At 47.3% G+C, this 72,089-nt stretch overlaps 1 protein-coding gene across 1 annotated transcript; it reads right to left on the bottom strand.

Annotated features, from left to right (window-relative positions):
• Positions 1-33,222: 33,222 nt before the first annotated feature.
• LOC141082385 (uncharacterized) lies at positions 33,223-64,869 on the bottom strand. Its single transcript, XM_073566324.1, has 6 exons — positions 64,819-64,869; positions 60,704-60,883; positions 60,497-60,620; positions 60,316-60,413; positions 60,027-60,117; positions 33,223-34,504 (listed from the first exon to the last, which is right to left on the bottom strand). Exons 1-6 carry the CDS (start codon positions 64,867-64,869, stop codon positions 33,435-33,437), a joined length of 1,614 nt encoding a protein of 537 aa, XP_073422425.1. The 3' UTR covers positions 33,223-33,434.
• Positions 64,870-72,089: the final 7,220 nt, after the last annotated feature.

Raw genomic sequence — 72,089 nt, 5'->3', positions numbered from 1 at the left:
CCATGTAGTACAATTCACTTCCCATAGTATAATGCACCCCATAGTTCTTCATATAGTATAATGTATTCCCCATAGTCCTTGATACAGTATAATGCAGCCACCCCATAGAGCATAATGCAGCCACCCCATAGAGCATAATACAGCCACCCCATAGAGCATAATGCAGCCACCCCAAAGAGTATAATGCAGCCCCGCCATACAATATAATGTAACCCCCATAGAATAAAATGCAGCCCCACTCTTACAGTTTAATGCAGCCTCCCCTTAGAGCATAATGTAGCCACCCCAAAGAATATAATGTAACTCCCCATAGAATATAATATAGCCCCCTAATATAGTATAATGCAGCCGCTCCATAGAATATATGGCAGCCCCTAATATAGTATAATGTAGCCCCTCCATAGAATACAATTTAGCCCTCCTCATATAGTATAATACAGCCCCAATAGAATATAATGTAGCCCCCTCAAAAAGTATAATAGAGCCCCCATACAATATAATCTAGCCCCACATAGACTATAATGCAGCCCCCCATAGAATACAATGTAGCCTCCTCATATAGTATAATGTAGCCCACTCAGAGTATGATGCGATCACCCCAATAGAATATAATATAATACAGCCCCCCATAGAATATAATGTAGCCCCGAATAGAATAGAATACAGCCCACCTCCCCATAGAATATAATGTATCCCCCTATATTATATAACACAGCCTCCCCCAGAATATAATGTATAATGTACCCATCATGGTATATAACACAGCCACATAATATATAGCACAGCCACAAAGTATATAACACAGCCCCACAAAGTATATAACACAGCCCCAAGTGGTATATAGCACAGCACCACATGGTATATGGCACAACCCCACATGGTATATAGTACAGCCCCACATGGTATACAGCACTGCACCACATGGTATACAGCACAGCCCCCATTGGTATACAGCACAGCCCAGATGGTATACAACACAGCACCATGGTATATAGCACAGCCTCACATTGGTATACATCACAGCCCCCCACTGGTATACAGCACAGTCCCATATGGTATACAGCACAACACCATGGTATACAGCACCAAATGGTACACAGCACCAAATGGTATACAGCACTGCCCCATGGTATGCACCAGCTCTCCCTCCCCCCCCCCCCCGAGAATGGCCCCACAGTCACTGTTACATTTAAAAAACCAAAACACTCAACTCCTCGTGCCCGCACTGCTCCAGTATCCTGCTCTGCCTGGCACACAGTGAGTGCGCAATGAAGTGTCAGAGGCAGAGCAGGGAATGATCATCCATCATTGCTATGAACTGTACCGGCATCTATGATGCCGGTATAGTTCAATGCGGAGGCGGGGGTAGTCGGCATGGGGGCTTTTATAGAACATAATACACATCCCTTTTATTTTTTCCTTTCTTTTCCATGACCCAGAAGTCCCCCATCCAGTTCCGGGTCAGCGGCTGCGGTGTATCGCGCATGCACCCCCTGCACTTCCCCTACCACCTGTACCTCAGCCTGTGTGCCCCGGAAGTCCAACCTTCACTTTCGGGGCAGAAGAATCTGTGTCAGTCGGCGCATGTGCCGACTCGGCTTCATGCACCGGGCTTGTGCCGACTCGGCTTCATGCACCGGGCTGCATCCAGGATGCAGGCCTTACCGGAACGCTGCCCCCCACGCAACTGCTATGCTGGTCGGGGCCCGTGAAGCCCAGCTCCATCCCCGGGTCACCATTGGAACCCGTAAGGAAGCTGCAGCCGACGGCGCGTCTCCCGAGTGAGACGGGGCGGCCCTCCCCGGACCCAGCCATCGTGCCATCCACTAGATGAGGAGGGAGCCGTCAAATGGAAACTCCTCCAACGCTGCATCTGGACCACAGCCCCTGCCTTTCCCACAGACCCCGCGGCATGCATTGGCCCAGGTATGTGTTCTTGTAGGAGATTATTCCTGCGGATGCCGTAGGAACAGGAAACCAACTGAGGAGGAGAGGCAGACCTCCCCTTTTATTTTCTGTAGGTTTCCTGTTCCTATGGGGTGGATCCCTCTCTCCAGTGGGTGCTGTCATGGCGAAGGGTAAAATTAGGGGTAGTAGTCCGGTGGCTCTGGCTGACGGGATGATGTGGGATATTAGGGGTAGTAGTCCGGTGGCTCTGGCTGATGGGATGATGTGGGATATTAGGGGTAGAAGTCCGGTGGCTCTGGCTGATGGGATGATGTGGGATATTAGGGGTAGTAGTCCGGTGGCTCTGGCTGATGGGATGATGTGGGATATTAGTGGTAGTAGTCCGGTGGCTCTGGCTGACGGGATGATGTGGGATATTAGGGGTAGTAGTCCGGTGGCTCTGGCTGACGGGATGATGTGGGATATTAGGGGTAGTAGTCCGATGGCTCTGGCTGACGGGATGATGTGGGATATTAGGGGTAGTAGTCCGGTGGCTCTGGCTGACGGGATGATGTGGGATATTAGGGGTAGTAGTCCGGTGGCTCTGGCTGACGGGATGATGTGGGATATTAGGGGTAGTAGTCCGGTGGCTCTGGCTGCCGGGATGATGTGGGATATTAGGGGTAGTAGTCCGATGGCTCTGGCTGACGGGATGATGTGGGATATTAGGGGTAGTAGTCCGGTGGCTCTGGCTGATGGGATGATGTGGGATATTAGGGGTAGTAGTCCGGTGGCTCTGGCTGATGGGATGATGTGGGATATTAGTGGTAGTAGTCCGGTGGCTCTGGCTGATGGGATGATGTGGGATATTAGGGGTAGTAGTCCAGTGGCTCTGGCTGCCGGGATGATGTGGGATATTAGGGGTAGTAGTCCGGTGGCTCTGGCTGCCGGGATGATGTGGGATATTAGGGGTAGTAGTCCGATGGCTCTGGCTGATGGGATGATGTGGGGTATTAGGGGTAGTAGTCCGGTGGCTCTGGCTGACAGGATGTGGGATATTAGGGGTAGTAGTCCGGTGGCTCTGGCTGACGGGATGATGTGGGATATTAGTGGTAGTAGTCCGGTGGCTCTGGCTGACGGGATGATGTGGGATATTAGGGGTAGTAGTCTGGTGGCTCTGGCTGATGTGGGATATTAGGGGTAGTAGTCCGGTGGCTCTGCCTGACGGGATGATGTGGGATATTAGTGGTAGTAGTCCGGTGGCTCTGGCTGATGGGATGATGTGGGATATTAGGGGTAGTAGTCCGGTGGCTCTGGCTGATGGGATGATGTGGGATATTAGGGGTAGTAGTCCGGTGGTTCTGGCTGACGGGATGATGTGGGATATTAGGGGTAGTAGTCCGGTGGCTCTGGCTGATGGGATGATGTGGGATATTAGGGGTAGTAGTCCGGTGGCTCTGGCTGACGGGATGATGTGGGATATTAGTGGTAGTAGTCCGGTGGCTCTGGCTGACGGGATGATGTGGGATATTAGGGGTAGTAGTCCGGTGGCTCTGGCTGACGGGATGATGTGGGGTATTAGGGGTAGTAGTCCGGTGGCTCTGGCTGACGGGATGATGTGGGATATTAGGGGTAGTAGTCCGGTGGCTCTGGCTGACGGGATGATGTGGGATATTAGGGGTAGTAGTCCGGTGGCTCTGGCTGACGGGATGATGTGGGATATTAGGGGTAGTAGTCCGGTGGCTCTGGCTGACGGGATGATGTGGGATATTAGGGGTAGTAGTCCGGTGGCTCTGGCTGACGGGATGATGTGGGATATTAGGGGTAGTAGTCCGGTGGCTCTGGCTGACGGGATGATGTGGGATATTAGGGGTAGTAGTCCGGTGGCTCTGGCTGACGAGATGATGTGGGATATTAGGGGTAGTAGTCCGGTGGCTCTGGCTGACGGGATGATGTGGGGTATTAGGGGTAGTAGTCCGGTGGCTCTGGCTGACAGGATGATGTGGGGTATTAGGGGTAGTAGTCCGGTGGCTCTGACTGATGAGATGATGTGGGATATTAGGGGTAGTAGTCCGGTGGCTCTGGCTGACGGGATGATGTGGGATATTAGGGGTAGTAGTCCGGTGGCTCTGGCTGACGGGATGATGTGGGATATTAGGGGTAGTAGTCCGGTGGCTCTGGCTGACGGGATGATGTGGGATATTAGGGGTAGTAGTCCGGTGGCTCTGGCTGATGGGATGATGTGGGATATTAGGGGTAGTAGTCCGGTGGCTCTGGCTGACGGGATGATGTGGGATATTAGGGGTAGTAGTCTGGTGGCTCTGACTGATGAGATGATGTGGGATATTAGGGGTAGTAGTCCGGTGGCTCTGGCTGACGGGATGATGTGGGATATTAGGGGTAGTAGTCCGGTGGCTCTGGCTGACGGGATGATGTGGGATATTAGGGGTAGGAGTCCGGTGGCTCTGGCTGCCGGGATGATATGGGATATTAGGGGTAGTAGTAGAAGTCCGGTGGCTCTGGCTGCCGGGATGATGTGGGATATTAGGGGTAGTAGTCCGGTGGCTCTGGCTGACGGGATGATGTGGGATATTAGGGGTAGTAGTCCGGTGGCTCTGGCTGACGGGATGATGTGGGGTATTAGGGGTAGTAGTCCGGTGGCTCTGGCTGACAGGATGATGTGGGGTATTAGGGGTAGTAGTCCGGTGGCTCTGACTGATGAGATGATGTGGGATATTAGGGGTAGTAGTCCGGTGGCTCTGGCTGACGGGATGATGTGGGATATTAGGGGTAGTAGTCCGGTGGCTCTGGCTGACGGGATGATGTGGGATATTAGGGGTAGTAGTCCGGTGGCTCTGGCTGACGGGATGATGTGGGATATTAGGGGTAGTAGTCCGGTGGCTCTGGCTGATGGGATGATGTGGGATATTAGGGGTAGTAGTCCGGTGGCTCTGGCTGACGGGATGATGTGGGATATTAGGGGTAGTAGTCTGGTGGCTCTGACTGATGAGATGATGTGGGATATTAGGGGTAGTAGTCCGGTGGCTCTGGCTGACGGGATGATGTGGGATATTAGGGGTAGTAGTCCGGTGGCTCTGGCTGACGGGATGATGTGGGATATTAGGGGTAGGAGTCCGGTGGCTCTGGCTGCCGGGATGATATGGGATATTAGGGGTAGTAGTAGAAGTCCGGTGGCTCTGGCTGCCGGGATGATGTGGGATATTAGGGGTAGTAGTCCGGTGGCTCTGGCTGACGGGATGATATGGGGTATTAGGGGTAGTAGTCCGGTGGCTCGGGATTATGGGATGATGTGGGATATTAGTGGTAGTAGTCCGGTGGCTCTGGCTGACGGGATGATATGGGATATTAGGGGTAGTAGTCTGGTGGCTCTGACTGATGGGACGATGTGGGATATTATAGTGAATGTGGCTATGAGGAGTGGGCAGGGCTATACACTCAGATTATGCATAATATATATATATATATATATATACAAACACATACAGTACAGACCAAAAGTTTGGACACACCTTCTCATTCAAAGAGTTTTCTTTATTTTCATGACTATGAATATTGTAGCTTCACTCTGAAGGCATCAAAACTATGAATTAACACGTGGAATTTTATAAGTAACAAAAAAGTGTGAAACAACTGAAAATACGTCTTATATTCTAGGTTCTTCAAAGTAGCCACCTTTTGCTTTGATTTCTGCATTGCACACTCTTGGCATTCTCTTGATGAGCTTCAAGAGGTAGTCACCGGAAATGGTTTTCACTCACAGGTGTGCCCTGAGGTTGGGACCATCAGTTGTGTTGTGCAGAAGTCTGGTGGATACACAGCTGATAGCCCTACTGAATAGACTGTTAGAATTTGTATTATGGCAAGAAAAAAAGCAGCTGACAGTCTATTCAGTAGGAATTAAAAATAAACCAATAAATTTCGTTCAACTTCACAATTGTGTCCCACTTGTTGTTGATTCTTCACCAAAAATTTACATTTGGTATCTTTATGTTTGAAGCATGATACAGTACAGACCAAAAGTGTGTGTGTATATATTGTGCGTGCATGTATATATAAGTATATATATATATATATGTATATATATACATATGTGTGTGTATGTATATAATATATGTATATATATTATATTATATTGTGCGTGTACAGTATGTGGGGAAAGCTTGAAAAGTTCCAGGGGGCCAAATACTTTCGCAAGGCACTGTAAGGGTACTGTTACAGTTAGCGACGCTCCAGCGATCCCGAGAACGATACGACCTGGTAAGGATCACTGGTGCGTCGCTACATGGTCGCTAGTAAGCTGTCAAAGAGGCAGATCTATTCAGCGACGCAGCAACGATCCGGCGATCCGTATAGCGACCTTGGCGGTCGTTGGGCCCTTGTCACACACCAACTATTCTAAACGATTCCAGCCTGCGCCCCTGAGTTCTGCGTCGCCAACAAGGTCGCTCGTCGGCGTCAAACACAGCGATGTATGCTGGCCAGTGGGACGCCGACAACGAAAAATGGTCCAGGATGTTTGAGCACGATCAGCGATATCAGGCGGGGGGGGGGGGTGGTCGCCGCTATGTGTCACACGTAGCGAGATCGCTGGGGCGTCACAAAATCTGTGATGTTCCAGCGATCTCGCTAACAATCTTATTATGTGAGACAAGGCCTTAACTACAATGGACCTGTAATAAGTGTCCGGTACATGGGACCCTGGCAGCACGCTGGTTATCTAGGTGATAAAAATTCTCCATTAAATGTCACCTGCTTAACCCAGCAGGAAGTACGGCGGCGTCTAAACATCACTAAAATGTACAAGTCCCCGGGCCCGGATGGGATACACCCCCGAGGACAGCAGGAATTAAGCACAGTCATAGATAGACCATTATTCCTAATCTTTAAAGATTCCATAATGACAGGGTCTGTACCACAGGACTGGCGTATAGCAAATGTGGGGCCAATATTCAAAAAGGGGACAAAAACCGAACTAGGGGCCGTTTATATAATCTGCTTTTATACTGACAGTGTGTATTAGGATTTTTCTATTCTGTTGTGAATATTGTGGCTTTATTTACTGTAATACATTTTTCATATATTTTCCACACGTGCTCCAGTTTGATCCAGCTGCACATTAATCCAGTTATTATAATTCAATAACAATTATTTTAATATTATCATTATAATGTTTTTCCTGTAGTTTATTACAATCCTCCTTGAAATTACTATATTTTTTGGACTATAACACACACCTAAGGTTTAATTGGAAATTAGGAAAAAAAATTGAAGCAAAAAATGTGGCCAATTCTGTATTTCATATCCCCTATCCTGGTATATATGGCCCCCTCATCCCCATCCTGATACACATGGCACCTCATCTCTACCCTGGCATGCGTGGATCCCTCATCCCTACCCTGGTATCCATGGATCCCTCATCCCTATCCTGATACACATAGCCCCCTCATCTCTATCCTGGTATGCATGGCACCTCATTCCTATCCTCTTATGTATGGTCCCATCTCCTCCTAGTATGCAGGGTCCCATCTCCTCCTAGTATGCGGTATGCAGGGCCCCATCTCGTCCTGGTATGCAGGGCCTCATCCTTATAAGTGGCCCCCACCCCCATCCCCATCCTGGTATACATGACTCCATCAGAAAACATTAAAAAACAAACCATTACACTTACCTACCCGGCGTTCCCTTGCAGCCTCCTGCTCCGGTGCCAGCAACTGCTTTATGCTTGTAAGCAGCGCTGAGAACAGTGAGTATTCATGAATATTCATTTCTCTTAAGTAGCGGCACACGTGACCGCCAGTAGCAGCAGGAAGCCGGTGGCTGACACTGTGCGCTACTGAAGAGCAAAGAATACTCACTGCCCTTTGTGTGCACAGTCCTGGCAGCTGTGCTCTGCTTGTGAGCAGTGCGTGACGTCCCTGCCATGTGCTGCTTACAAGCATATAGCAGTTGCTGGCACCGGAGCAGGGTGCTGCGAGGGAGCGCGGGGTAAGTAAGTGTAATGGTTTGCTTTTTTAATGTTTTCTGATGGGGCCATGCATACCAGGATGTGGATATGGATGGGGGTCAATTATAAGGATGGGGCCATGCATACCAGGACGGGGTTGGGGGCTAATCATATCAAGATACTATTATTAAAGAGAAATGAATATTCATTGCCCTCGAAGTCCATGGGAGTGGAATGCAGTGAATATTAATTTCTGTTTAGCAGCGGGAACAGGAGTTAGCCGCAGCCACCGGCTCCAGCCTCATGTGACCCGCTACTCCGCCGATGCCGTTTCCCCACCTCCCCTCTACAGCCGGAGCCGGTACATCCGAACTATAAGACACCCCCCCATTTTACTCCACATTTTTGAAGGAAAAAAGTGCGTCTTATAGTCCGAAAAAATACAGTAGTTTTAATACAAACTGAAAAGTCAGGATAAAGGGAAACTCTGCTGTTATTGTACAGAAATTCACACTTGGCCTCACTGCACATTTAGGGTACGTGCAGACTTTGCGATTTTTGATGCATTTCCGCAGCGTTTTTGAACGCGCAGAATTGCATCATATCCGCAGTGCAGAGTGCACACAAAGTAAATCAATGGGAAATCCAAAAACGCTGTGCACACGCTGCGGAAAAAAACGCGTGGATTTGCAGCGTTTTATTTTCTGCAGCATGTCAATTCTTTGTGCGGATCTGCAGCGTTTCTCACCCATTGACTTGCATTGAGTCGGGCATTTCCGCAGCAAAATTGCAGGTCTAAAAAAGATCTGCAGTATTGCTGAGGATGAAACGCTGCTGATCGGAAGCAGGGAAGTGTGTGGGCGGTGACTGTGTGCGAGTCTGCCGGGGGTGTGCAGGGGGTCTGCATGTGTGTGTGTGTGTATGCAGGCATCGTCCGATGGGACTACAAGTCCCATCGGGCAATGCCTGCTACAGTGACAGTGAGTGAAAAATTAGCCAATGATGGGACAGTAGTAGTCCCATCATCCGGCTAATGTGTTGAATGTAAAAAAAAACACACATATATAGTTCATACTCACCATCTACACATAATCCCCGAAGCCCTCGCTCACCTGAAAAAATATTAAAATAATAAACACTATACTCCCTGTGTGCAACGTAATCCAATTAATATGATTATCCCAGGACGATCTCCTGTGGAGAGCTGCCACATCAGCTGATGCGACTGCTCTCCAGGGGATCCAGTGATACAATGACAGAGATAATCCTCCGCATTGTATCACTCCGCCGCCGACAGGTCCCTGGAGTTCACTTGTCAATTTGCGGCACTACAGCCGTAAAATGCGAGGCTTATTTCCAATGACACACTGCTGGAGGGCTTTCGCCTGTCAGTGTGTCATCGGAGGCCTATAGAGTGGTCATATCTGCTGATGTGACAGCTCTATAGTGGAGATCGTCGTGGGACAATCGTTGTTAATGGGATTATGTTGGACAGGGAGTATATTGTTGGTTTGTTTTTTTTATTTTTTTGCTGGTGATCGATGGCGTCGAATGGATTTAGGCGTACAATAAAAATTATGAAAAACTGTCATGTTTTATTTCATTAAAATACTTTATTCTTATGTGTGCTTTTTAACCCTTTCTTACTATAAGATTAATAATGAATAGGCGTTTTATTGGATGGATCTATCTATAATGGATAGGCGTCTTATTGGATGGATTCATCTATCCATTATAGATCCATCCATGGATGGATCCATCCATCTATCCATCATAGATCCATCCATAGATATGGATTTATCAATCTATCTATAGATATATCCATCTGTCCCATATTTATCTGTGTGTGTAATGAAGTGTGGGTTGGACAAATGTAAAAGAGGAGGTTGGGCCAGAAATGACATCACAAATCTTCTTTTTTTTTGTTAATTAACATATCTTTATTTAGCTTACAAAAACGCATACAAATCCACATCAAAAACGTGCGGATTTTTATCTGCCTTTTCTGGCAAGAGATGCAGATTCTGTGCAAAATATTCTGCAGTTAAATCTGCAACGTGTGCACATACCCTTAGAGTTGTCGCTCATAAAAGCAAAGTTTGACCAGAAAGACTTGTAAGGACCTGGTCTTTTAGGGACCATGAGACATTCAGCAGCACAGAAGGGAGAGAAGATTCAACCAATAAGATCTCAGGGATCTAGGAACCCAACAGCATCATTACCCTCCGCTTTCTCTTACAGGCCCAGCATAATAATTTTTCTACAAGTGATTTTCTATCTTGTCAGCACATTCTACGTACGCTGTCATTTGGCTTTGAAGACTACAGGTCTGGGCAGGTAACGATCAGCGTCTCATAATCTGGGGGTAGGTGGATCTACCAGGTTGTAAGTTCTACAGAAAATGGCTTTCAAGGCCCAAAGTCATTTGAACAGTTTTGGGTGGAGGAGAATGTTGTGGTCTAGCGGCAAAATGGTGATCATGGTAATACGGCCGGACTACACCACCGATAAAGCAGCCACAGCCGGTGACTGAGAGGAATCTGTGACTTCTCTGCATTCAGTGGTTACTACTCACCTGGGTAGTCATATGTGGGAATCTCCTCTTTACACCGCTCATCATCTCTCACATATGTCTCTGTAGTATTAATATTGGTCAGATCTTCACCCTGAAACAAATATTGTAGAAGTCACAGACAGATGGAGAAGTCCCATCTATGATCAGCTCTAATCCTGCCATCTCCACCGTTCTCATTACACAAGTATAAAACATATACCGTATATACTCGAATATAAGCCGAGATTTTCAGCCCTTTTTTTGGGCTGAAAGTCCCCTCTTGGCTTATATTCGAGTCATATATGCCAGGGGGTCGGAGGGGGAGCGGGGGTGTCAGGTCATACTTACCCGTTCTGGCGCCGTCTCTGCAGCCCCCCCTGCTTGTCCCACAGTCTCCCTTCCTTCCTTCAGTGGTCACATGGTACCATTCATTAAACTCATGAATATGCGCATATTCATGAGTGTAATGAGCGGTACCACATGACCGCTGAAGGCAGGAAGGGAGACAGTGGGAGCACGGAGCTGCAGAGACAGCACCAGGACGGGTAAAGTATAGGCTATATTCACCTGTCCCTTCACTCCATCGCTGCTGTCTGATGTGTCCTCTGTCAGTGACATTCAGACAGCAGAGGGCGTGGTGACGTGGTTAGTGCGCATCGTGCCCTCTGCTGTCTGAACGTCACTGACAGATGACATGGCAGATAGCGGTGAGCAGCAGCGATGGACGCAGGACAGATGAATGTCTCAGGTGCCGGGTCCTGAGCAGGAGAGGTGAGTATGGCTTTTTTATTTGCAGCAGCAGCGGCAGCATATGGGGACATAATGTATGGAGCATCTTATGGGGGCAGCATATGGGGGCATAATCTATGGAGCATCTTATGGGGGCATAATCTATGGAGCATCTTATGGGGCCATAACCTTTATGGAGCAGTATATGGGGCATATTATTCTATGGAGCATCTTATGGGGCCATTATTAACCTTTGTGCAGCATTATATGGGGTGTATTTTTATGGAGCATCTTATGGGGCCCATCATGAACTGTATGAAGCATTATATGGGGCTCCTGATTCAATATTGCTATTCAAAAACATCTATCCTACTGATGTCTCAATTAATTTTACTTTTATTGGTATCTATTTTTATTTTTGAAATTTACCAGTAGCTGCTGCATTTTCCACCCTAGGCTTATACTCGAGTCAATAAGTTTTCCCAGTTTTTTGTGGCAAAACTAGGGGGGTCGGCTTATACTCGGGTCGGCTTATACTCTAGTATATACAGCAATACTAGTGGATAAAACAAGACTGAGAAGACCTTCACAGCAGTCTACACATCATAGAGGAGATCTCCTGACACCTTCTCTCCATCTACCTGATGATCCTGAGGAGCACTGGGATCTTCTTGTTTACAGTCCTGTGGAAGAAGAGGACGGGGACATCTCTCTGGTGTTGTCCTCTTACTGGATAGATCTGGAGGAAACACATACAGGGACTGAATTCATTCTCTATATACAGATAATTATAGGCCGTGTGTATTTAGTCCTGTCTATTACCTGGTGATGTGAGGGGCTGGGGAACCTCCATTATGACGTCCTTGTACAGATCTCTGTGTCCTTCCAAATACTCCCACTCCTCCATGGAGAAATAGACAGCGACATCCTGACACCTTATAGGAACCTGACACATATAATGATACCGTCATCCCCCGATCCCTTCATAGTGTTACTGTATAATGTCCCAGCATTCCCAGCAGTGTCACCTCTCCAGTCAGCAGCTCAATCATCTTGTAGATGAGCTCTAGGATCTTCTGGTCATTGATGTCCTCAGGGATCAGAGGGTGAGGTGCAGGCCCCGTGATTGGGCTCAGGGGTCTTCCACATCCCTCAGACACAGGGTCCTGACAGCGATCACTAGAGGTCTTCTTCACCACTGTGTAATCCTGGTTATGGAGAGACACATTAATAAATCTCACTCCAGACATTTCCAGAGTCCTCACCTCTCCAGTTCTGTCCATCTGTTATTCCCATAGATAAGAATGATGTAATGTGACGTCATCAGAATCTCTCACCTCTCCAGTGAGACAGAAGAGGATCTCTAGGGTGAGGTGTAACATCCTCTCCGCCATCTTGTCTCTGTCCATATCCATCCTTGATGGGTAAATCAGGAAAATTCTCTTCTGTAGAAGATCTTCACTGAGAGGATCCGATATTGTAGAGACCTGAATGAGAAGAAGATGATCCGATGTAACATCATAAGAATCCTGTGTAATAATACAATTACTGGAGATAATAAGGGAAACATATGAGGAGATTTATTATCTTACAGGGTTTAGTTTTCTCCCCTGACATCTACTAATAAAACCTATATATTTAGGCCACAGACAACAAGCAGTTTCCTCCTCGGAGTCGGCAGCTGAACACGTTCCTCATAGACTCATCTTCCATAACGCTAATTCTCGTCTCATTACCGACACTGGAATCGGCATTAGCAATACTGCAGGAGATATTCATTACATGCGACATGAGAAATAACTCCTTCATGATGAGGACGACAGCACAACCCCCATGGAGACACAATTGTGCCTTTACCTGGAGATAAATTCCCAGTGGGGGGCAATTTCCAAAATGCAATAACTTAAGTGGGGAATTCAGCTCTTTTCACACTTAAGGGATCTGTATATGGAGTCTACAAACTACAGTGGGGAAAATAAGGATTTGTTACGCTGCCAATTTTGGAGCTAAAGTCACATTTTTGTGAGGAAATAAAGTAAAATTGTCATTTTTTCCTTCCACATTGCTTATATTCCTCTCACACTATCCGAATTCAGATATTGTCCTGTCAGAAAGGAGAATACAGGGAGCGAAAGGGTTAATAGGACTCACAGGAGGAACCGGCCCAGAAAGCAGAAGATCCAGGAGTGTCTGCCACATATATGACTGCTCTGTGCACAGGACCTGTGATGAGGTCACAGGAGGGGAGGAGTCAGGGGTCACATGATCAGGGGCCTCAGTGTGTGCAGGACTCAGTGTGCTGGAGCGCTCCCGATAATCAGCTGCGTGTGTCGCGCTGTGTGATAGTCACAGCACCTGCATGGAGGGCGACACATGCAGCTGATTATCGGGAGCGCTCCAGGGATCCGGGGTCCCGATGCAGCTATTCGGTAAGCGATATTAGCCAATAACAACTTCTCCGACGATATTCGCTCATCTCTAGTAATAACAGCTCAAAGAAATTCACCGAACTTTTCATTAAGTTTAATAGTAAGACCCTATTAAATATTGAGCACCAGCGGGATGAAGCATTGACAGCAGCGTGTAAAAGTGTGGGCGCCCCGGGTCAAAATGACTGTTATTGTGAGCAGTAGTAAGATGAAGATGAAATGATCTCTAAAAGGCCGAACCTCTAATATCACACATGGCCTTTGTATTTTAGGCAAAAATAATAATAAAACACATATATATATATAGACTTTTTTAGGGTCTAAGAAGTAAGGTTTCTCCTTGCGGAGAGTGACATGCCAGCTGTGGCTTGTCAAGGTAAGGAGACTTATTCGCCGTGCAATGCTCCTCTGGGAAAATAATATGCAAATTGCCTCTTCAGAAAGAAAGAGGACTTTTACTCTACAGCGCCACCTATTGGTAGTAGCGATCCTACAAGTCACAATCAACCCTTTAACGAGTCTTGTAGTATGACTTAGGATACAAGCCAAATCAGAATCTCAATTTGCAGACACGGTGTTTCGAGCTGTTGGCTCTCGTCAGTGTAAAGTATGAGATCTGATTTGGCAAGGTGAGAGGCTCTGGACTAGGGTCTAAGAAGTAAGGTTTCTCCTTGCGGAGAGTGACAATTTGCATATTATTTTCCCAGAGGAGCATTGCACGGCGAATAAGTCTCCTTACCTTGACAAGCCACAGCTGGCATGTCACTCTCCGCAAGGAGAAACCTTACTTCTTAGACCCTAGTCCAGAGCCTCTCACCTTGCCAAATCAGATCTCATACTTTGCACTGACGAGAGCCAACAGCTCGAAACACCGTGTCTGCAAATTGAGATTCTGATTTGGCTTGTATCCTAAGTCATACTACAAGACTCGTTAAAGGGTTGATTGTGACTTGTAGGATCGCTACTATCAATAGGTGGTGCTGTAGAGTAAAAGTCCTCTTTCTTTCTGAAGAGGCAATTTGCATAGACTTTTTTACAATTTCATAATTGCAAAAAGGAAAAAGGGCGATGCAAAACTTTGAGCACCCTGGGAGATTTGTGTACTGAGATAATTTTGACCAAGATTTCACACCTTAATTAGCTTGTTAGGGTTATGGTGAGATCACATGGTGACAAGGAGCTACAGTCTGAGGAAAGGGCTAAAAACCATTCACTAGACCCCTGTACAGCTGTATAATGAGGCCCAGGCTTTATAGTGAAGGGACAGGAGTGAGGGCCTGTTCCCAGGAGCTACAGTCTGAGGAAAGGGCTAAAAAGCCTTCACTAGACCCCTGTACAGCTGTATAATGAGGCCCAGGCTTTATAGTGAAGGGACAGGAGTGAGGGCCTGTGCCCAGGAGCTACAGTCTGAGGAAAGGGCTAAAAAGCCTTCACTAGACCCCTGTACAGCTGTATAATGAGGCCCAGGCTTTATAGTGAAGGGACAGGAGTGAGGGCCTGTTCCCAGGAGCTACAGTCTGAGGAAAGGGCTAAAAAGCCTTCACTAGACCCCTGTACAGCTGTATAATGAGGCCCAGGCTTTATAGTGAAGGGACTGGAGTGAGGGCCTGTTCCCAGGAGCTACAGTCTGAGGAAAGGGCTAAAAAGCCTTCACTAGACCCCTGTACAGCTTTATAATGAGGCCCAGGCTTTATAGTGAAGGGACAGGAGTGAGGGCCTGTGCTACAGTCTGAGGAAAGGGCTAAAAAGCCGTCACTAGACCCCTGTACAGCTGTATAATGAGGCCCAGGCTTTATAGTGAAGGGACAGGAGTGAGGGCCTGTTCCCAGGAGCTACAGTCTGAGGAAAGGGCTAAAAAGCCTTCACTAGACCCCTGTACAGCTGTATAATGAGGCCCAGGCTTTATAGTGAAGGGACAGGAGTGAGGGCCTGTGCTACAGTCTGAGGAAAGGGCTAAAAAGCCTTCACTAGACCCCTGTACAGCTGTATAATGAGGCCCAGGCTTTATAGTGAAGGGACAGGAGTGAGGGCCTGTGCCCTGGAGCTACAGACTGAGGAAAGGGCTAAAAAGCCTTCACTAGACCCCTGTACAGCTGTATAATGAGGCCCAGGCTTTATAGTGAAGGGACAGGAGGGAGAAAAGTGGGGAAAGGAGCCAGAAGAGCCGGACTGCCCATCACTAACCTGCAGAGCCGCACTCCACATATATGGCTGCTCTGTGCGCACAGGACCTGTGATGAGGTCACAGAAGGGGAGGAGTCATTATTCGCCCCTCACTACTGGCACAATTACCCCGCGCCGCCTTCTCTACACAGTGTTATGTGTGGAATGTAACGTGTGATTTCTCTGGAGGTAAATAGACCCCACACATGAGGGAATTCTCACCAGTTACCGGCCGTCTACTATATGGCGGCATATGATTGTGCTATCGACTCCACACCAGGAGCTGAAATGCCCAAATCTCGGTTATTTCCCCCCTTCCAGAGTCCGGCTGAGGCCGGGGTCACACTTGGGAGAATCTCGCCCGAGTCTCGCTCCTCAGGGCCCTTGTGGATTAGCCTCTGTAGGGGAAACGACACCGGCTGTCAGGGACAGGGGGCCCCAACATAAATCCAATATTCATTGTAAGAAAACCCAACCTGATGCCGCCATTCGGGGTAACCAATGCTCCTGCAGTCTGTGACAATGTCAGTAATTATATTTTTCTCACTGATTGGTAGATTTGTGGTAATTCTCCTGGATCATAGAATCATAGAATCGCAGAGTTGGAAGGGACCTCCTGGGCCATCTGGTCCAACCCCCTGCTCAAAGCAGGATTCGCTAAATCATCCCAGTCAGATGTCTGTCCAGCCTCTGTTTGAAGACTTCCATTGAAGGAGAACTCACCACTTCTCGTGGCAGCCTGTTCCACTCATTGATCACTCTAACTGTCAAAAAGTTTTTTCTAATATCTAATCTGTGTCTCTTCCCATTCAGTTTCATCCCATTGCTTCTAGTCTTTCCTTGTGCAAATGAGAATAAAGTTGATCCTTCTACAATGTGACAGCCCTTTAGATATTTGTAGACAATATATAGTGAGTTACTCCCGTCCTCTGGAGGAGCATGCTGAGCATGTCAGACAGGGTCTCCAGGGTCTACGTGACAACTATTTATTTGGTAACCTGGAGAAATGACAATTTGTGGTCCAGCAGGTCCAGTTCTCAGGACATGTGGCTTCTGCATTGGGGTCTCAGATGGACCCAGTTGCGGTCCCAGCAGTCCCTTCATTGGTTTTAACCAAGTAACCTGAAAGTGTTACAGAGATTTCTTGTAGTCGAGATACTGAGGAACAAACAAGTGAAAAATAGGGTCTTACCTGATAACCAGATGTAATGAGAGTAGGGGAGTATTACACTCACCTGATGGAGCGGCGCCTTTACACCATGCTCAATGCATAAATCAGCTGCTGCAGGACCCGGGGCCAAAGACCGAGCAGAAGAGCTGATCCGGGTATAATGTGTCTGTACCTGCGCTGCTGATGGAGACGATCGGAGATGGAGATTGTAAGCATCGTTCCTATTCTGCTGTGTTCCGGACTTTGCCCTTACTGTTGCCCTTAAGCCTGGCTTCGTTCGGCCATACTGGTTCCTGTGACATCACCGCCTGTTGGTCCCGCCCACCAGGTTTAAATAGCTTTCCTGGACGTGACTACCTTGCTTGTATATCTCGTCCTGTACCTGATCTGCTAGCTGGGAGTTGCACGCTGTGCTACCTCCTTCCTTCCTGCTGAATCCACCTGGATTACCTGCTGCCTAACTGCCGCTGCCTAGACCTTCTGACGGGGTCGGCCTGAAGGCTCCTTCCAGCCCTGCCTCCACCGCTCACCGCTACTACAGCACTCACGGTATGCGCTGAAGATCTTGACTGCTGTGTGCGTTCCACCTGAGAGACTATCCCTGCTACCTTTGCACATCCAGTATCAATTACCTAGTGACTTTCTCTGCCACTGCACTGTGCCCGAAGATTCCCCTCCCGCAAGGGAGAGGGCTAAGTGACTGTCCTTGCCTGCATTCTTCAGACTGTGTCTGCTTACATCTACACAGTGCCGGTGTACAACTTGCTATTTACTGGACTGAGTTCTGCTGCTGTTACCACTGCTGTCATTATCTGGCTCCGCCAGCACCTGTGCTGTTCTGTGCTGCTTGTTTAATACAAACTACTTTCACGTATACCTGTGTCTGTGACTCTATCATCTAGCCACTGTCTTCATAGAAACCTACTATACATCATTACAGGATATACAAGCCACCAATATGGAGACCGCAGGTGTAGAGTCCCTGGAGAAACGTGTAAGCAAGCAGCTTGCTTTGATACGGCAGGATGTGGCAGGCATTAGGACCCAGCTGGACACGCTGGAGCAACGTATCGAACACAACGCCGGGGCAGCAGAGGCACAGTTGCAACGACTGGCAAATCGGATTACGGCGCTGGAACAAGCAGCTCCTCTTCAGGGTGATCGTGTTCTGGCGTTGGAGCAAGCGATTCCTATGCAGCTCGATCGGATTGCTGCTCTGGAACAGGCCCCAGCCGCGCAGGTAGCAGGTGTTGCCCGGGATACTACACCGACCTTCCCGAAGCTTCCACCCTTCCGGTTCGCTGGTGAGAGGGATAAATTCCGAGGATTTTTGAACCAGTGTCGGATCTTCTTTGCTGCTCATGCCCCACAGTTCACTACGGAACGCTCCAAAGTTCTGACCATAGTCATGCTGCTGTCTGGTAAGGCGCTCGCGTGGGCCAACCCTTTGATTGAGACCGACGACCCTCTGCTTAACTCTATGGACAATTTCATTGCCGCAATGACGCAGATGTTTGATGACCCGAACCGAGCTAATACTGCTGAGACGACGCTGCTGACCCTTCGGCAGGGGAAGCGTTCGGTGCTGGAGTATGCATTGGACTTCCGTAGATGGGCTTTAGACACCACCTGGAACGGGGCAGCCAAGCAGGCCATCTTCCGCAGGGGATTGTCTACGGCAGTTAAGGATGAACTGGCACGCGGGGACTCGCCCGTGCTTCTTGGGGACTTCATCAACCACTGCATCCGCATTGACAATCGACTCTCTGAGCGCAGACAGGAGCGCTGGTCTGATCTACGGTTTAATAACACTGTTCCGTTCTCTTCTCCCTCCAGAGATGTCACCAGCAGGAGGAATCCCGAGCCCGAGCCCGAACCGATGCAGGTGGATGCCGTACGTAGAAATCCTCCTGATGCCCGCAAGGAGCATCGCTTTAAGGAAAACCTGTGCTTCTACTGCGGGGGGACCGGTCACTTCATCTCCGAGTGTCCAGTCAGGAGATGTAAGACGGCTGCAGCTATCATTGATTGTAACTCTGAGGCGGGGGAGTCCTGCGTCCTAGATCTGAACAATTCGGGGGGCAGAGACAATCAGAGAGACCTGGACTTTGCCGATATGAATTCGCTGGCATCTCTTCCATTGAACGCAGTGGTGATCTCGATGACATCCGTCGTTTCCTCCTTCGCTACTAAGAAGAATTCCCACTATTACCTATCCTTAAGGGTCTGCTTCCAGGGTCGGTGTGTCGAGAGCGCCGCCATGTTGGACTCCGGGGCCAGTGGAAACTTCATGGATATCGCGTTTGCAAGGAAGCATGGAATCAGGGCAGTGAAGAGGGAGTCGTCAGTCTTGATGGAGACAGTAGACGGGTCACCACTTACATCGGGACCGGTAACCATGGAGACTGAGTCGGTGAAGGTATGCATTGGAGAGGAACATGTGGAACATTTGGCCTTTTTACTAATATCTTCTCCTCACTTTCCTATTATCCTGGGGTTACCTTGGCTCCAGGTTCAGAATCCTCGCATCAACTGGGAGACCAGGGAAGTGCAGTTCCCTCCAAGTTCTAACAGCAACCCCGCTATTCCTAAGGTCGCTGCTATCCCCAAGGTAGTAGCTACGACTGAGGGACAATTACCAATGGAGTATCAGGATCTGGCAGAGGTATGTGATAAGAAGAGGGCAGATATGTTACCTCCCCACCGGCCTTATGATTGCCCGATAGAACTGATATCTGGGGCGGAGATCCCATTCGGGCGTATTTACCCTTTGTCTGGTCCTGAATTAAAGGCCTTGAAGGACTTCATCGACGAGAATCTCGCCAAGGGCTTCATCCGACCGTCTACTTCTCCTGCGGGTGCACCAATCTTCTTCGTGAAGAAAAAGGACGGGGGTCTGCATCCTTGCATGGACTACCGTGATTTAAACAAGGTAACGGTCATGAATCGGCACCCGCTACCCTTAATCTCTGAACTACTGGAGAGGGTGAAGCAGGCTAAGATATTCACCAAACTGGATCTTCGGGGAGCCTACAATCTCGTGAGAATTCGGTCTGGAGATGAGTGGAAGACGGCCTTCCGCTGCCGTTATGGACACTTCGAATCACGGGTCATGCCGTTCGGACTACGAAATGCTCCTGCAACCTTTCAGCATTTTGTTAATGACATTTTCCGAGATGTGCTTGATGTATTTATGGTTGTGTATCTCGATGACATTTTAATCTTTTCCAGTGATCTCGAGGAACATCGGCTCCACGTGAGGACAGTGCTGCAACGCCTGCTGCATAACCATCTTTACATCAAATTGGAGAAATGCGAGTTCCACAGGGCAACAGTGCAGTTCCTCGGTTATGTCATCTCTCCACAGGGTCTCCAGATGGACGATCAAAAGACCAGAGCGATCCAGGAGTGGCCAGCGCCAGGATCGGTGAAGGAAGTTCAGAGGTTTGTGGGATTCGCCAACTTCTATAGGCGCTTCATCCGTAACTTCTCTGAGATTGTGGCTCCCATCACCCAACTGACCAAGAAGGGGGTACCGTTCCGGTGGACTCCGCAAGCCCAGGAGGCGTTCACACGGCTGAAGGACAAATTTGTGTCGGCTCCCATCTTAAGACATCCAGACCCAGACCTGAGCTTTACTCTTGAGGTGGACGCATCGGATGTCGCCATCGGCGCAGTGTTGTCACAGAGAGGAGGTGAGAAGGCAGTTCTTCATCCTTGTGCCTTTCTTTCTCAGAAGCTATCCCCGGTGCAGAAGAACTATGACGTAGGGAACAAGGAGTTACTGGCGATTGTGACGGCATTCAAGGAGTGGAGACACTTGCTGCTGGGGTCCTCAACTCCGATTACAGTTCTTACCGACCACCGAAACCTGGAATTCATGCAGTCCGTAAGATGTTTGAACCCACGTCAGGCACGTTGGAGCTTGTTTCTAAACCAATTCAACTTCATCATCTCCTACAGGTCGGGGGCACGGAATGGTAAGGCAGATGCGCTATCTAGGATTGCTGCTCCTGAGGAAGTGATTAAGTCGTCTCCTAGTACTGTTGTGTCTCCCGCTCATTTCATCTCTGCAATCCATCATCAGGATCTTCTGTCTGAGATCAAAGCAGCATACGCAGCAGATCCGTTGCTAAGGCAACCTACCCCCGAAGTAAGCCTAAATTACAATGGAGGAGTGTGGTTACAGGAGAATCAGCTGTATGTACCAGAGGTGACAAGACTTGAAGTCCTCCGACTGATCCATGATTCTAAGATTGGGGGACATCGTGGAATAACGAAGACCCAAGAGTTCCTGGCTCGGTACTTCTGGTGGCCTTCGTACCGGAAGGACGTGGAGGGATACGTGTCATCCTGCGAGGTATGTGCTCGGTTCAAGACGCCTCGTGCGTCGCCTTCCGGGTTGTTACAACCCTTGCCTATACCATCTCGTCCCTGGAGATCCATCTCAATGGACTTTATTGTTGAACTACCGGTCTCCAAGGGTAAGAACACCATTCTAGTGGTCGTGGACCGCCTCACTAAGGCAGCACACTTTATCCCTTGCGCTGGATTACCCACAGCAAAACAGACTGCAGACTTGTTGATTCAAGAGGTGGTCCGTCTGCACGGAGTCCCGGATGAGGTGATCTCGGATCGTGGGGTGCAGTTCACGTCTAGGTTCTGGAGGTGTTTCTGCGCGGCTCTGGATATTAGAGTAAGTCTGTCTTCGGCTTACCATCCACAGACTAATGGACAGACGGAACGTACGAATCAGACCCTGGAGCAGTACCTCCGTTGCTACTTAAGTCATCTGCAGGACGATTGGGTAGATCTGCTTCCCCTGGCAGAGTTCACATATAACAACTCGCAGCACTCCTCGACTAAGCAGTCACCGTTCTTTGCTAATCAGGGTTACCACCCAAGCATCTTGCCGCAGTTCCCCAAGGAGGCTGCAGTGCCTGCTGTGTCTGACCATCTTTCTTTCTTACAGCAGAATTTGGAAGCTCTGAAGACCACCTTGACGACTGCGCAGGAAAGGTATAAGAGAGCAGCAGATTGTACCAGGAGGCCGGCTCCGGTGTATAGGGTGGGAGATACGGTCTGGTTGTCTACCAAGAATCTGAGGGTGAGGGCACCGACTGTCAAGCTGGGGCAGAAGTTTGTAGGGCCATACAAGATCGTGGCTCTAGTGAATTCGGTAGCGGTGCGTCTGAAATTACCCCCTGCCTGGAAGGTTCACCCGGTGTTCCATGTTTCCCTACTAAAGCCAGTTGTACCAAATTCTTTCCCAGGGCGTACTTCCTCTCCTCCAGCTCCAGTGCTCGTTGATGGACATGAACAATATGTCGTGGAGAAGATTCTGGATTCACGGATCTTCAGAAGGAAGTTGCAATATCTGGTCAAGTGGCAAGGATACTCTGTCGAGGAGAATTCCTGGGAACCGGTGGAGAATATCTGTGCTCCGCGGCTGCTGGAGCAGTTTCATCTAAGGTACCCGGACAAGCCTGGTCGAAGATTGTCCGGAGGACATTCTTTAAGGGGGGAATAATGTAAGCATCGTTCCTATTCTGCTGTGTTCCGGACTTTGCCCTTACTGTTGCCCTTAAGCCTGGCTTCGTTCGGCCATACTGGTTCCTGTGACATCACCGCCTGTTGGTCCCGCCCACCGGGTTTAAATAGCTTTCCTGGACATGACTACCTTGCTTGTATATCTCGTCCTGTACCTGATCTGCTAGCTGGGAGTTGCACGCTGTGCTACCTCCTTCCTTCCTGCTGAATCCACCTGGATTACCTGCTGCCTAACTGCCGCTGCCTGGACCTTCTGACGGGGTCGGCCTGAAGGCTCCTTCCAGCCCTGCCTCCACCGCTCACCGCTACTACAGCACTCACGGTATGCGCTGAAGATCTTGACTGCTGTGTGCGTTCCACCTGAGAGACTATCCCTGCTACCTTTGCACATCCAGTATCAATTACCTAGTGACTTTCTCTGCCACTGCACTGTGCCCGAAGATTCCCCTCCCGCAAGGGAGAGGGCTAAGTGACTGTCCTTGCCTGCATTCTTCAGACTGTGTCTGCTTACATCTACACAGTGCCGGTGTACAACTTGCTATTTACTGGACTGAGTTCTGCTGCTGTTACCACTGCTGTCATTATCTGGCTCCGCCAGCACCTGTGCTGTTCTGTGCTGCTTGTTTAATACAAACTACTTTCACGTATACCTGTGTCTGTGACTCTATCATCTAGCCACTGTCTTCATAGAAACCTACTATACATCATTACAGAGATTTTCATTAAAAATGTTTATTTACTTATATTCCGCAGCGCTTTACAGTTTGCACACATTATCATCGCTGTCCCCGATGGGGCTCACAATCTAAATTCCCTATCAGTATGTCTTTGGAATGAAAAAACGCCAACAAATCACAAAATGTCAAAGTTCATGAGAAAGTCCGTCACACAAAGGTAAATTATAGTTCATGAGAAAACAGAACACACTTACATACAATAATTATATTATAAAGTGCCTATGAATGAAGTGCGGTCACCTAAAAGAATGAATAAAAATATACTGTATCTTTCGGACTATAAGCCGCACCGGACCATAAGACGCACCCCAAATATTCAGAAGGAAAATAGGGCAAAAGTTAATGCGTCAAGTGGGGGTCTGTCTCACAGTCCGAATTCAGTAAACCCGGGGGGATCGGCAGCGCTGGTGGAGCCGGGTCACAGGAGGAGTTCGGTGATCCGGCGATGATCTGACTTATCCCAGGCTGGTGCAGCAGGAGCCTCTGTAACATCTGTAATCTCACTGAGGCCATTTGGAGTAAGGGGGTTTAGTTTATAAATCCAGAAGATTTCTTCCCGATGTAGTTGTCCAATGCGATTCTGACCCTGTGGGGGAATCTCCTCTGTGGGGAATATTCTCAGTTGTGTAGAATCTTTCTTGTGTTTGATGGTGCAGTGACGTGAAAGCCCATGTTGGAGAAAACCCTATGGAGTATTGGGACGGTGTGAGTTCAGCCTTTTGTGGAGGGGTTGGGTCGTCCTTCCCACATATAATTTCTGGTATGAGCATATAATCACGTGTGTAACATAACTGATGGAACATGACATGGGAGTTTTGATCGGGAAAATTTCACCAGTAGAAATAAGGGTGAATTCCGAGAGACCATGGCAGATCGAGTCACAACAGGGGCAAGTTTTCAGATTGCATGTAATGGTTTTATTCGGGAGACAGGCGATTTTTAGCAAATCTTCATTCTCTTTTATGTTTCTTGGTGCTAGGACATTTTTCAATGATGGAGGTCTTCAAAATGTCAAAAAGGGATTGCTGGGTAATGTTTTTCCCACTCCAGCTGTCTGACATGCTCATGATCCTCCTGCAGAGGACGTGAGTAACTCAATATATCATCCAGGTAAACTACCGCAAATCTACCCATCGGGGAGAAAAAAAATGAAATATTTAAAGACTGCCAGAGCATTGTTTAATCTGAATGGCATCACCAAATTTTCACTATGTCCCTCCGGTGTATTGAATGCGGTCTTCCATTCATCACCATTGTGTATACATATAAGAGTAATCATAAGGGATTGAAAGAATTGTCACCCAGATCCTTCTTGCAATTTTATTCCATGGTGAAACGAGACATCAAACCATATTAGAGTGCGGCGTGCAGGTAGCAGGGAGCTATACAGAGGAGAGAGCCTGACGGAGTACGGCCGTTTCGCACTTGCTTAGCGCTTCTACCGGTCCATGCTTGTCAGGGGGTTACACCACTTCCTTTCAACAAGGGTTAGCGAATGGTTAACTGAGAAGTGCAAAACATTTACAGTGAGTACAGTGAAATGATTAATACAAAAAATTAAAAGAAATATAACATAGATCACAGCCACACAGACATATTCAATGTATCATTGAGGCCAAGGGGAACTTGTGCATCGCAATCCACAATCCATGCTGCTTCTCTTGTTAGTAGTAATCTATTCTGGTCACCGCCTTGTACAGGATAATCACCGGGCTCAATTCCTGCAGATCTCAGCACATTGGGGTCCGCATTATGGACCTCTCTTATATCATTAATGTCACAGATCCTTTCCCTGTGTAACTGAATGGAAATGTTCTCTGAGCCTGATGTGCCGCGGTCTAATAGTCTGGGCAATATAAGAATCGTCCTGGGCAGTATATGACATAAAGCGCTTGCTCTGTGCGGCCCGTGATTAGTTTATCTACCGTCATCGCCCCGATCCTCAGATTTCTCCTGTAATATGGAGATGACAGAAGGAGCAATCCCCACAATGGAAATGGCCTCTTGGACGTCTTCCATGTAACCAGGTGACTTTATTGTTCTTCTCCTGGAATCTTTCCTGTAGCGATAAGTCATCTAAGTCACCGCTTCTTCTGGAAGCAATCGAGGGTTGTTCTTTGCTGCTACGGCTAAATCTTTATCTCCTCACAAATGCCAATTCCTGTTTATCGCTGATTTTATTACATTCATATTGGGATTAGGTGTAAAAGTAACAATAAACCTTTTATTATCTCGTCCTTTTTTCTGCTCTTCCTCCTGGATCTTGTAACTAGACCCACATGGGTTCCTCCATCGCTCTAGCACAGTGTAATAATGTTGGCGGATGACCTCTGTGTAATAAGTCGTCTGTCAGGTCATTCGCTTGTTGTATGAAACCTTCTTCTCTACTATTCATTGTTCTCAGCCTCAGATACCGGCTGTATGGTCGGCCTCTGTTAGTATGTTCCAGGTGCGCATTATTAGAATGGAGGGACATATTGGTGGCTGTAGGTTTTTATAGGTGCTGGTTATTATTCTACCATCCTCTATTTTATTATTCACATCTGAGAAATCTAAGTTATTCTCTCCAAATTGTGAATAAATCTCATATTAACCTTATTCTCCTCGTTCATATATTTAATGAAATCATTAACCCCTTTCTGTACCAGCCCACACCAGAAACACATCATCCACGTACCGGTGGTCCGCACGGAGGTGTCAGGTGGGGGTTTACACTATAAATATATTTATTTCCAAAGTCTGGCAAGAACAAATTAGTGAAACTGCAGCATCCGGCGCCCCCATCGCTGTCCCCGTCATCTGGGTGGACCAGCTGCCCCCAAAAGAGAAGGCCTTATGGGACAATATAACATTCAGGCTTTCCAGGATGAATCCAATATAGTCATCTGTTTCAGCAGTGTTTTCCATAGATTTTTTATTGCTTCCAGTCCTGTGATTTGTGGAATTCGTGCGTACAAGCTCCCGACGTCGATCAAAGCCAATTTATAACCCTCCTGCCAATCTATACCGGACACAATTCTCTATAAATCTCCGGTGTCCTTGATGTGAGCAGGTGCTATTCTCAGTAATGGTCTCAGACACCGGTCTATAAATGTAGATAAAGATTCTGTTACTGATCCGACCCCGCACACTATCGGGCGGCCTGGGGGGAGCGCTGCGTCTTTGTGGACTTTAGGAATATAACACCAATGCGGCTTGTGTGGAAATTCAGGGAAGAGTTTCTCTGATATTAGACAATCGCCCCTTCTCTATGTGAAATCTCAGAGAAGATCTTAGTTGTTCCTTCTCGTTATTTGTGGGATCAGCGCTTGTTTTTCTCTGTGCTGCTCTCTGATCGCTGTCTTTCTGCTCCTTACTATATTCTCCATTGCTACTAACACTACATTATTGCCTTTATCGGCTTCTCTAATAACAGGATCTTGGCAGTTTTTATCTCCTTCGGTGCTCGCTGTTCTTTTCTGTTACATTATCTGTTGTTTTTGTACAGCACTGCCTGTGTGTCTTTTACCCCTCTGTAAAAAACATAAAAACAATTAACCCGATCAGTAAACACCGGAAATAGGAAACATTGAGAATGACAAAATTACGTATTTATGGATGGCACAATTCCACAAAAAATGCTGTAACGAGCGATCACAATTGTACTAATAAAAACGTTATCTCGTCCTGCAGAAAATAATCCATCATACAGCTCCACCGGAGGAAAATAACAATGTTACGGGGCTCGGAAAATGGAGGAACTGCTCCAAAAATGTTTCTTTCCAAACCTCAGATTTTTTTTCTCCACTAAAAGAATAATAAAAACTGGACATGTTCGGTGTTGCCGTAATCATAGTGATGAGGAGAATCATATTACATGGTCAATTTTACCACAAAATGTACAAAAACAATTCACAATAAACAATGTCAGAATTGCTTTTTTCTCGATTTCACCGCACTTGGAATTTTTCCCTCGTTTTTGAGTGCACTATGTGGTAAAATTAAGGGAGTCATTGAAAAGTACAGCTCGCCCCGCAAACATCAAGCCCTCATATGTCTATGTGGCCAGAGAGATAAAGAGTTATGGCTCTGGGAAGAAGGGAAGGGAAAAAACAGAAACAAAAGAACGAAAATGGGCCGCAGCATGAAGAGGTTAATTGCGTCTTTCTGCCACTTACAGGGAAAGTTAGAAATCAGTTGTGTCAGGTCAGCGTTATGTTCATGGCTTCTGATTTAGAGGAGTTGACTATAAAACACATACCTGTGATTCCAGCTTACTCCGTGTCTCTGGCACCGATAGGGTCCTGGTTACCAATAGGGGGCGACTGGGAAAAGATCTGGTCACAATTACAGACTAAATGGATCCGGCAATTAAATCCCTGACATCCCAATGGTGTAGATGAAGTTCTCCGCTTCTCCCCTTCCTATAGGGGGTTTGGTGGAATTCGTTCTCTACACTCTTTATTACATAGAACAGTTTTCTCTGATCTCAATGTGTCTTATTTGTTTCTTATTTCCCCATAATACACCGGTCACAAGATCGCCGATCTGCACGTTACTCTCCGATGGTGACGATCCCCTAGACCTCCGGACAGTCAGGAGCATTGGATCCCATCTGTGTCTCCCCACTATTCTAACAATGGACGCTCTCTCCGCGATCATTTCCTCCTCTATACGGTTATTACGGGGAATGACGCTGTGATGACTTCTCTTCTGGGAGAGACACAGATCACAGGTGACTAATATTGCAGTGTGAATAGACACTTATATTTTCCAGTATTTTTCTGCCCTTACATTGTGGGTTATGAGGTGTTTGGGGCTTGTTTTTTGTTCCGCCCTTTTCCCTTTGTTGTTATCTTTCCAGTTGGTAATTGGGATTCTAATATAAGCCCATATATCCCGGGAAGTGTCAGGTGCTGGGATCTCATTATAGTATTAATAACAATTTCATTCCCGATTATTCCCGTCATTTATTGCTCATTACATTCTCTCTATAAAATAACAGATTCCTCTTTGTTACACGTCCTAATACTGATCATTTATATCTCTATATTGTAGAGGAAACATTTCTAGGAGTGTATACACTTCACCACAAACACTTCCCATAGATTTTATTATCATCACTGTTATTAAGCTGCTTTTCTCTTTATATCTTTACCATATCACTGTTTATTCTCTTTTCTTACCCGTTGCACAGTTGCTCTCTCACTGGTCACTCGGTGGGGTCACATTTGGCTCTTTTCACCTGCATTGTTTTGTTTCCGGACCCCCCTCACTATCACTTTACCTGATTGATCGCTACCAGATGGCTCTATGCAGCATTATTCATCTTGGTCTTACCAACAGGTTTTCATCCTGAACCTCCTGCTTCACTGGGGAAGATGTGACCGGGGATCAGCCCCAATTCCTTTAGGAAAACTCCCACTTTACCCCAGAGTTACTCCCCTTGCCTGGATTAGTGCAGGACCTTGGTGTGTTGGAAACACTTATCCGTACCCTCTGAGGAAGCTGACGGGGCGAAACGCCCGTAAGAGGGAATAGTGGTGAATCTGCCATCTTTCTCTGTACACTCCCGGCATGTCGTCTGTAGGAACTGTAATCTTCATCTCTTGTTAGGATGGTTCCTCCTTTACACTATATGGGCTGTGCTGTATTCCTGGGATATCCCATATAGCACTGGCTGCACTTTATATCTCCTCTCTGTATCCCAGGGATGTAATGCGCTGTCAGCTCTTTATTCTCTCACTATTTATACCCTTTGCTCTGTGTCCTCTCATTATATAAGCTATTCATCTATAAGTGCACAGGATCTATTCCCCTTATACACTGATATCCAGTGATAGATCTACAATCCGGTTACATATATCTATGTATGGATTTATCTTACACTCAATAAATACGGTGCACTTATCTCATCCCCACCTTGATAGTGACACTCTCTTAGGATACATGTTACTCTATGATGGCACTTCTGCACATGGCCACTAGATGGAGCTACAACATCTGACATTTACCATAACAATTTCATGGAGACAAAACCCATTAAAACAATTGTAACAAATTGATTATAAAGCCAGGGTGGACCTCTCCCTTATACCCGGACAGGTAATAATTTTTATTCTATTGCTAAGCTTATTGACTATTATATGTTTGTATATCCTGTCTGGCTACTTGGATTAGGGATAAGTGCAGTCCAGAGTTCTGAAGGAGATAGCAGAAGAAATTTTTGAACCCCTCTCCATAATCTTTGAAAATACTTGGGGAACAGGAGAAGTGCCAGAAGACTGGAGAAGAGCAAATGTTGTTCCTATCTTCAAAAAGGGGAAGAAGGTGGACCCAGGCAACTATAGGCCGGTGAGTCTGACTTCTATACCAGGAAAGATCTTTGAACAAATTATTAAACAACATGTATGTCAGTACCTGGATAAGAATGAAGTGATTAAACAGAGTCAGCATGGGTTTGTAACTAATAAGTCATGTCAGACTAACTTAATTTCCTTCTATGACGGTATCACTGATTGGGTGGATCAAGGAAATGCTGTAGATATAGTATATCTTGACTTCAGCAAAGCATTTGACAAAGTCTCTCATACAATCCTTATTGAAAAAATGACTAAGTATGGAATGGACAAGGCAACTGTTAGGTGGATTCATAACTGGCTTAGTGATCGGACCCAAAGAGTGGTCGTAAATGGCTGCACATCCAGTTGGAAGAATGTCTCAAGTGGGGTACCACAGGGCTCTGTCCTGGGCCCTGTATTGTTCAACATCTTTATCAACGATTTAGATGAAGGAATTGAGGGTAAACTGATTAAATTTGCTGATGACACAAAGCTAGGAGGGATAGCTAATAATAGAGAAGAGAGAGAGAGGATTCAAAAAGATTTAAATAAACTGGAGAAGTGGGCAGCAACTAACAGAATGGTTTTTAACAGGGAAAAATGCAAAGTACTACATCTGGGCAATAAAAATGAAAAAAGCATATACAGAATGGGAGGAATAGGGCTAAGTGACAGCACATGTGAAAAAGACTTGGGTATACTAATAGATCACAGACTGAATATGAGTCAATAGTGTGATGCAGCAGCAAAAAAGGCAAATGCAATTCTAGGATGTATTAACAGAAGCATACAGTCTAGATCACATGAAGTCATTATTTCCCTCTACTCCTCTTTGGTCAGACCTCATCTGGAATATTGTGTCCAGTTTTGGGCACCACATTTTAAAAAAGACATCAACAAACTGGAGCAAGTTCAGAAAAGAGTGACCAGAATGGTGACCGGTCTGCAAACCCTGTCTTATGAGGAAAGGTTGCAGGATTTGGGAATGTTTAGTTTGCAAAAGAGAAGACTGAGAGGAGACTTAATAGCTGTCTACAAGTATCTAAAGGGCTGTCACATTGTAGAAGGATCAACTTTATTCTCATTTGCACAAGGAAAGACTAGAAGCAATGGGATGAAATTGAATGGGAGGAGACACAGATTAGATATTAGAAAAAACTTTTTGACAGTTAGAGTGATCAATGAGTGGAACAGGCTGCCAGGAGAAGTGGTGAGTTCTCCTCCAATGGAAGTCTTCAAACAGAGGCTGGACAGACATCTGACTGGGATGATTTAGCGAATCCTGCTTTGAGCAGGGGGTTGGACCAGATGGCCCAGGAGGTCCCTTCCAATTCTACGATTCTATGATTTTATGATTCAATACACCTTTGAACTATGCCATTATGGCAATGTTAAACTACCTCTATCCCTTTGGTCTTTCTTACCCTTGGTGTGTCCCATTTTTGCCCATGTGCTTTTGTGGTCAATTTGACTCTTTCCCCATTGTTTTCTTGTTTCCTGATATATCACAATAAAATTGTATTTTATATTTTCCTATATATGTGGTTTTGGACTCTTTGATCGCTTCTTTTCTCTGATATTTCTAACATTTGACATTTGCCTGAATTTTTATATCTACACATGGTTTACACAAATTATATTTTCTTGTGGTAACTCTATACTATTTACCATTAGAAGCTGAGTATTTCTGTAATTATCTGTATGTATACATGATTGATTACCACTTCTGTCTCTGTAAAAACAATCCCCTTTAACCCCTTTCTGACCTCGGGTGTAAATGTACTTCCTCCCTTTGATGTGGGCTCCGGCAGTGAGACCACATCTTTTCCGGTACATGTCAGCTTTTTTGAGCAGCTGCCATTTGCCCCGAACAGACTCTGTCAGCGGCATTTAATGCGCACTTCCAGCAAGCGCCGGAAATTCCACCCATCGGTGACCCCATCACATGATCATGGGTCACCGATGGGTTGGCATGATAACCAGAGGTCTCCAGCAGACCTCTATGCTTGTCACTGCCGGATTGCTATGAGCGTCGCCCGCTAGGCAAAGCTGCATGGACCAGGGATCATCCTGCCGAACTCCCGCTCTCCTATTAACACGGGCATAACGCTACTCAGACAACACAGGGTGAGGGTAACACAGTGTGGGCAATGCTTTATTGTACCACAAAACAGGCAGATAACACATAGAACAGTCCCCGCACAGTACCCAAGATGGGGCACATTACAGAGTCTCACCCTCCACTGACCCGCCGGGATAACAGCTTCTGTGACTACAGATCTTCCAGGGTCACTACCCCACCTGTGGCACACACAGAGAGAGGAGGTAACGACAAGCGTAGGAAGATGACAGTCCATTCATTCCATACAAGGTACAAGGCCGGTTGATCCAAAGATCACAATCTGGCTTTTCCAAACGTATCCATGGTTCAGTAATGGTCAATGGAGCAGATCTGTATTCTTCCAACCGAGGCTGAAAACCCCTAGGTTGTTTCCTATAGAATGATAGATCCGTGTCCCTTGTGATGATGTTGTGGCTGCTGTCCTGTCTCTTGTCCTTTGGATGTATAGATGTCAATATCACCGGCTTACACAAACAAAAGTCTGTTTTCTTGACCAACTAGAAATCTACACTTAAATTTAAACCCAACATACAGATAACATTCTATTATTCTTCGTTTGCTAAAAATAGTCGTCTGGTTAATTAACATAGAATGCTGTATGTCTTCACAATGCCAAAAATAAAAAAGTTTTAAAAAATATTCAAAAAATATAAAAGTTCAAATCACCCCCCTTTCAAAATAAAACAATTAAAAAATCACACATACACATATTTGTTATAGCGGCGTTCAGAATCGCCCGATCTATCACTATAAAAAATAATTAACCCGATCGCTAAATGGTGTAACGAGAAAAAATGTCAAAACGCCAGAATTACTTTTTTTGGTCGCCGCCACACTGCATTAAAATGCAATAAAGGAAAGACCAAAAGATCGTATCTGCACCAAAATGGTATTCATTAAAATCATCCGCTCGGCACACAAAAAATAAGCCTTCACTCAACCTGAGATCATGAAAAATGGAGATGTGACGGGTATCGGAAAATGGTGCAATTCTTTTATACTTTACCTAATAAAGAGGAGTTATTTTTACTGATACAGTGGGTACGGAAAGTATTCAGACCCCTTTATATTTTTCACTCTTTGTTTCATTGCAGCCATTTGGTAAATTCAAATCCATACTATCTATTCCTGACACTGGAGGGGCTTATAAACTTCCGAAGTATATAGTTTGAGGTCTGGGATCTGCCAATATGGGGCTAGTTTTCTGACTGTTTCGGATAACATGATACATGATTTTAGTTTTCTTTTTAATTTACTCTCGTTTGAATATAGGTCAATATTAAATAGTCTCTTGATGAGTCGTCTTTGGTGAGGATGATTAAACCCGTAGAGATGAGAGGCTTGGAGAGTGAGTGTGTACACGTCACCTCACCCTATATACTGAACTGTGGGGTACATGTTTTTTCTATTAGTCACCTTCTGACTAACCTTCAGGGGGTGAATTATGGGTACAGTTTTATATTTGGAATTAATAAGGTTTAGTTTTATCCTTTTGTCAGCAAACATGAGGAATGACAAGAGACAACCCATTTAAGAAGATTCAATTTTGGTTAAAATTATTCAAACATGAACATAAAAAAGACTTCTCCCCTATGTGACGTCTCTGATGTTTATTAACAGTTGATTTCCAAGTAAAATATTTGCCACATTAAGAAAATGAAAATGGCTTCTCCTCTGTGTGACTGCTCTGATGTCTAACAAGAAGCACTTTCTGGTTAAAACATTTCCCACATTCTGAACAGGAAATAGGCTTCTCCCCTGTGTGAGTTCTCTGGTGCTTAACACAATTTTATTTATTGCTAAAACATTACCAAAATTCTGAACAAGAAAAAGGCTTCTCCCCTGTGTGAGTTCTCTTGTGGGTAACAAAATTTGATTCATCTGCAAAACATTTCCCACATTCTGAACAAGAAAAAGGCTTCTCCCCCATGTGAGTTCTCTGGTGCTTAACACAATCTGATTTATTGCTAAAACATTTCCCACATTCTGAACATGAAAAAGGCTTCTCCCCTGTGTGAGTTCTCTGGTGGGTAACAAAATTTGATTTCTGTGCAAAACATTTCCCACATTCTAAACATGAAAAAGGCTTTTCCCCTGTGTGGATTCTCTGGTGCTTAACACAATCTGATTTATTGTTAAAACATTTCCCACATTCTGAACATGAAAAAGGCTTCTCCCCTGTGTGAATTCTCTGGTGCTTAACACAATCTGATTTATTGCTAAAACATTTCCCACATTCTGAACATGAAAAAGGCTTCTCCCCTGTGTGAGTTCTCTTGTGGGTAACAAAATTTGATTCATCTGCAAAACATTTCCCACATTCTGAACAAGAAAAAGGCTTCTCCCCCGTGTGAGTTCTCTGGTGCTTAACACAATCTGATTTATTGCTAAAACATTTCCCACATTCTGAACAGGAAAAAGGCTTGTCCCCTGTGTGAGTTCTCCGGTGGGTAACAAAATTTGATTTCTGTGCAAAACATTTCCCACATTCTAAACATGAAAAAGGCTTCTCCCCTGTGTGGATTCTCTGGTGCTTAGCACAATCTGATTTATTGTTAAAACATTTCCCACATTCTGAACAGGAAAAAGGCTTCTCCCCTGTGTGAGTTCTTTGGTGGATAACAAAAATTGATTTCTGTGCAAAATATTTCCCACATTCTGAACATGAAAATGGCTTCTTTGCTTTAGGAGCAGTTTGTTTTTTATTGCCTCTTTGGCGAATTTGATTTTCCTTAGTAGTCGGATCTTTGCTGTAAATGGATGATGATATATCTGGAGTAATGGCATTCACTTCAGTTGTATCTTGTAGGATCTCAAGATCATCAGATTTAAAAATTGAAGATGTCATCTGTCCCTCTGATCTCCTGGTACAGTCATCTGCTAAGATAAAAAAAACATTTTTTTAAATAAAATATCCTTGAGTTTTATATTTTTGAACATTTCTACTTAAACTGTCCATAAAAATGGCAAGCTATGTAAAAAACTTTAATTATTTACCAAGACAATGACAGTTCACAGTCTAATAGAAAACCTTGTTGGATGAACCAGTAGTGTGTGGTGTTCAACTGTTTGTTCATTCTGCCTCCCAAATATCGAATAAAAAGAAACCAATCAATGTTATGTAGGCGAAAATAACACCAATTCTCATCTCACAAAAAACAAGTCCCCACTCAGGTCCATCATCTGTCAATGGAAAAACAGAGGGTCCCGCACTATTAGTGGCTCAAAGGCTGTTGAAAAGCAACAAGGTTTCTATAAACCAATCCAGCAAAATCCGCTCTCACTTCGGAGTCTTGCAGTGTGCGCAAACAACATTTAGGATCCCTGTATTTAGTAATATTATAGTGAGAAGAATCCACTTAATTTTTGGTGTGTGTCTCCTGGAGCACAATCTGGGCACTATGTGCTGGGTAATAAAATGGCAAATGTGTAATTTTCACTCTCCAACATCCACTGCGTGTTAATTTCCGGAAAGTGGCCAATGGAGTCAAAATATTCACTCCTCCTAAGGATTATAACCCTCAGTGAATTAATTTATAAAATGGAATCACTTTATGGGGATTTCTACTATTCTGGTTTTCTGTCATTTAGTCATATTAGGGCTTCTGCATATGGTGTGTCCAATCTCATCTGGGATCTGTTCCTGCTGTCCAGTTGGAGTAATCTGCTCCCTACTCCAGCCAATTGGAAAGTACTATAGTGAGAAGAATCCACTTAATATTTGGTGTGTGTCTCCTGGCGCACAATCTGGGCACTATGTGCTGGGTAATAAAATGGCAAATGTGTAATTTTTCACTCTCCAAGATCCACTGTGTTAATTTCCAGAAAGTGGCTTTGGATTATAACTGTCAGGATCCTGTCAGCGTCGGCAACTGCCACGGCTGAGCAGGCTGACTTACCCACACTGCGGGAGAGAACGGGGCCCAACATGGTAATGAAGGTTTAAACAGACAGGACCTGAGGCACGGAAAATAGTAAGGAGTACCAGAACCTACGATCAAATGATGGTAGGGGGCGGGGCTTAGCGTCCTACAACTGCAGATGATGTGATGTACCTACTGCAGGAATACTTTAGTAGAGGAAAGGAAAACGCAGGTCAGACAAGCAGAAGTCATACACGAGAGGGCGGTGCGGTACCAAAGGGACGAGCAGAGAATAGTCAAGTCACAAGCCGAGAGTCATACACGAGAGAGAGGTGCGGTACAAAAGGGACAGGCAGAACTCGTAACAGGGACAGAACCGGATCAAAACCAAACAAGCAACAAGTTATCAGGCACAAGGCATACGTACACAAGGGGTCAACTAACTCAGCCGAGGGCAGGAGTATAACTGACACCGGACCTAGGTCAAGTGAGCATTAAATAACCGCCCTCTGCCAGAGAGAGGCAGAAACAATTAACCCCCTGTCTGACCAGGACGGGCCAAAGCGAAACCCCGTCATGGATCATGACAGTACCCTCCTCTCAATGGGGGGCCACTGGACCCCCAGGTCTCTCAGGATACTTGGCGTGAAAGGCCCGGACCAACTGATCCGCATGAACCGATCGAGCAGGAACCCACGACTGTTCTTCAGGACCATAGCCTTTCCAATGTACCAGATACTGAAGGGCACGACGGACCAACCTAGAGTCGACAATTCATTCCACCTCGCACTCAGACTGCCCGTCTACCAAAACAGGTGGCGGGGAAGCTGATGATCCCTCCCCACCGGACCTCACAGGTTTCAAAAGGGCCCTATGGAAAACATTGGGAATCCGTAGAGATGGCGGGAGACGCAACCGAAAAGCCACCGGGTTAACCGCTTCTATAATTTCATAGGGACCAATAAATTTAGGTCCAAGCTTCGCAGAGGGGACCTAGAGCCTTATATTCTTGGTAGATAACCATACCTTATCCCCAATCTGAAACACCGGTCCCACGGATCATTTTTTGTCTGCAAAAAATTTAAATTTATCCTGGGCCTTCGCAATGTTACTCTGGACCTCCCGCCATACCTCCCCCAACCGCTGGAGTCTCATCCGTCCCAGGACACCCAGAGTTCAAACGGGAAAATTCTCCAAAATGTGGATGAAACCCATAATTGCAGAAAAAGGGAGATGTACCCGTAGACTGGTTAATGCGGTTGTTAAACGCAAACTCGGCCAACGGTAACACAGAACACCAATCATCCTGTCAGGCTGAGGTCAAGCAATGCAGAATTTGCTCCAGAGACTGATTGGTTCTCTCGGTCTGCCCATTAGTCTCTGGATGATAAGCGGATGAAAATGACAGACCAATACCCAACCTCTTACAAAAAGCCCTCCAAAATCTGGAAACAAATTGCACTCCTCTTTCAGACACCACATTCAAGGGTACCCCATGCAACCGCACCACATGCTCAACAAACAATCTGGACAATGTTTCCGCATTAGGTAGAGCTGCCAAAGGTACAAAATGTGCCTGCTTACTAAACCTGTCCACCACAACCTAAGCGACGGTATTACCCTTGGAGGGGGGAAGGTTGGTGATGAAATCCATGGACAAATGCGTCCATGGTCTCTCAGGAATTGGCAGTGGTACCAATTCCCCGGCCGGTTATGGGTGGTTTTTGCACGGGCACAAACATCACATGCAGACACATATTCCCCAACATCAGAGGCTAAAGAAGACCACCAAAATACTCTAGCAATGGCCTTCTGGGTAGCCAAGATCCCTGAATGTCCACCCAGAACTGAGTCATGGAACTCCCGGAGGACCTTGAGACGAAACTGAGCTGGCACAAAAAGTTTATCCACCGGCTTAGCCGGAGGTGCAAGAGACTGGCCTTCCCAAATCTCCCGTTCCAACATATTAGAGACACCTGCCACCACCACCCCAGGCTGAAGAATGGAGGATGGAGGTTCGGGGGGGACACCGGATCTAGACTGCGTGACAAGGCATCAGCTCTAACATTTTTGGATCCTGGCTGAAAAGTGATCGAGAAGTTGAATCGGGAAAAAAAGTGACCATCTAGCCTGTCTGGGAGTCAACCTTTTAGCTGACTCAGTGTAAGCTAGGATTTTGTGATCCGTAATTACGGTTATAGGATGGACAGCCCCCTCCAAAAAATGCCTCCATTCTTCAAAGGCCAACTTTACGACCAGAAGTTCTCGATTCCCAACATCATAGTTCCTCTCCGTGGGGGAGAATTTCTTCGAGAAAAAGGCGCAAGGTCTCAAATTGGTCAAAGTGGCGGGTCCCTGGGACAATACCGCCCCCACCCCCACCTCTGAGGCATCTACCTCAACAATAAATGGTTCAGATGGGTCCGGTTGAATAAGAACCGGAGCAGACATGAAACATTTTTTCAAAAACTGAAACGCCGCTATCGCTGCGGCTGACCAATTCTTGATATCGGCCCCCTTTTGAGTCATGTCTGTGAGGGGTTTAACCACCTGTGAGAACCCCCTTATAAACTTGCGATAATAATTGGCAAATCCTAGGAAATGCTGCAGAGCCTTCAAATCACAAGGTTGAACCCACTCGACAATGACCTGCACCTTATTAGGATCCATGCGAAACCCTTCAGCAGACACAATGAACCTCAGAAAAGACAGCTCCTGAACAAAAAATAAACATTTCTCCAGTTTAGCAAAGAGACAGTTCTCCTGAAGTCTTTGGAGAACTGCCTGAACATGACCAATGTGAGCCTGTTTATCAGGAGAGTAGATCAATATGTCATCCAAATACACCACCATAAACCATCCAATATAATCAGAGAACACATGATTTATGAAATTTTGGAAGACCGCTGGAGCATTGGTCAGAGCGAAAGGCATGACCAAATTTTCAAACAACCCTTCAGTAGTGAGAAAAGCAGTTTTCCACTCATCTCCATCTTGGACTCGGATAAGGTTATACGCTCCCCGTAGATCTAATTTCGAAAACCATTTAGCTCCGGACAACTGGTTGTATAAATTAGGAATAAGTGGGAGGGGATACGTATTTCTCACATTTATCTTATTTAACTCACGAAAATCGAGGCATGGGCGTAAACCACCGTTTTTTTTCTTTACAAAAAAGAACCCCGCCGCCACGGTAGAAACAGAAGGACGAATGTGTCCCTTACGGAGACTCTCGGAAATGTATTCCTTCATCGCAGCCCGTTCTGGACCCGAAAGGTTATACAAGCGGGCCTTGGACAATTTAGCACCTGGAACCAGGTCAATGGCACAATCAAAAGGGCGGTGTGGTCGTAAAACCTCAGCCCCCTTTTCGGAGAAAAGGTCCGTATAGTCTTTTAGGCACTCCGGAATACCTTCAAGACCCACGGACGACACAAGACACAGTAACCAGACATTTTTCAGAACAATAGGGACCCCATTTAACAATGTCCCGAGATTCCCAATTAATCACAGGATTATGTAATTGTAACCAGGGGAACCCCAACACCAGTCCCGCAGGCAGGTTGTCCATAACAAAACCTGAAATATGTTCCTGGTGTAAGGAACTCACTTTAAGGAGAAACTCATCTGTACAGAATATGACGTCATTTTTAGCCAGTGGTGTTTTGTTAATGGCAACAACGTGGATAGGAGTCTCCAGCCTAACTGTCCCTAACTTACACCTGGACATCAAGTAAGAGTCAATAAAGTTCAACGACGATCCGCAATCCACGAAAGCAGAAGTGGGTGTGGAGACACTCCCACAACAAAGTTCCACTTGCAATAACATTTTTGAAAATGGAGAAAAAGGTACTTGAGAGCCTGAGTGACCTCCACGACAATCACCGGGGCTCAGTCGCTTGCAGGTTGGTGGACAAGAAGGGCAATCCTTTTTCCAATGTCCGGAATCCCACAGAAAAAAAAGCACTTTCCCAAGTGCCGTTGTCCCTTTCCTTTCTCCTTGAAGTCGATGGTTCCCATCTCCATGGTTTCCAATGTAAGACTGGCTCCCCTTCCTTGAGAAAATAATGGGGTTTCAACCTGCATCATTCCCCTGGCCCGTAGCCTGCGATCCATTCAGACGGCTTGTGTCATAGCCTCCTCCAGGGAATCAGGCGGAGGGTGGAGAACCAAGGCATCTTTCAGATGTTCAGACAGGCCTCTATGGAACAAACCCTGGAGGGCGGCATCATTCCAGCAGACCTCAGCAGCCCAGCGTCTGAACTCTGAGCAGAACCACTCGGCTGAGTGCTTCCCCTGACACACGCTCATCACCCTGTCCTCAGCCATACGCATCCGATCAGGCTCATCATAAAAATGCCCCAAGGCCTCAAAAAAATTCATCCACAGTCATGCGCTCAGGGGCAGTGGTAGGAAGGGAAAAAGCCCAAGCCTGGGGAGCACCCCTTAACAGAGATATAATGACCCCCACTCTCTGACTTTCATCCCCAGAAGAGTATGGTCTCAATGAAAAAAAAAAACTTACAGCCCTCCTTGAACATTTTGAATTCCCTTTTATCTCCAGAAAAAGAATCCGGTAACTTAACCGGAGATTCAGGGGAAATTACTGTAACCTCCCGAGCCCCTGATGACAAAACCCCCTGCACAGTGTTAGCGATCAGCTGCTGAGACTGAGCCAGGGCTAGTTGTTACCCCAGGAGTCTCTGAGACATCTGAGTCAGGTGCTGTAACTGCTCAAAAAGAGCATGCATAGGATCCATTACACACATAGGAGAAAGGGAGCAGAGAAAAAAAATGTTAACGGTCAGTTATAATGTCAGGATCCTGTCAGCGTCGGCAACTGCCACGGCTGAGCAGGCTGACTTACCCACACTGTGGGAGAGCACGGGGACCAACACGGGAATGAAGGTTTAAACAGACAGGACCTGAGGCACGGAAAATAGTAAGGAGTACCAGGACCTACGATCATGTGACGGTAGGGGGCGGGGCTTAGCGTCCTAATACTGCAGATGATGTGCTGTACCTACTGCAGGAATACTTTAGAAGAGGAAAGAAAAATGCAGGTCAGACAAGCAGAAGTCTTACATGAGAGGGTGGTGCGGTACCAAAGGGACGAGCAGAGAATAGTCAAGTTACAAGACGAGAGTCACACATGAGAGAGAGGTGCGGTACAAAAGGGACAGGCAGAACTCGTAACAGGGACAGAACCGGATCAAAACCAAACAAGCAACAAGTTATCAGGCACAAGGCACACGTACACAAGGGGTCAACTAACTCAGCCGAGGGCAGGAGTATAACTGACACCGGACCTAGGTCAAGTGAGCATTAAATAGCCGCCCTCTGCCAGAGAGAGGCAGAAACAATTAACCCTGTCTGACCAGGACGGGCCAAAGCGAAATCCTGTCCTGGATCATGACAATAACCCTCAGTAAATTAATTTATCAAATGGAATCACTTTATGGGGATTTCTACTATTCTGGTTTTTGGTCATTTAGTTATATTAGAGCTTCTGCATATGATGTGTCCAATCTCATCTGGGATCTGTTCCTGCTGTCCAGCTGGAGTAATCTGCTCCCTACTTCAGCCAATTGGAAAGTACCACACTCTACTAAAGCTCAAAGCACATGGCATGGCCAGATTCTGCCAAATACAGCGCTGTTCTCCTCTGGTTCAGTCTTTTGTGCTCAGCTTGCGGCTTGTGTATTTGTTTCCTGTTGTGACCGTGGCTCGTTTACTGACTACTCTTGTGTCTTATGATTCTGTATTCTGTCCTTCTGGTTCTGACCCAGCTACCTGACTATTCTTCTTGCCATCTAACACCACAGAATAGCAGGTAACACCATGGTCCAAGCCTAGGGGTCCCTGTGTAAGTCCAGATTCATGTAATGGCGTTAAAGGGCAATGAGCAAGGCAATCCTTGGGATATGGAAAGCAGAGAAGATAGTGCCAAGCAGGTTCATGGAGGACATCTTTTGAGCTGCCAGGTGACCATGAACAGTGCTCCCAATATATTGTGTCTGCAAACTATTCCAGCTAGATCTGCATTCAAGTAGCTAAATGGCGCTCCTTCCCTTCTGAACACTGCCATGTGCCCAGACAGTAGTGTACAACCGTACAGTGCGAAGCTGGAAAATAATTTGTAAGATCCATTTGTTTTCTATTATCCTTTGTGAAGAATTCTAAAGTTACCACCACATAAAGTGACACACGTCAGATATTAATAATGGGGCCTGATTAGGAACTACTGAAATGATCAAACTCCACAGTCTCCATCAGTAATAAATGAGTAACTAGTGGTGAAACCTCTCTGGGGTAATTAGAGTATGGGTCTCGGAGACTTCACAATCTATACTATCGTAAGCTCCAATATTTTCTGTCAGATGAGTTTCAAGAAGAAATATTAGGAATTTAAAGAGAACTGTGTATAAGGCCGGGTCACACGTCCTGATACTTCCAGTACCGATTTTTCTGGTCCATGTGCATAATACTTGGGCACATGTCTGACAACAGTGTGCAGCATCAGTACCACATGTACAGCCGGCAAGGAATAAGCACTACAGTAAGTGCTGTTCCCCGGTGGCAGGTGCTGAGGACGCTCTCATCATTCTCCCCTGCTCTGCCGGCGGGGGGAATGATGAGAGTTATATTAAGGTTAGAATGATGACAGCAGGTGGAGGCTTTTGGGAGTATTACTCTCATCATCCTACACCTGCTGCTAAGAACAGTGACAGCAGGGGAGGATGATGGGAGTATTCCTCACCCGCAACTTGCGCTATAACTAAATAAATAAATGAAAAAACGGCGTGGGTCTCACTGTATTTTCAATAACCAGTCTGACAAAATTCACAACTGGGGGCTGCAACCCTCAGCTGTCAGCTTCAGCAAGACTGGTTATCAAGAATAGAGGGGTCCCCACACTGTTTTTTTAATTATTTAAATAAATAATTTAAAACAACGGCGTGTGTCCCCCCCATTTTTGACAACCAGCCTTGCTAAAGCTGAAAACTGGGGGCTTGTATTCTCAGACTTGTAAGGGGCCATGGATATTGACCCCCCCCCAGCCTAAAAAAAGCAGCCCGCAGCTGCCCAGAAAAGGCACATCTATTAGATGCGCCAATTCGTGCCCTTTTCCCGGCTCTTCCCACTTGCCCTGTAGTGTTGGCAAGTGGGGTTCATATTTGTGGGGTTGATGTCACCCTTGTATTGCCAGGTGACATCAAGCCCACGGCTTAGTAATGTAGAGGTGTCTATAAGACACCTATCCATTACTAATATTATAGTTATATGGTAAATAAAGACACAGCCAGAATAAAGTCTTTTATTAGAAATAAAACAAAAAACAGTTTTCGTTTTTTATTTAAAGATAACAGAGAATTCTCACGGTGATCTGCTGTGAAGTCACTTAGCTTGAACTGTGGTGACCTCATCAATGACTTTTTCCCACTGTCCTGAGGTCACTGCGGTTCAGCCTGGCTGGAAACCTCGATGATGTCACTGCTGGTCAATGATGCTGCGCTTGCTCATTCACCAGTGGCTCTCAGCCTGGACAGTTGCATCTTGGCACAGTCCAGGTTGAAAACTAATTATCCCCCAGACATAGATTACGGCATGGGACAGAACGACAGACAGGAATGGTATATTGTTTTTTTTTTATTTTTAATACAGGAGAACGAGGTCTTCGGTGGAAATAGGCGTTAGATGAGTATAACTGTGTTTGTTATTTTTAATTAAAAAAGAAAAACCGTTTTATTTCTAATAAAAGACATTATTCTGGCTGTGTCTTTATTTACCATGTAACTATGAGGATAGTAATGGATAGACACCTCTCCATTACTAAGCTGTGGGCTTGATGTCACCTGACAATAAAAATGTGACATCAACCCCTCAAATATGCTACAGGGCAAGTGGGAAGACCTGGGAAAACCATCGGAATTGGCGCATCTAATAGATGTGCCTTTTCTGGGCAGGTGAGGGCTGGTTGTTTAATCTGTATTTGTAGTTTTCAGTTAATGAGATTCTCGTGCTTCGGGGTGGGGTGTGGGAGTGGCTGTGGGCGGGGCCTTATGTGTTGCTCTGTGTAAATATTCATCTGTATTGGCTTATGACACTGATCCTTCAGTGACCTGCCCCCTATTTTACATAAAAAATTACATCCAGAAAAATGTCACTGGCGATGGCGGCACCTGCGCAGTAGCATCTATAAGTAAGAGATAGATGTTACTGGACAGGCACCGCCAGTGTCATATGCAAATTTTTTCTAAGCCTCACAATAGCCATAGTATTATAGGCTGTTATGAATGTGTCACCGAGGAGGACAACAAAAAGCTAAGTCGCAGAAAACAAGAGAGGTTGGTAACTATGCAGATTGCAGATCCCTGATCCTAGCCACACAACTAGCAGTAGCAGTGGAGCGTTCCTACGATGATCCAGACGCCTCGTCACCGCCGGAGGACTACATAAGCCTAAAGCAAGAAAAGGGGAAAACTAACTGCCCCAGAGCAGACCCCAAAGGAATAGACAGCCCCCACACATGTATTGACGGTGAAACAAGATGAAAACACAAACACAGGCAGGAAAATAGGCTGAGCAAACGATGGGGCCCAAACTAACTATAAAGGATAGGAAAGGAAAGACACTGTCTGCAATCTGCCAAAAACCCTACAAAAATAATGTCCAAAACTTCTGATAACAAAATTAACCCAGAAGTCACTAGACTTCTCCCACTATATCAGCACTCTGAAATATTCTGAGACAGAGCAAAAAGAGGCCAATCTAATAAGGGACTAAAAAGCAAGTTGGCAAATACAGATAAATAGTAGAAATTCAGCACAGCCCCAGCCGGGACTGGCTGAACACACAAAAAACTGAATAGACCAACAAAATAAAGTGTGAACATTAGCAAAAACACTTAGCTTGAAAAGGCTGGAACAGAGCTGAAAACCAAAACCTGGAAAGCAGAAGCCATCACCAGCACAGACTAGGGCGTCGGCTGTCTTAAATCCAGTCTGATTCCTGAGGTCCAATTGTCATCCTCATTATCAGGTGGCAGATCTCTACTGATTAAATCAGCATCACTACCTCCTGTTACCACCAGAGGGAGTCTGGAAGGAGAACTCACTGCTGGTGGACCAGAGAATGAACTCACAACAGTACCCCCCTTGAGGAGGGGTCACCAAACCCTCATCCACGCCACCAGGCCGATCAGGATGGGCCTGGTGAAAAGCATGAACCAATCTATTGGCATGAATATCAGAGGCAGAGACCCAAGAATTATCCTCCTGGCCATAACCCTTCCATTTGACCAAATACTGGAGTCTCCATCTAACCAAACGAGAATCCAATATTTTCTCTACCTCATATTCCATATTGCCTTTAACCAATACAGGGTCAGGAGGTGCTGCCATAGGAACCACAGGCTCAACAAACCTCTTCAACAGTGATTTATGAAATACGTTATGGATCTTGAACGTAACTGGAAGAGCCAATCGAAAAGAAACAGGATTAAGAATCTCCAAAATTTTATAAGGTCCAATAAATCTTGGCTTAAATTTTGGAGATGCAACCTTCATAGGAATATTCTTAGACGACAACCAAACTATATCACCCACTTTAAACCGGGACCAATGGTCCTACGTCGATTGGAAAATCGCTGGGCCTTTTCCTGAGAGAGTGACAACTTATCCACTACTTGGTCCCATATCTGCTGCATTCTCTCAACCACAGTGTCCACACCTGGGCAGGACGAAGCGTCCACTTGCCCTGAAGAGAATCGAGGATGAAACCCAAAACTACAGAAAAAGGGTGACATCAAAGTGGCAGAACTAGCTCTATTGTTCAGCGCGAATTCGGCCAAGGGCAAAAATGAAACCCAATCATCCTGATCGGCAGATATAAAACATCTTAAATAAGACTCCAAGGTCTGGTTTATTCTCTCAGTCTGCCCATTAGTCTGGGGATGAAACGCTGAGAAGGATAACTGAATTCCCAGATTGGAACAAAAGGCTTTCCAGAATCTGGAAACAAACTGGACTCCTCTGTCCGACACAATGTTCTCAGGAATCCCATGTAACCGAACCACCTGTTGTAAAAACAAGGGCACCAACTCAGCAGAAGATGGCAACTTTGGGAGTGGTACAAGATGGACCATCTTCGAAAATCTATCACAAATCACCCAGATAACAGTCATTCTCTGAGAAACAGGAAGATCAGAAATAAAATCCATTGAGATATGGGTCCATGGCCTCTTGGGCAATGGCAGGGGCATCAGCAACCCACTAGAACAGGGTTTAGACCGAGAACAAGTCCCACAGGACTGCACAAAATTCCTGACATCACGAGATAAGGCGGGCCACCAAAAAGACCAACTCACCAAATCTCTGGTACCAAAAATACCTGGATGACCAGCCAATGCGGAGCAATGAACTTCAGACATCACTCTCTTTCTCCACTGGTCAGGAACATACAATTTTCCCATAGGGCAACGCTCAGGTTTATCCTCCTGAAATTCCTCCAGGGTGCGTCTCAAATTGGGCGAAATGGCAGAAAGAACTACCCCCTCACCTAGGATGGTAGTAGGCTCAGTCACATTAAGAGAATCAGCAAAGAAACTCCTAGAAAGAGCGTCTGCCTTAACATTCTTAGTGCCCGGAAGAAAAGAGACCACAAAATTAAAACGCGTGAAAAACAAGGCCCATCTAGCCTGTCTAGGATTCAAGCATTTGGCCGACTCCAGATAAATCAAATTCTTGTGATCGGTGAGGACCACAACTTGATATCTAGCTCCCTCTAACCAATGTCTCCACTCCTCAAATGCCCACTTCATGGCCAACAATTCCCGATTCCCCACGTCATAGTTGTGTTCAGATGGGGAGAACTTAGGAGAAAAGAAGGCACAAGGATTCATCTTTGAAGTCACAGGGTCTTTTTGGGACAACACAGCTCCTGCACCAATCTCAGAAGCATCTACCTCCACCTGAAATGGAAGTGAGACATGAGGTTGCCGTAAAACTGGAGCTGAAGTAAATCTCTGCTTAAGCTCCTGAAATGCTGAGACAGCCTCAGCAGACTAATTCAGCACATCAGCGCCCTTCTTGGTCAGATCAGTCAGTGGTTTGACAATACCAGAAAAATTACCTATAAATTTACGATAGAAATTAGCAAAACCCAAAAACTTCTGGAGAGCCTTCAAAGAAGTAGGCTGAACCCAATCATAAATGGCCTGTACCTTGGCCGGGTCCATTTCAATAGTCGACGGAGACAAGATAAATCCCAAAAATGAAATCCTCTGTACACCAAAGAGGCATTTCAATCCCTTAACAAACAGGGAATTCTCCCTCAAAATCCGGAACACAGTCCGGACATGTTCCACATGAGAATGCCAATCACTAGAAAAGATCAATATATGATCCAGATAGATGATCAAAAACTTATCCACAAGGTCTCGGAAAATATCATTCATAAAGGACTGGAAGACAGAAGGGGCATTAGTGAGCCCAAAAGGCATCACCAGGTACTCAAAATGTCCCTCCGGAGTATTAAACGCCATCTTCCATTCATCCCTGTGCTTGATGCTAATAAGATAATACGCCCCCCTGAGGTCAAGCTTAATAAACCAGCAGGCACTCTTAACTCTGGGAAATACATCAGACATCAGAGGTAACGGGTACTGATATTTAACCGTCATCTTGTTAAGGGAACGATAATCAATACACGGTCTTAATGAACCATCTTTCTTGGCCACAAAAAACCCCAGTACCTAAAGGTGACGAGGATAGTCTAATATGACCCTTCTCCAACGACTCCTTAATATAGGATCACATAGAATCGTGTTCGGGTACTGATAAGTTGAAAAGCCGACCCTTGGGAAATTTACACCCAGGCATCAACTCAATTGCACAGTCATAACTCCTATGAGGAGGCAAAAACGCAGACTTACTCTCACTAAATACATCAGAAAAATCGGCCAGATAATCAGGAATATCATGAGACTGAGGAGAGGTGAAGAAAACAGGAGCGTCCCTAAGCACATATTGACAGCCCCAACTCACCACAGACCCAGATTTCCAATCCAAAACAGGATTATGAGTTTGCAACCAGGGAAAACCCAGAACAATAGTGGCATGAAAATAATGCAGCACCAGAAATTTACAATTTTCTTGGTGGTCTGGGGCAACTCGCATTATCACCTGGGTCAAAAACTGAGGTTTATTCCGCCAAAGGAGTAGCAGCAATACCCCTCAAAGGAATAGGCGTCCGCAGAGGCGTCATGGAGAAACCACAACGTTTAGCAAAGTCCAAATCCATCAGATTCAACGCTGCTCCAGAATCCACAAAAGCCTTAGTGGAAAACATGGATAAGGAGCAGATCAGAGTAATTGCCAAAAGGAACTTAGGTTGTACACCACCCACAGCAAATGTGTGTGCAAAACGTTTCTCTCATTTAGGGCAGACAGAAATAGTATGAGAGGCGTCTCCACAGAAAAAACACAGCTTATTACGCCTTCTAAATTCCTGACATTGCGCCCTAGACAAAACCCCATCACATTGCATAGGTTCAGACATTTGTTCAAAAGGTGGCAGCGCCTCCCGTTTAGTTTTACGTTCACGTAAACGCCGATCAACTTGAATGGCTAATGACATAGAATCATCCAGACCAGAGGGAACAGGAAATCCCACCATAACATCTTTTACGGTCTCTGATAAACCCTTCTGAAATAGAGCTGCCAATGCACTATCATTCCATGCAGTGAGGACCGCCCACTTTCTTAATTTTTGACAGTATAACTCTGCAGAATCCTGACCCTGGTTTAATGCCAACAGGGTTCTCTCAGCTTGATCAACAGCATTAGGTTCATCATACAACAACCCCAAGGCTTGAAAAAATGCATCCACATTAGTCAAAATAGGATTTTCAGGTGTCAGAGAAAAAGCCCAATCCTGGGGATCGCCGCGCAGCAAGGAGATGACAATTTTAACCTGCTGCACAGAGCTCCCCGATGAGTTAGGCTTCAAGGCAAGAAATAATTTACAGTTATTCTTAAAATTCAAAAATTTAGACCGATCCCCAGAAAACACATCAGGAGTGGGGAATTTAGGTTCAGCAGCATGTGACTGAATGAGGTAAGTGGAAATTCCCTGCACTTCAGCAGCAAGTTGCTCCACACGATCAGTCAATTGCTTAATCTCCATTAGGAAAAAAAAAAAAATCCTACGGCCCCAGAAAAAAAAAAGTTGAAAAAATATATATATAAAAAAATTCTGACACTTTTTTTTTTCTTTCTTTTTTTTAAACAATTTTTTCCTGCTTTTGAGTACCCTAGAATCTGCGGTATGTGTTATGATGAGTCACCAAAGGAGGAAAAAACAAAATACCAGCCAAGTCCAGAAAAACCAGAGAGGTTGGCAGCTATCAGATTGCAGACCCCTGAACCTATCCACAACAACTAGCAGTAGCCGTGGGGGGTTCCTACGGTGCCTTAGACCCCTCGTGTCATGTCGGACGCTGTTCACACCACAGCATCCGGCAGGCAGAGGTAGTTCCACCTCCAGCCACTATAGCCTCAGTGGCGCCGGCCTGATCTTCAGGCTCTCGGGGGTTAATCCTGCTGGAGACCAGGTTGGATGGTTAGTCACGCCCACGGTCTTTAAATAGTCATGCTGGCCTATGGGCGTCGCCGATTATAGCTTGTGTTTCATACCAAGTGGTTCCGGTCTGGAGTGGAGGTGTTCAAGAGAGAGAGATTCATATCTGGTGTCGTATGATCCGTCGTTATCCTTTCTCCTTCCCATATTTGTGTTTAGATGTGCCCTGTTCACATTACTGTTTATTCCTGTGTGTGTGCGGCGCAGTGCAGTTTAAGTTCTCCCTGTCTGCCATTATTTGTGTGGGAGCTTTGGTGGTGACTTCTCACTGGGTGGAGGGTGGAGGGTTAAGTGCAGGGCTGAGCAGGAGATAAGGAAAGGTCGGAGGCTCAGGCATTTGCACCTTCAGCAAAAACCCTGGGTTGAGGGTCAGACAGGGTTTCCCCTAGTAAAGGGACACCACAGGGGCCCCGGGTATTTCAGCCTTAGTTGAACTAAGCCCCCGTGACATTATAATCGGCCCACATTTTTTCAGGAGTCCATGGATCCATTAGATTCCATAACCCGCCAGTTGGCGGCGCTGTCCATACAGGTCTCCGAGTTGAATGGGGCAGTTCAGCAGCAGGGCCTGGTAGTAGCAAAGGTGCAAACGGCATCTGCAGGTATCGGTGCAGAGCCGAAGTTTCCGCTGCCAGAACGATGTTCAGGCGATCGCAGCAAATTTGTCGTATTTCGGGAGGCCTGCAAATTATACTTCCGCATGCGGCCAATATCCTCAGGTAATGAGGCCCAGCGAGTAGGGCTGGTGTTGTCATTACTGAGTGGTGATCCCCAAGCATGGGCATTTTCCTTACCACCTGACTCTGCTACATTTCATTCGGTCGATAATGTTTTTTCTGCCCTCGGGCTCATTTACGATGACCCTGACCGACTGGCTCTAGCGGAATCTAAAATCCGCGCCCTCCGCCAGGGGGAGCGCTTGGCAGAAGACTATTGTTCGGAATTTCGCCGCTGGGCTGTAGACACACAGTGGAATGACCCAGCACTGCGGAGCCAGTTTATTCATGGGGTATCAGGGAGGGTGAAACAAGCCCTCCTGATGTATGAGACTCCGGCATCATTGGAGTCTGCCATGAGTTTGGTGATACGTATTGATCGCCGTTTTCGTCAGGGGGCACAGGAGACGCTACCTCTGGGGGAAAACAGAGGTGCAGGTGTGGTTGAAGTAGATGAGTCCCCTGAACCTATGCAGATTGCTGGCGTGGCACAGGTTCAGCCTCGCGCTCCGGGAGTCCGGAAGTCCGGAGCATGTTTCTACGGTGGTAAAGGAGGTCATTATGTTAACGTTTGCCCGGTACTACCTAAGAGGGTCACACCGGCGGAAAACTGTTAAGCTCAGAGGGTATGGAGGAGACCCAACTGAGCGTATGCATATCCTCCATGATGGTATCTCAATGTATGCTCCCTGCCAAGGTTATTGTCGCCGGCAGAGAGCTACCTATATCAGTGTTTGTGGATAGCGGTTCCGCCACCAATCTCATAGATGAGGAGTTTGCACACACCGCCGGGTTTAAGATTGAAAAACTTCCTCACCCCATACAGGTGGTGACCATTAATGCTGTTCCCCTCCCTCAAGGGGAGATTACTGAGTTTGTGGCAGAGGTGAAACTCCACATTGGGGTCCTACATTCTGAGTCGGTTACATGTTGGGTCCTCCGTAATCTCCCAGCTCAAATGGTCCTGGGTTTTCCATGGCTGTCCAGGCACAACCCGGTAATTGATTGGAAAACTCAGGACATAGTACAATGGAGTGGTTTCTGCCAAGACAATTGCTTGGCCACATGTGTGTCCGCCGTGACGCCCAGCCTGCCGGAGGCTTTGCAGGATTTCGCGGATGTTTTCTCTGAGAAGGGTTGCTCAGAACTGCCTCCACATAGAGCCTATGACTGTGCTATTAGGTTAAAACCCGGGGCCAAATTACCTAAGGCCAGGATGTTTAATATTTCTGGTCCTGAGAGACAAGCTCTGAAAGACTACATCGCGGAGAGTCTGAGCAAAGGTCACATCCGGCCTTCGTCCTCGCCTGTAGCCGCGGGGTTTTTCTTCATTAAGAAGAAAGATGGGGGGTTACGCCCGTGTCTGGATTTCCGAGAGTTAAACCAGATTACTATCCGTGATCCCTACCCAATGCCGTTGATCCCGGATTTGTTCAACCAGGTAGCGGGGGCAAAATGGTTTTCCAAGCTGGACCTCAGGGGGGCGTATAACCTCATAAGGGTCCGTCAGGGGGATGAGTGGAAGACGGCGTTTAACACTCCTGAGGGTCATTTTGAGAGTCTGGTTATGCCGTTTGGGTTGACCACCGCGCCTGCCGTTTTCCAACATTTTATTAATGATGTCTTTGCTCATGTCCTGGGGAGATTTGTGATTGTATACCTGGATGATATCCTCATTTATTCTAGCGATCGGGACACTCATTTGCAGCATGTTAGGCAGGTGTTACAGTTGCTCCGGGAGAACCAGCTCTATGCTAAGCTGGAAAAATGTTTATTTTTTGTCCAGGAGTTGCCCTTTTTGGGATATATTGTGTCCGCAGCTGGTTTTAAAATGGACACCGCTAAGGTGCAAGCGGTGTTGCAATGGGAGAGGCCGGAGAGTCTGAAAGCACTCCAGCGGTTCCTTGGGTTTGCGAATTATTATAGGAAATTTATAAAACACTTTTCGACTGTCGCCAAACCGCTCACGGACATGACAAAAAAGGGTGCCGATCTGGCGAACTGGCCTGAGGTGGCTATACGTGCATTTGAGCGTCTGAAAAATAGTTTTGCTTCAGCCCCCATTCTGGTGCAACCAGACGTGTCTAAACCTTTTGTGGTAGAGGTTGATGCGTCGGAGGTGGGAGTGGGGGCAGTACTGTCTCAAGGCTCGTCCTTGAGCGAGATGCATCCATGCGCCTACTTCTCCAAGAAGTTGTCGCCGGCCGAACGGAATTATGATATCGGCAACAGGGAGTTGTTGGCCATCAAACTGGCTTTTGAGGAATGGCGACACTTCTTGGAGGGGGCGGCTCACCAGGTCACAGTTATCACCGACCATAAGAATCTGCTCTACCTGGAGTCGGCCAAGCGTCTGTCTCCTAGGCAGGCTCGCTGGGCATTGTTTTTTACTCGTTTCAATTTTCTTGTGACGTACCGTCCCGGGGCTAAAAACACCAAGGCGGATGCTTTGTCTAGGTGTTTTCAGGGGGGAGAACCTCGGGAAGAGCCGGTACCCATCCTCCAGAAAGGGGTAGTGGTCTCGGCTCTCATGACTGAGGTAGAGGCGGAGATTGCCGAGGCCCAAGAGGAGGTACCACCAGGACTTCCCGCCAACAAATCATTTGTACCCCTGCATCTTCGGCCTAAGGTGTTGAAGGAACACCACGATTCGGTACTGGCTGGTCACCCAGGGGTGAAGGGCACCTTAGAGCTGGTATCGCGTCGTTTCTGGTGGCCCAAAATCCGGCAGGTCGTGGTCTCGTACGTGGCAGCTTGCATCACGTGCGCTAGGGCTAAGTCACCCCGAACCCGTCCTGCTGGCACGCTACAGCCTCTGGGGGTACCCAATAGGCCATGGACAGAAATCTCCATGGATTTTATCACTGACTTGCCAGCCTCGGCAGGGAACACGGTCATCCTGGTGGTGGTTGACCGTTTTTCAAAGATGGCGCATTTTGTGGCGTTGTCCTCTTTACCCAATGCTAAGATGTTGGCTCAGGTATTTGTGAAGGAGGTGGTCAGACTCCACGGAGTACCGTCTGACATAGTATCTGATAGGGGTACGCAATTTGTGGCGAGGTTTTGGAAAGCTTTTTGCTCAAGGTTGGGGATCAAGTTGTCACATTCATCGGCGTTTCATCCACAGTCTAATGGACAAACTGAGCGCATGAACCAAAATCTAGAACAGTATTTACGATGCTTTGTGTCCGACAACCAGGAGGAGTGGTCTACTTTCCTTCCTCTGGCCGAATTCGCATTAAATAATCACCGCCAAGAGTCATCAGGAGAGTCTCCATTCTTTTGTGTGTACGGTCAACATCCTCAGTTTTGTACCTTACGTCAGGGTGACTCCGGGGGTGTCCCGGAGGAGGATCAGCTAGGAGCCCAATTGTCATCAGTCTGGAGGCGGGTGAAACAGCGTTTGTTGAGCATGAGTGCCAGGTACAAACGGGTGGCTGACAGTAGACGCGTGCCAGGTCCGGACCTGTGTGTGGGTGAATGGGTGTGGTTAGCTACGAAGAACATAAAACTCAAAATCCCTTCTTTAAAACTGGGTCCAAGGTTTATTGGGCCTTTTAGGATTTCTGCCATCATTAACCCAGTAGCTTATCGGTTGGAACTTCCCGCGGTGTACAAGATACACAACGTGTTTCACAGGGCTTTATTGAAAAAGGTGGTAGGCTTGGTGGACACGACGCCGATGCCACCTCCAGTCATGGTGGATGGCGAGTTAGAGTTCGAGGTCGCCAAGGTAGTGGACTCTCGAGTAGTACGCCGTACTCTTCAGTATTTGGTGCACTGGCGGGGGTATGGTCCAGAGGAGAGGTCTTGGGTTCCAGCCTCAGACATACATGCGGATCGGCTGGTCAGTTCTTTTCACTGTCGTCATCAGGACAAGCCGGGTCCTATGAGTCTTGAGGGCCCTGGGGTCCCTCGTAGAAGACGGGGTACTGTCATGTCGGACGCTGTTCACACCACAGCATCCGGCAGGCAGAGGTAGTTCCACCTCCAGCCACTATAGCCTCAGTGGCGCCGGCCTGATCTTCAGGCTCTCGGGGGTTAATCCTGCTGGAGACCAGGTTGGATGGTTAGTCACGCCCACGGTCTTTAAATAGTCATGCTGGCCTATGGGCGTCGCCGATTATAGCTTGTGTTTCATACCAAGTGGTTCCGGTCTGGAGTGGAGGTGTTCAAGAGAGAGAGATTCATATCTGGTGTCGTATGATCCATCGTTATCCTTTCTCCTTCCCATATTTGTGTTTAGTTGTGCCCTGTTCACATTACTGTTTATTCCTGTGTGTGTGCGGCGCAGTGCAGTTTAAGTTCTCCCTGTCTGTCATTATTTGTGTGGGAGCTTTGGTGGTGACTTCTCACTGGGTGGAGGGTGGAGGGTTAAGTGCAGGGCTGAGCAGGAGATAAGGAAAGGTCGGAGGCTCAGGCATTTGCACCTTCAGCAAAAACCCTGGGTTGAGGGTCAGACAGGGTTTCCCCTAGTAAAGGGACACCACAGGGGCCCCGGGTATTTCAGCCTTAGTTGAACTAAGCCCCCGTGACACCTCGATGACAGCCGGAGAGCTACATAGCCTAAAGACAGAAAGGGGAAAAACTAAACTGCCCCAGAGCAGACCCCAAAGCAATAGGCAGCCCCAACATATAATGACGGTGAAGCAAGATGAAAACACTAACACAGATAGAAAGATAGGTTGAGCAAACAATGGGGCCCAAGCTAACTACATAGGACAGGATAGGAAAGCTGCTGTCTGCCATCCGCAAAAACCCTATCAAAATGAGCCAACCGACTGATAGGAAAAACTGGCCCTGAAGTCGCTAGGCTTCAAAAGACTATATCAGCACTCAGGTATATTCTGAAGACAGAGCAAAAGATCAACAGATCAGAGACAAAAATGGTATTCAGCTCACCCCCGGCCGGGGATGGCAGAACTCCCAAAAAACAAGGCAAAACAAAAACAAAACTGAAGAGTACAAAGCAGAGCAGAAAAACTTAGCTTTGAGACGCAGGAATCAGACTGGTCTACAAGAATCCAGCAGGAAAATCACCAGCCAGGAAGAAGGGCATCGGCAGCCTTATATCCAGTCCTCAATTCCAGCCACCCAGTTATCATCTAGCTGCCCAGGTGTTTGGTAATCAGTCTCACTACCTTCCTTCACCAGAGGAAGGAGTTCATCAGACCTCAATGATGAAGGGAAAAATGAACTCACAACAGGTATGGCTGGTGATTCTGTTATGAATGAGTCACCGAGGAGGACAACAAAAAGCTAAGTCCCAGAAAACCAGAAAGGTTGGTAACTATGCAGATTGAAGATCCCTGATCCTAACCACACAACTAGCAGTAGCAGTGGAGCGTTCCTTCGATGATCCAGACGCCTCGTCACCGCCGGAGGACTACATAAGCCTAAAGCAAGAAAAGGGGAAAACTAACTGCCCCAGAGCAGACCCCAAAGGAATAGACAGCCCCCACACATGTATTGACGGTGAAACAAGATGAAAACACAAACACAGGCAGGAAAATAGGCTGAGCAAACGATGGGGCCCAAACTAACTATAAAGGAAAGGAAAGGAAAGACACTGTCTGCAATCTGCCAAAAACCCTACAAAAATAATGTCCAACACTTCAGATAACAAAATTAACCCAGAAGTCACTAGACTTCTCCCACTATATCAGCACTCTGAAATATTCTGAGACAGAGCAAAAAGAGGCCAATCTAATAAGGGACTAAAAAGCAAGTTGGCAAATACAGATAAATAGGAGTAGAAATTCAGCACAGCCCCAGCCGGGGCTGGCTGAACACACAAAAAACTGAATAGACCAACAAAATCAAGTGTGAACATTAGCAAAAACACTTAGCTTGAAAAGGCTGGAACAGAGCTGAAAACCAAGACCTGGAAAGCAGAAGCAATCACCAGCAAAGACTAGGGCGTCGGCTGTCTTAAATCCAGTCTAAGATTCCTGAGGTCCAATCGTCATCCTCATTATCAGGTGGCAGATCTCTACTGATTAAATCAGCCTCACTACCTCCTGTTACCACCAGAGGGAGTCTGGAAGGAGAACTCACTGCTGGTGGACCAGAGAATGAGGTCACAATAGGCATTATCAACAATAATATCAACACTATTATATGCATTATGAAATAATGGGGGCAGGTCAGTGAGGGATTAGCGACCTGTCAAAAGCCAATACAGATGAATATGTAAATCAAAAAGAAAAAAATAGAAAGGCACTAAGAAACAGTCTACTTACTGGTGGAGTGGGTGGACTCTGAGTCAGCAACACTTTGCAGGGTGAAAGCACGGTAGTGAAGGTGCTTGCTTGAAGAAGCACACAAGACAATCCAAAAAAAAAAGGAAAAAAGCAGCACACTCCGTTTACCGTATCATAAAAAACCTAAGTCCTTTATTTCAGAAAAGCATACATGGACAAGGTTTGTGAGGGCAGGATAAGTGCAGGCAAGAAACAGGACTATGGCCGTTTTGTGCTGCTTTTTTCCTTATTTTTTGGACAGATGTGATGATTACATATTCATCACATAAAGCCCCGCCCCGAAGCACGAGATTCTCATTAACTGAAAACTACAAATACAGATTAAACAACAACCACAAGACGGATTTCATCACCAGGTATCATTGTAATCAGTATAACGGCGCTGACCTGACAGTGTCTGGAGGTTACTGTGCACAATCCGGCTGACAGGTTCCCTTTAAATTTAGATCTTAGGCATTTGGAAGAGGCAATGGAGAGATTTTTTTTTTTAAGACTATCAGGGAGTTACAGACTCACATTAGGCAGGAAGGCCGATCCCACCACAATCAAACTATCATACAGAAGGAACAGGTTAAAAAAAGACATAGAATAAAAAAATATGTTACATCCCCAACAACAACGTACATACGAGGGGAGAACACTAAACTGGAGCTGCACTCATTTATGGTGGACAATTGGAGCCACTATGAGTCCTGACCAGAAGAGTAGAGAAAGTATTAGCGCCCCCATTTCAGGAGAGATTGTGGAGTAATCTGAATTCCTTAGGATGGAAAGCATAATGGAATTTATGACATGGGGTGAATCCATGACGCCAGGGCTGGAGCCAACACATCTCCTGCAGGCGGGAATAAATGTATATTATAGCCATCAGCCACGCACAGCTTAGAGATCTATCATGGCACAGGTGGAATGTTTGTCCTGTAGATTATCACAATCCTCCTTGAAATTACCATATTTTTTGGACCATAAGACGCACCTAGGTTTTAGAAGCAGAAATTAGGAAAAAAATGAAGCAAAAAATGTGGTAAATTCTGTACTTAATATCCCCTATCCTGGTATATATGGTCCCCTCATCCCCATTCTGATACCAATGGCCCCCTTATCCCCTATCCTGGTAAACATGGCCCCCTCATCCCTATCCTGGTATACATGGATCCCTCATCTCCATCCTGGTATACATGGATCCCTCATCCCTATCCTGGTATGCATGGCCTCATCCATATCCTGGTATGCATGCCCCCTCATTCCTATCCTGACAGGAATGATCACCCTCATCCCTATCCTGGTATGCAGGGCCCCATCCTCAGCCTGGTATTGTGAAGTACAGTATTTAGATGTATGGGGCATCTTGTTCTCAAAGACTCCATTTTTGTGTTTGCGACGCCATTTTGTTGTTCACGAGTTAAATTTTGTAACTAGGGGAAAGTTCACGGCTGTAATAAAACCAGACTGTTCCAGCTTGCACGAGATATGAGACCCTGATGAATGTGCTATTGTTCTATTCTCTGCATCATGTAACTAGGGACATATTCCGATTTTCTTGCAAAACTATTGGCTTATAAAGTAAATGTATTACGACGATGCTATTGGTAGCTGAGTATTTTGCATAATTAAGCAAAATACTATAAAAAGGTGACATAATAAACGGGGTTAGTGATCTGCCTTGATCCTCCCATACAGAGGCATATGTCTCCGTCTGGTCATTCCCAGTTGCTAGCAATGCCCCGTGGATTAATTTGGAAATCACTTGGTCCACCGTGAAGGGTTAATTTAGCCCTCCCTCTATAGCTCCCCAACAGCAGGTATGCATAGCCGCATCTCATCCTAGTATGCATGGTCCCATCCCTATCTTGGTATGCATGGTCCCATCCCTATCCTGGTATGCAGGGCCCCCATCTCTTCCAGGAATGCATAGCCGCATCTCGTCCTAGTATGCATGGTCCCATCCCTATCCTGTTATGCATGGTTCCATCCCTATCCTGTTATGCAGGGCCCCATCTCGTCCTGGTATGCAGGGCCCCAGCTCATCCTGGTATGCAGGGCCCCATCCTTATAAGTAGCCCCCACCCCCATCCTGGTATGCAGGGTCCCAACCTCATCCTAATATGCATGGTCCCCCATCCCTATCCTCGTATGCACGGACCCCCATCCTTATCCTGGTATGTATGGGCCATTCTCGTCCTGGTATGCAGTGCCCCATCACACAACATTAAAAAAAACAAACCATTACACTTACCTACCCGGCGCTTCCTTGCAGTGTCCTGCTCCGGTGCCAGCAACTGCTATATACTTGTAAGCAGTGCTGAGAACAGTGAGAATTCATGAATATTCATTTATCTTAAGTAGCAGCACACGTGACCGCCGGTAGCAGCAGGAAGCCGGTGGCTGACACTGTGTGCTACTGAAGAGCAATGAATACTCACTGCCCTTTGCGTGCACAGTCCTGGCAGCTGTTCTCTGCTTGTGAGCAGCGCGTGACATCCCTGCCATGTGCTGCTTACAAGCATATAGCAGTTGCTGCATCGGAGCAGGACGCTGCGAGGGAGCGCGGGGTAGGTAAGTGTAATGGTTTGTTTTTTAATGTTTTCTGATGGGGTCATGCATACCAGGATGGGGATGGGGGTGCGGGCCAATTATAAGGATGGGGCCATGCATACCAGTACCAGGGTTAGGGGCTAATCATATCAAGATACTATTATTAACGAGAAATGAATATTCATTGCCCTCCAAGCCCATGGGCATGTAATGCAGTGAGTATTCATTTCTCTTTAGCCACAGCAACAGGAGTTAGCTGCAGCCACCGGCTCCAGCCTCCTGTGACCCGCTGCTCCGCTGATGCCGTTCCCCCACCTACCCACCACAGCCAGAGCCGGTACATCCGGACTATAAGACGCACCCCCCATTTTACTCCACATTTTTGAAGGAAAACAGTGCGTCACATAGTCCGAAAAATACGGTAGATTTTATACAAATTGAAAAGTCAGGATAAAGGGAAACTCTGCTGTTACTCTACAGAAATTCACACTTGGCCTCACTGCACATTTACTGTTGTCGATCATAAAAGGGAAGTTTGGCCAGAAAGACTGGACCTGGTCTTGTAGGGACCATGAGACATTCAGCAGCACAGAAGGGAGAGAAGATTCATCCGATAAGATCTCAGGGATCTAGGAAGCCAACAGCATCATTACCCTCCGCTTTCTCTTACAGGCCCAGCATAAGATTTTTCTTCAAGTGATTTTCTATCTTGTCAGCACATTCTACGTACGCTGTCATTTGGCTTTATAGTTACAGATCTGGGCAGGTAGCGGTCAGCGTCTCCCAATGTGAAGGAGAGAATGGCTAATGAAATCAATTATTAACCCTTATATAAGTCAGTTCAGATATGGTGTACCAAGATGGCGTCTGTGTCTTCAGACAACACCCTGGAAGGAATCCTTGGAATGCAGAAGCTGAGATACTGGATACCATATATGGAAGTGAAGCTGAAATGGACCTATCATAGACTGACACTGGCTACTCAGGAGATTGTGTGACACCCATTTCCTGACTCTCTGTCTTGAGAATAAACTTCAGTTGTATGCAAGCCTTTGCTGAGAAAAGAGTAGACATCTAACTCTGTAAGCGTGCACTCGGCCTATATTGGGTCAGGTACAAGCAATCATATAGATCTCGCACTAAGGAATCACCCTCACACTAATCCCAGGGGGTAGGAGGATCCTCCAGGTTGTAAGGTCTATAGAAAAGGGCTTTCAATGCCCAATGTCATTAGAACAGTTTTGCGTGGAGGAGAATGTTGTGGTCTAGAGGCAAAATGGTGATCATGGTAATAAGGCCGGACTACACCACCGATAAAGCAGCCACAGCCGGTGACTGAGAGGAATCTGTGACTTCTCTGCATTCAGTGGTTACTACTTACCTGGGTAGTCATATGTGGGAATCTTCTCTTTACACCACTCATCACCCCTCACATATGTCTCTGTAGTATTAATATGGGTCAGATCTTCACCCTGAAACAAATATTGTAAAAGTCACCGACAGATGGAGAAGTCCCATCTATGATCAGCTCTAATCCTGCCATCTCCACCGTTCTCATTACACAAGTATAAAACATATAATACTGGTGGATAAAACAAGACTGAGCACAAGACCTTCACAGCCGTCTACACATCATAGGGGAGATCTCCTGACACCTTATCTCCATCTACCTGATGATCCTGAGGAGCACTGGGATCTTCTTGGTTACAGTCCTGTGGAAGAAGAGGACGGGGACATCTCTCTGGTGTTGTCCTCTTACTGGATAGAGCTGGAGGAAACACATACAGGGACTGAATTCATTCTCTACATACAGATAATTATAGGCCGTGTGTATTTAGTCCTGTCTATTACCTGGTGATGTGAGGGGCTGGGGAACCTCCATTATGACGTCCTTGTACAGATCTCTGTGTCCTTCTAAATACTCCCACTCCTCCATGGAGAAATAGACAGCGACATCCTGACACCTTATAGGAACCTGACACATACAATGATACCGTCATCCCCCCGATCCCATCATAGTGTTACTGTATAATGTCCCAGCATTCCCAGCAGTGTCACCTCTCCAGTCAGCAGCTCAATCATCTTGTAGGTGACTTTTAGGATCTTCTGGTCATTGATGTCCTCATGGATCAGGGGGTGAGGTGGAGGCCCCGTGATTGGGCTCAGGGATCTTCCCCATCCCTCAGACACAGGGTCCTGACAGCGATCACTAGAGGTCTTCTTCACCACTGTGTAATCCTGGTTATGGAGAGACACATTAATAAATCTCACTACAGACATTCCCAGAGTCCTCACCTCTCCAGTTCTGTCCATCTGTTATTCCCATAGATAAGAATGATGTAATGTGACGTCATCAGAATCTCTCACCTCTCCAGTGAGACGGAAGAGGATCTCTAGGGTGAGGTGTAACATCCTCTCCGCCATCTTGTCTCTGTCCATATCCATCCTTGATGGGTAAATCAGGAAAATTCTCTTCTGTAGAAGATCTTCACTGAGAGGATCCGATATTGTAGAGACCTGAATGAGAAGAAGATGATCCGATGTAACATCATAAGAATCCTGTGTAATAATACAATTACTGGAGATAATAAGGGAAACATATGAGGAGATTTATTATCTTACAGGGTTTAGTTTTCTCCCCTGACATCTACTAATAAAACCTATATATTTAGGCCACAGACAACAAGCAGTTTCCTCCTCGGAGTCGGCAGCTGAACACGTTCCTCATAGACTCATCTTCCATAACGCTAATTCTCGTCTCATTACCGACACTGGAATCGGCATTAGCAATACTGCAGGAGAGATTCATTACACGCGACATGAGAAATAACTCCTTCATGGTGAGGATGACATCTTCATCTTCTACTGCGGCTCTAGAGACAGATGTGGCCAGAGTCGGTCACTGCCTCCATCCCCACCGGCCGTCTATATGAAGGTTTCCCGTCTTCCCCGCACTGGAATCTTCTCTCCCGTTAGATCTCAGCTCTGAGTCACACACAGAAGTTTGAGGCTTTTCTGGAAGAACAGGACAGGAGAGATCTGAGGCCGATGTCTCCATGTACAGGGTTTCCCCTCGGGATAAGAGGCTTTTCTATCCCTTTCCCCCAATTAGAGGGGACACCTGTGGATATCAGGGTCTTTACCGGCTGCAGTCCTGGGGGGATTTACTCGGCAACGTGGACGTTGGACAAACGTCACCATCAATTCCCATCAGAGTGAAGGAACATCGCTCCTCTATTCAGCTCTATGGATCCAGGATGAAATCCACTGCGGCCCCTGCAAGAAAAGAGCGAAGTCTGGTGAGACCCCGGAGGCCGGAGATTTCTACAGCTGCTCTGTGCACACAGGACCTGTGATGAGGTCACAGGAGGGGAGGAGTCAGGGGTCACATGATCAGGGGCCTCGGTGTGTGCAGGACTCTGCTGTGCTGGTTGTCATGGTGCTGGATGAGGGGGAAGTTTCTGTGTGGGGTCAGGAGGGGTTTACAGGGGGGATGTAGCAGAACCGTGTGTGTACAAGGTGTACGGAGCGGAGCCGTGTGTGTACGAGGTGTACGGAGCGGAGCCGTGTGTGTACGAGGTGTACGGAGCGGAGCCGTGTGTGTACGAGGTGTACGGAGCGGAGCCGTGTGTGTACGAGGTGTACGGAGCGGAGCCGTGTGTGTACGAGGTGTACGGAGCAGAGCCCTGTTTGTATGAGGTGTACGGAGCGGAGCCGTGTGTGTACGAGGTGTACGGAGCGGAGCCGTGTGTGTACGAGGTGTACGGAGCGGAGACGTGTGTGTACAAGGTGTACGGAGCGGAGCTGTGTGTGTACGAGGTGTACAGAGCGGAGCTGTGTGTGTACGAGGTGTACGGAGCGGAGCCGTGTGTACGAGGTGTACGGAGCGGAGCCGTGTGTGTACGAGGTGTACGGAGCGGAGCTGGGTGTGTGCGAGGTGTACGGAGTGGAGCCGTGTGTGTACGAGGTGTACGGAGCGGAGCCCTGTGTGTACGAGGTGTACAGAGCAGAGCCCTGTCTGTATGAGGTGTACGGAGCGGAGGCGTGTGTGCACGAGGTGTACGGAGCGGAGCTGTGTGTGTACAAGGTGTACGGAGCGGAGCTGTGTGTGTACGAGGTGTACGGAGCGGAGTCGCGTGTACGAGGTGTACGGAGCGGAGCCGTGTGTGTACAAGGTGTACGGAGCGGAGCTGTGTGTGTACGAGGTGTACGGAGCGGAGTCGCGTGTACGAGGTGTACGGAGCGGAGCCGTGTGTGTACGAGGTGTACGGAGCGGAGCCGTGTGTACGAGGTGTACGGAGCGGAGCCGTGTGTACGAGGTGTACGGAGCGGAGCCGCGTGTGTACGAGTTGTACGGAGCGGAGCCCTGTGTGTACGAGGTGTACGGAGCGGAGCCGTGTGTGTACGAGGTGTACGGAGCGGAGCCGTGTGTGTACGAGGTGTACGGAGCGGAGCCGTGTGTGTATGAGGTGTACGGAGCGGAGCCGTGTGTGTACGAGGTGTACAGAGCGGCGCCGTGTGTACGAGGTGTACGGAGCGGAGCCGTGTGTGTACGGGGTGTACGGAGCAGAGCCGTGTGTGTACGAAGTGTACAGAGCGGAGCCGTGTGTGTACAGGGTGTACGGAGCGGAGCCATGTGTGTATGAGGTGTACAGAGCAGAGCCGTGTGTGTACGAGGTGTACGGAGCAGAGCCATGTGTGTATGAGGTGTACAGAGCAGAGCCGCGTGTGTACGAGGTGTACGGAGCGGAGCCGTGTGTGTACGAGGTGTACGGAGTGGAGCCGTGTGTGTACAAGGTGTACGGAGCAGAACCGCGTGTGTTCGAGGTGTACGGAGCGGAGCCGCGTGTGTACGAGGTGTACGTAGTGGAGCCCTGTGTGTATGAGGTGTACGGAGCGGAGTCATGTGTGTACGAGGTGTACGGAGCGGAGCCGCCTCTGTACGAGGTGTACGGAGCAGAGCCCTATGTGTACGAGGTGTACGGAGCGGAGCCGTGTGTGTACGACGTGTACGGAGCAGAGCCCTGTGTGTACGAGGTGTACGGAGCGGAGCCGTCTGTGTACGAGGTGTACGGAGCAGAGCCCTGTGTGTACGAGGTGTACGGAGCAGAGCAATGTCTGTATGAGGTGTATGGAGCTGAGCCGTGTGTGTATGAGGTGTACGGAGCGGAGCTGTGTGTGTACGAGGTGTACGGAGCAGAGCTGTGTGTACGAGGTGTACGGAGCGGAGCCGTGTGTGTACGAGGTTTACGGAGCGGAGCCGCGTGTGTACGAGTTGTTCGTAGCGGAGCCCTGTGTGTACGAGGTGTACGGAGCAGAGCCGTGTGTGTACGAGGTGTACGGAGCGGAGCCGCATGTGTACGGGGTGTACGGAGCGGAGCCATGTGTGTTCGAGGTGTACGGAGTGGAGCTGCGTGTGTACAAGGTGTACAGAGCAGAGCCATGTGTATACGAGGTGTACGGAGCGGAGCCGTGGGTGCACAAAGTGTATGGAGCGGAGCCGCGTGTGCACGAGGTGTACGGAGCGGAGCTGCGTGTGTACGAGGTCAACGGAGCTGAGCCATGTGTGTGCGAGGTGTACAGAGCTGAGCCGTGTGTGTACGTGGTGTACGGAGCTGAGCCGTGTATGTACGAGGTGTACGGAGTGGAGCCGTGTGTGTACGGAGTGGAGCCATGTGTGCACAAGATGTACGGAGCGGAGCCGCATGTGTACGAGGTGTACGGAGTGGAGCCGTGTGTGTACGAGGTGTACGGAGCAGAGCCGTGTGTGTACTCTGTATACCACCATCTTCAGTCACAGACCCCTCCGTGTACACTGTATACACCTATGATCCCTCAGCTTCAGGCGCAGACCCCTCTGTGTACACTGTATACACCCGTATACTTCCAGCTTCGGTTGCAGACTCCTCTGTGTTCACTGTATATACCTGTATACTCCCAGCTTTGGTTGCACACTCCTCTGTGTATGCTTTATACACCTGTATACCCCCAGCTTCGGTCATAGACTTCTCTATGTACTCTGTATACACCCGTATACTCCCAGCATCGGCTGCAGACTACTCTGTGTATGCTGTGTACCCCTGTATTCCCCCAGCTTTGGTCGCAGACCCCTATGTATGCTATGTACACCCGTATACCCCCAGCTTCAGTCACAGACCCCGCATCTCTCACACTGTAGAACTGATGCTGGACACATGGTAAAACTGCAGTCGTCGGTCTCTCATCTCTCGCACTTATACTGATAACATAAGATGGAGTCAGACGAACCCTCCTACAAAACGTGAGAACAAAGTCATTACTACAGGACTGTGTGAGAAAGGGATTTATTCTACAAGAAATGCTGGGGCCACAAATGAGAGAATCCGGGCCCCGTGGCTGGATACTCCGGGCCCCCAGCGTGTTAGGACCAGACGGCGTCTTTGTCCCTGGAGCTTCTCTACTCGGGATAATGAGACTCTGATCTTGGTCATCCGTATGGATAATGGAAATGGAATTACAAAGCTTCTCATAGACTTTCCATGTTAGACACGGACGGCACATGCACAGCACACAGACGGCTCATGTACAGCACACGGACGGCACATGTACAGCACATGGATGGCACATCTACAGCACACGGACGGCACGTTTACACGGACCCATAGACTTGTATTGGCCCTTTGTCATCTGTGCTGCTGGTAAAACATGGACATAAGAGCAGCACCATAGGTCAAATAGGGGACACGTGGCATCTGTGAAAAACATGACAAGTCTTGTGAAGGGGCCGTACAGTCACATAATAGAAAACATTAGCAGAATTGCCGTCTTTTTCTACATCCTACCTCATAAACAGCAGATTAAAAACAAGTCCTACATGTTCCCCAAACTACTCTGCTAAATCCCCTCTGGCTCTGTGGCCGATGGTTCGGGGTCCCTGATGGCTATTAGTCACTTTGCTGCTATAATATAAGGTGAAGCCACAAGACCCCTGCAGACCAGTGCTGAGGCTGATGGAGACCCCGGAGCCACAACACCCCTACAGCCCAGTGCTGAGACTGACGGAGACCCCTGGAGCCACAAGACCACTGCAGCCCAGCGCTGAGACTGGCGGAGAAGCCCAGAGCCACAAGACCACTGCAGCCTAGTGCTAAGACTGGCAGAGATTCCTGGAGACACAAGACCTCTGCAGCGCAGTGCTGAGACTGACGGAGACCCACCAAGCCACAAGACCACTGTAGCCCAGTGCTGAGACTTGGCAGAGACCCTTGGAGCCAAAAGACCACTGCAGGCCAGTGCTGAGACTGATGGAGACCCCTTGAGCCACAAGACCACTGCAGCCCAGCCCTGAGTCTGGCGGAGACCCCTGGAGCCACAAGACCACTGCAGCCCAGCGCTGAGACTGGCGGAGAAGCCCAGAGCCACAAGACCACTGCAGCCCAGTGCTAAGACTGGCAGAGACTCCTGGAGACACAAGACCTCTGCAGCGCAGTGCTGAGACTGACGGAGACCCACCAAGCCACAAGACCACTGCAGCCCAGTGCTGAGACTGGCAGAGACCCTTGGAGCCAAAAGACCACTGCAGACCAGTACTAAGACTGGCAGAGACCCTTGGAGCCACAAGACCACTGCAGCCCAGTGCTGAGACTGGCGGAGAAGCCCAGAGCCACAAGACCATTGCAGCCTAGTGCTGAGACTGGCAGAGACCCCTTGAGCCACAAGACCACTGCAGCCCAGCGCTGAGTCTGACGGAGACCCCCGGAGCCACAAGACCATTGCAGCCCAGTGCTGAGACTGGCAGAGACCCCCGGAGCCACAAGACCACTGCAGCCCAGTGCTAAGACTGGCAGAGACCACCCGGAGCCACAAGACCACTGCAGCCAAGTGCTAAGACTGGCAGAGACCCCCGGAGCCACAAGACCACTGGAGCCCAGTGCTGAGACTGACGGAAACCCCCGGAGCCACAAGACCATTGCAGCCCAGTGCTAAAACTGACGGAGACCCCCGGGAGACATAAGACCATTGCAGTCTAGTGCTCAGACTGGCAGAAACCTCCAGAGCCACAAGACCACTGCAGTCCAGTGCTGAGACTGAGAGAGACCCCAGGAGCCACAAGACCCCAGCAGCCTAGTGCTAAGACTGAAAGAGACCCCCCGGACCCGCAAGACCACTGCAGCCCAGTGATAAGACAGGCAGAGACCACCGGAGACACAAGACCTCTGCAGCCCAGTGCTGAGACTGACAGAGACCCCCCCGGAGCCACAAGACCACTGCAGCCCAGTGCTAAGACTGGCAGAGACTCCCGGAGCCACAAGACCACTGGAGCCCAGTGCAAAGACTGACGGAGACCCCCGGGAGACATAAGACTATTGCAGTCTAGTGCTCAGAATGGCAGAGACCCCCGGAGCCACAAGACCACTGCAGCCCAGTGCCGAGACTGGCAGAGACCCCCGGAGCCACAAGACCCCTACAGCCCAGTGCTGAGACTGGCAGAGACCCCCGGAGCCACAAGACCACTGCAGCCCAGGGCTGAGACTGGCAGAGACCCCCAGAGCCACAAGACCATTGCAGCCCAGTGCTGAAACTGACGGAGTCCCCTGGGAGACATAAGACCATTGCAGTCTAGTGCTCAGACTGGCAGAAACCTCCAGACCCACAAGACCACTGCAGCCCAGTGCTGAGACTGGCAGAGACCTCCGGAGCCACAAGACCACTGCAGCCCAGTGCTGAGACTGGCAGAGACCCCCGGAGCCACAAGACCCCTGCAGCCCAGTGCTGAGACTGGCAGAGACCCCAAGAGCCACAAGACCCCTACAGCCCAGTGCTGAGACTGGCAGAGACCCCCAGAGCCACAAGACCACTGCAGCCCAGTGTTGAGACTGGCAGAGACCCCCAGAGCCACAAGACCATTGCAGCCCAGTGCTGAGACTGGCAGAGACCCCCGGAGCCACAAGACCATTGCAGCCCAGTGCTGAGACTGGCAGAGACACCCCCGGAGCCACAAGACCATTGCAGCCCAGTGCTGAGACTGGCAGAGACCCCCGGAGCCACAAGACCCCTTCAGCCCAGTGCTGAGATTGGCAGAGACCCCTGGACCCACAAGACCACTGCAGCCCAGTGCTGAGACTGGCAGAGACCCCCGGAGCCACAAGACCCCTGCAGCCTAGTGCTGAGACTGGCAGAGATCCCCGGAGCCACAAGACCACTGCAGCCCAGTGCTGAGACTGATGGAGACCCCCGGAGCCACAAGACCCCTGCAGCCTAGTGCTGAGACTGGCAGAGACTCCCTCCGGAGCCACAAGACCACTGAAGCCAAGTGCTGAAACTAGCAGAGACCCCCAGAGCATCGGTGCTGGAGCCATGGGGAATTTATCATTTCATGCTAATTATTTTTACATTCTCAGAAATCCCCTGTAGTGTCTGTTCACACCCACCATTGTTGCTGTGGATTGATCTACAGTGTTGTCAGGAAATACTCTGCTTTTTTGCAGCCTTTTCACTTGCATTTTTGTGTCCCATTCATTTGAACAGGGAAAAAAACGCTGCAGAAATGCTGAATGATGATGTGCAACGGATTTATAAAAAAAAGTGTCTTCTGGCCGGTGTCCGTGTCTGCCCAGTGTCTGTGTCTGGCCGGTGTCCGTGTCTGGCTGCTGTCCATGTCTGGCCGGTGTCCGTGTCTGGCCGCTGTCCGTGTCTGGATGCTGTCCGTGTCTGGCCGGTGTCCGTGTCTGGCCGGTGTCCGTGTCTGGCTGCTGTCCATGTCTGGCCGGTGTCCGTGTCTGGATGCTGTCCGTGTCTGGCCGGTGTCCGTGTCTGGCCGCTGTCCGTGTCTGGCTGCTGTCCTTGTCTGGCCGGTGTCCGTGTCTGCCCGGTGTCCGTGTCTGGATGCTGTCCGTGTCTGGCCGGTGTCCGTGTCTGGCCGTGGTCCGTGTCTGGCTGCTGTCCATGTCTGCCCAGTGTCCGTGTCTGCCCGGTGTCCGTGTCTGCCCGGTGTCCGTGTCTGCCCAGTGTCCGTGTCTGCCCAGTGTCCGTGTCTGGCTTCTGCACTGGGACAGTGCGGAATAGTATAGTAGACGGCACTATTCCACACAATAGGATATTAAGCCCTGTTCACACTGCGCTTCTGCAGTGCGTCCGGGGGCTCTGCCTAAATCCCCCTAAAATAGGATTCACGTAAATCCCCACCGGGGCCACAGACGGCACTGACACCAGCAGAGGTCAAAGGAATTAGTATTTTTTTCTGAAATTGACTGATTTATTTCCTTAGGCCGGGTGCACACGATCAGGAATTGGCAGCGCTTTGGACGCAGCACACGTCCGCTGCCGGCTATTGAACACAGGTGACTCCACATGTGATCACTGAACCGAGCGGATTCACTGCGTCCAATACATGTACGGGTGAGATATATGGCGTCTCCACAAGATAAATAGACATGTTGTGATCTGGAAAGACGCGCCGCATGTCCGTCTCTAAAGATAGGGAATTTAGATTGTGAGCCTCATTGGGGACAATGCCACTAATGTCTGTAAAGTATTGTGGAATTAATAGCACTATATAAATGAGCAAAAATAAATATATAAACTGCGGGGGTTCTGGCCTTTCACAAAATGTCAGCAGAGCCCCCGCAGCACCGTACACCTGCAGCGACACTACACCTATTATGGCGACACTACAATTACAGAACTATACAGTTGTGGCCAAAAGTATTGACACCCCTGCTATTTTGTCAGATAATACTCAGTTTCTTCCTGAAAATGATTGCAAACACAAATTCTTTGGTATTATTATCTTCATTTAATTTGTCTTAAATGAAAAAACACAAAAGTGAATGAAGCAAAAAGCAAAACATTAATCATTTCACACAAAACTCCAAAAATGGGCCAGACAAAAGTATTGTTACCCTCAGCCTAATACTTGGTTGCACAACCTTTAGCCAAAATAACAGCGACCAACCGCTTCCGGTAACCATCAATGAGTTTCTTACCATGCTCTGCTGGAATTTTAGACCATTCTTCTTTGGCAAACTGCTCCAGGTCCCTGATATTAGAAGGGTGCCTTCTCCAAACTGCCATTTTTAGATCTCTCCACAGGTGTTCTATGGGATTCAGGTCTGGACTCATTGCTGGCCACCTTAGAAGTCTCCAGTGCTTTCTCTCAAACCATTTTCTAGTGCTTTTTGAAGTGTGTTTTGGGTCATTGTCCTGCTGGAAGACCCATGAACTCTGAGGGAGACCCAGCTTTCTCACATTGGGCCCTACATTATGCTGCAAAATTTGTTGGTAGTCTTCAGACGTCATAATGCCATGCACACGGTCAGGCAGTCCAGGGCCAGAGGCAGCAAAGCAACCCCAAAACATCAGGGAACCTCCGCCATGCTTGACTGTAGGGACCGTGTTTTTTTCTTTGAATGCCTCTTTTTTCTCCTGTAAATTCTATGTTGATGCCTTTGCCCAAAAAGCTCTACTTTTGTCTCATTTGACCAGAGAACATATTTCCAAAACGTTTTAGGCTTTTTCAGGTAAGTTTTGGCAAACTCCAGCCTGGCTTTTTTATGTCTCGGGGTAAGAAATGGGGTCTTCCTGGGTCTCCTACCATACAGTCCCTTTTCATTCAGATGCCGACGGATAGTACGGGTTGACAGTGTTGTACCCTCGGACTTCAGGGCAGCTTGAACTTGTTTGGATGTTAGTCGAGGTTCTTTATCCAACATCCGCACAATCTTGCGCTGAAATCTCTTGTCAATTTTTCTTTTCCATCCACATCTAGGGAGGTTAGCCACAGTGCCATGGGCTTTAAACTTCTTGATGACACTGCGCACGGGAGACACAGGAACATTCAAGTCTATGGAGATGGACTTGTAGCCTTGAGATTTCTCATGCTTCCTCACAATTTGGTTTCTCAGGTCCTCAGACAGTTCTTTGGTCTTCTTTCTTTTCTCCATGCTCAATGTGGTACACACAAGGACACAGGACAGAGGTTGAGTCAACTTTAATCCATGTCAACTGGCTGCAAGTGTGATCTAGTTATTGCCAACACCTGTTAGGTGCCACAGGTAAGTTACAGGGGCTGTTAATTACACAAATTAGAGAAGCAACACATGATTTTTCAAACAGTGCCAATACTTTTGTCCACCCTCTTTTTTATGTTTGGTGTGGAATTATATCCAATTTGGCTTTAGGATAATTATTTTTGTGTTTTTTCATTTAAGACAAATTAAATGAAGATAATAATAACAAAGAATTTGTGTTTGCAATCATTTTCAGGAAGAAACTGAGCATTATCTGACAGAATTGCAGGGGTGTCAATACTTTTGGCCACAACTGTATATGCAGCACACATACACAGATACATACTATACATGTACACACATTATATATGCTTTATAAATATAGAAACATACACTATATGCTGTATATACAGTACACACATAATGTGTATATAAGAACATATATACAGTATATACACACAGAAACATTCAGTTTATATAAAGTATATACAGTATGCTCACATACATATACAGTTTATACATTTGCACAATATAGTGCACACATGCAGTATACAAATATAATATACATACACATACTATATACTGTATGTACATGTATATATTATAAACTCACATGCACCACAGATATACACAATCATACTATATACTGTATATATGCACACACATACTATATACACATAGACAGACACATGCTATATACTGCACATGTACACACACAGATACACATAAACATGTATACTTACCAGGTTCTGTGGATTCACATGTACAGATCCATTCCCAGGACAGTGCTTTACGAGCAGCCATGATGAGGACTCAGGAGGAGATGACACAGACACACAAGGCTGCAGGCATCTTCCTGGCCCTGCTCAGATCTCTGCTGTACTGTAATCGGCCCCTTCCCACTCACTCACAACTTCTAACCTGACTGTAGGGAGAAAGAGAGAGAGAAGGGGGGCTGGAGGGGGGTTTGGGAGAGACGCTCCGGGTCTACAGAGGATGCACAGCCTTATTCACTGCTGTACATCCTCTACTATAGAGCGAAATTGGGATTTATATCATTGTAACTGGTTGTTGTATTGTTTACCGGTTTTTATTTTTTTATTGTTTTTCTCACAATGTTTGTACAAGAAAAACAAAATGTTAGTAATTCTTTGTTTTGTTCAATAAAAATTATCTGATTAAAAAAAGAAAGGCGATAAAGTTGTTAATAGATGAAACGTATAGAAAATACCAAGATCACATGAGAAGGTGCTCGTACGAATTCACAGATAAATGTGGTCGCTCATTGGCAAGGAGGTTATATCCATGCATGCAAGGGACATATGTACCCAAAATAAAAGGGGCACCCGGGCCAGAAATGCATAACCCCTCTGACACAGCTGAGGCATGTTGTTGCTGTTATAGCTCGCTATATAATATCCATGGACAATACCACGACATGCCACCTAATATTCTGG

Source organism: Dendrobates tinctorius, unplaced genomic scaffold (genome assembly GCF_039654945.1).
Source record: "Dendrobates tinctorius isolate UK_male_01 unplaced genomic scaffold, ASM3965494v1 ptg000017l, whole genome shotgun sequence".
Lineage (NCBI taxonomy): Eukaryota > Metazoa > Chordata > Amphibia > Anura > Dendrobatidae > Dendrobates > Dendrobates tinctorius.
The sequence above is the reverse complement of the archived record's forward strand: the minus strand, read 5'-3'. Positions and strand labels throughout refer to the sequence as shown.

Excerpts from the sequence above, each read along its gene's own strand:
- LOC141082385 (XM_073566324.1), bottom strand. The coding sequence starts at position 64,869 with ATGAGAGACCGACGACTGCAGTTTTACCATGTGTCCAGCATCAGTTCT. Across the intron at positions 60,414-60,496 it reads CCAGCCCCTCACATCACCAG|CTCTATCCAGTAAGAGGACA; the intron begins GTAATAGACAGG and ends TGTTTCCTCCAG. Across the intron at positions 34,505-60,026 it reads TCCCACATATGACTACCCAG|ATGACTGTACCAGGAGATCA; the intron begins GTAAGTAGTAAC and ends TTATCTTAGCAG.